The sequence below is a fragment of the Nuphar pumila genome, chromosome 14 (assembly GCF_984573655.1).
Source record: "Nuphar pumila chromosome 14, dmNupPumi1.hap1.1, whole genome shotgun sequence".
NCBI classification, from domain to species: domain Eukaryota; kingdom Viridiplantae; phylum Streptophyta; class Magnoliopsida; order Nymphaeales; family Nymphaeaceae; genus Nuphar; species Nuphar pumila.
The window spans coordinates 90191569-90252516 of record NC_143262.1 but is presented as its reverse complement, the minus strand read 5'-3'; the positions used below and the strand labels follow the sequence as shown (position 1 = coordinate 90252516).

Sequence of the window (60948 nt, the reverse complement as noted above, 5' to 3'; positions counted from 1 at the left end):
CCTGTTCGGTTGGACCCACTTGGCACCTCAAGGTCTGGACCCATCAGCTAAGAAATTGGTGAGGCACTATTGAGCCTCAAGGCCCTCAACCAATCAAGGACGTGAATATTTTCGAATTCCAAACCGGGTCTGAACTGCACCTGAGCTATATGCTCAGATCCTGGTAGACTGGTAGTGTATAACTATATATCCTAATCCGGGTCAGACATTTGGAACAGGCATGGTGTCTGATGTAGTAACATCCAAGTCAGAATTGGGTAAAACAGATACGATTGGTTCATTATCCATTTTATTAAAAATCAACATATTTTGTTCAGTCTTCAAAAGTTCAGTACCACAGGGACTCAAGTCACTCAGATGATAGCTGGATCACGGACTCAACTGTGAGATCCGAATCGGGTAAGGATCCATAACCGGACCGAATCTTCATAAGCCAGATAAAGATTCGTGTCAAGCATGACTGACCCATATCCATGGACCCTCTTCCGAATCGTCCAACTCTGCTTGGTACTATTTCCGCCACGTGGCAAGATTTCCACTGATTCCGGAACATACGAGAGCCATTTTCCCTCCAAGCAGAAGAAGAGTGGTGAAGAGAGCCATGGTTGGCTGCCTTTGCTACTCTGCAAGTGCCACTCTGGCACTCAATCCCTCTTCGTTCCACACGGTAAGCGTTTCGAGCGCCCTTCCTTTTGTTTTCTCGTGCTTGAGAGCTTGATAGAAGAAATTTGATGCCTTTTGCTTAGGATTTCCCTTTGTTAGAGTGTGAATTTTTTAGACCATCTTCACCTATTTCATGATTATGGAATTGGGTGTTTGGCAAAATTGGGATATGTAGGGAAATCATTCACACCCACAAAATATTTTTGAGACCATCTTCACAATTTTCACGATTATGGAATTGAGTGTTTGCCTAAATTGGGATATGTAGGGAAATCATTCACACCCACAAAATTTCCGAGGCAAAGGAGCTCGATTTGGTAAAATTTACGCGGTTTTCTGGAGACCCAAGAAGAGGGTGGAACCCCAAGAATTGGATATATCTCTGGGATCGTTTACGATCAATCGGACGCCGCTGGAGGTACGGTATCTTTGGCGGCAATTCGTTTACCATTTCTTTTACCCTTTTCGGTTTTTGTTTTCTTCGGTTTAATGTTGTAGTAGTGATTCTTAGGGAGGTTCAGTCAATGGGGCGGAGGAACCTTATAGAATTTCGTTCTCGGTATCATCGTCGATTTCAGAGATCAATGCAGCTGAATGGGATGCTTGTGCGATGGATGCGACAGGGCACGATAAGTTTAACCCATTCCTTTCTCATGGCTTCCTTTCAAGCTTAGAGGAGACTGGTTGTGCTGTGAAGGTCAGTGGCTTACTTGCTTGATGGCATTTTAGTATCGGTTTGTGCTGAAGTGCGTGTCTAGTTAGTTCAAACTGACAATGTGAGATCACAGCATGGCCAACGATATCTTTTGTATTGGTAAGATTCAACTCATTCACGTGATAACAATGCAGCAAGGTAAAAGATTGTGGGCTTTTCCATTTTTCCCCATTGGAGGACCAAGTCCCAACAAGGACAATGCCCTTGTCAAGCATGGATTTCTTCTCTAGATCTTTTGCCATGAAATGTGGAAAATGAAATTCTTCTTGGGCAAGGTCCAACGTGTATTGCGTTGATCTGAATGCAGTCAACACGCTGGTGTCAAGTAATTTATTGGAAAAATTATTGTGGAAGCAATTTGCCTTTGTTTTAGTCAATTGCTTCATCCACAATTTTACTATAAAATATGATAGTTGATACTGTTATCCATTGCAGTTCTGTATGACTGATGAATGCCGATGCTTATAGAAAATGAGATCACTGAGTGGGAGTCATAGGAAGAGCGATATCTGAAAATGCAACCAATTAGAAAGTTCATACATTGACTTCTTGTGTATAACCTAATTGACAGTGTGAAGCCTGTTAAGAATTTCTGCTTGGTTTTTGGTGGGATACGAATGCCAGAGTTTATGCCTTTGTGACTTAATACAATTGTCAATTTCAGTAAAAGCTTACAGTTTACACAATGGCATCTGTTATTAAGATGATAAACTTCAATAACTTCTCCTGGTTGTAGGCTGGTTTGGGTCACATTGCAGTTTGATGTTGCTAGCATGATTGCGTCATGAACAGGAGTTTTTTACAGTAATTGTGATTTATCTACTTCAGGATAAAGGATGGTTACCTCTGCACATAGTTGCTAGAGATCAGCATAAGAATATCTTAGGTGTTGCCCCACTCTATCTTAAAAGGTTTGAAAGCAAATCACAAAATTTTCCTTTATAGCATGCTTGACTTTCTCGTTTTCCATATTCTAAATTCATGAAGTTTTTTGAAAATGGTGCTAATATATCTTCATTGGCATTTGCAGCCACTCATATGGAGAATTTGTTTTTGATCATTCATGGGCTGATGCTTACTACAGATATGGTGTTGATTATTATCCAAAGTTACAATGTTGCGTACCATTTACTCCTGTAACAGGTCAGCGAATATTAGTCCGAAATACTTGGTGCAAGGATCAAATCTTTGGCAAATTTATTACTACAATGAAGGCTCTGGCGGATAAGGTATTTGATTGAGGAAAAGGATAAATTTTCTAACATTCTGCTTGTTGCTTTGTTTTGCTGAAGACTATATCTGCAGAAATATACTTCTATACTGGTGTGGTTTCTCTGATTATTCTCTACGTTATTGAGTTTTTCCATGTTACTTATTTGCTTTGTTAGCAATTATCAAAAAATTCTCAAGCTTGCTTCTATATGAATTTAATTATTGTTGCCATTTTTTCAAATTTTGTCTTCATGGTGTCTTGCATATGTGCGCTTTTGATGCTTCCAGAAATTAGTGTATGCATTTTGGTTTCCAGTTTTTTGGGTGATGATGGTTTGTGAAATCACTAATCTATGAAAGAAAAGCTTCATCTCCTTATTTTCATGTGTGATCCTGCGTTAAGTGTATACCAAGCCTGTAGGTGTAAAAATACTTTTTGGTTGTATGAGGCTTACTAAAATTATGTTGCACTGGTTTTTATTGTTGTGCCCATCACTTCATTTTCTAATACAACACTGGTATTTGTTGAAAATGCAAATGGTCATACCTGCTGCTGTCATATCTTTCCAGTGGATGTGATATGACTGTTTTGTATTATTTTAGCTGCATGTTTCATCACTGCATGTGACCTTTCCATCTGAAAAAGAATGGCATGAAATGAAGAAGGATGGGTTCCTACAACGAATAGGAATGCAGTACCACTGGAAAAACCATAATTATAAAAGGTGAGACTTTTATCTCTTATCTATGTTCCACTATGAGATTGATGCTCAAGACAGCCAAGTATTCTGTTGTGATAAACTAGGTTCACCAAAAATGGTGTTTACATATGCAGGATAACAGTCATCTTGCATTTTGGCTGCATGGATATCGTCTGAGTTTTCAATTACCTATATATTTAATGCTTGCAGCATTGCCTTGTGTTTCAGACATGCTCCTTAGTTCCTTTATTGTAGCATCAATGTGTGCACACACACATCCATGTTTTGAAAAGTGTCTTTGCTTTGCATTTTTGAATCGTTTATACAAACATTGTTCCCTCTGCTATCATGAATAGTTAAACCTTCAATTTTTCTTTTGTAGTTTTGATGAGTTCTTGATGGACATGAAACAAAGCAAAAGGAAAAACATACGCCAAGAGCGCAAAAAGGTGAGCCTACCTTGTTGCTTTTGTGCTCAACAATGTGATTTTGTAACTCAGATGCATAAAAAGGTGGAAATTGGAAAAAATAGATTGCGTGAGACCATTCAAGTGATTCATAGTCTAGATTTAGGGCTGGTCTAGAAGCTCAGTTAACTTTGATTTTTTGTAATGGGTTCATCATAGTTATAGTTTTTATTCATTTTATTACCATAGCATTAATAACTACTTCACCCTCCTGTTAGTGCCACAAAAATATGTATTTTCTGCCATCTGCCCATGATTTGATGGATTCCCTTATTTAGGTTATTTTGAGTCCATTATGATGTTTGTATTATTGAGTCCACTGGATCATCATAAACTGGAAGAAGCTTGTTTGTGTTAAGTTGTATCATATATATGTATATACATACATAGTATATACATATAAATAAATAAATAAATAAATAAATATGTTCATATCATTATAATAGGTAATACCCAATAGGGGTATTTCAGTCTTTTCACTGTATAGGCTGTACCCACTAGGGGCACTAGTGTCTGTATATTTTTTGTTTTCTGTTTTGTAAATTCCTGTTTTTGTAATGGGCAATATTATCATTGCCCAAATATAGCTGTTGGGATGCTCCCAACGACTATATTGGCTCTCCTTTGTGTATATAGAGGGGTGCTTCCCCTTAGATGAGTATTGCTTTCTCAAGCATCCAATCTCTCAATAATATTAATTATTTTTACTTGTGATTCAAGCCCATAAGTAGCTTATGTGTATGAGTTTTGTATTAACCCATAAGTGATCATTGCGTTCTTGTGTTTTTGTAAGCCCATAAGAAACATCTATTTGTATTTTTTGTTCTTTTATTACATGGTATCGGATCCTTGGTGCTCCTTGATTGCTCTATGTATTTGAAGATAGTGTGGTGGACGGTGAAGATTGTAGGAGTGTGGGTTCATTGCTTTGAGGAGTGTGTCATCAACAATCTTCGTCTCTTTCTCTTCTAGTTCTCCCTCTTCTTTCTCTCTTCTGTTCTCTTTTCCTCCATGGCCAACAAGGAAGTTGTAACCGTTGTTCTCATAAAACTCAATGCTATATGTAAAGAAATGGTGGTCTTCACAAATGCGCAAAAAACTCACAAATATGTGTCTATTGGAGACACTACAAGCATAGGCGGAGCTTTGGGGGGGGGGCAGGACTGGGCTGTAGCTCAGTCCTGCCTCCCGAAACAGTTAATTTTTTTTCTTTTTTAAAAGCCCCGTCCTAGCCCAGCCCTGACTGCAGCAAATAGTTTGATTTGTCCATATGAAATAGATTTTTATTAATAATTGTAGCCATTTTTTTATTTTATCTAAATTTTTTTTCGGGGGCGCTGCCCCCGAACCCCCAGCTATCAAACCAGATTTTTTTCCTACACCCCTGTTTGCCCCCCCCCCCCCCTCCCCCCTCACATGAATCCTAGCCACGCCACTAACTATAAGCATGACCCTTGAAAGGGTATAAATGAAAGAACACTTGAAATAAATAATGATTTATTCATAACAAAAATGCTTAAGAAGCATTGAATTTACAAAGGAGGGCTTCACCCCTATTTATATAAGAAGTAAAGGAGGAGAGGAAGAGCTCTTCCTAAGAGTCGTTGGACTAGGTCCAACAACTATAGGAATGATCAAGATCTAACGAGATTTTGACCATCTAGTTCAAAGTGAACTAGGAAAAATAAAAAATAGAAATGGAAAAGAAAGAATAAAAAAGAGTTTAAAGTAAGATTAATTAGAAAAGAATATTCAGTGACATCCTTGGATTTGTTGAATTCAAAAAAACTTTCTTTTTCCAAAAAATATACATTTCTTGACACATAATTTTTCATTTTAAAAGTCGAAACACCTGTAGCCTTTTTTATTATCAGCATATCCTAAAAAGGCACATGAGATTGCACAAAGGGAGAGTTTGTCATTTTTGTTGGTGAAAACAAAACACTTGCATCCAAAGACTCTTAACCTAGAATAATCTGGAGCTAACTTAAAAAGTTTTTCTATTGGAGTTATATTCTTTAATGAGGAAGATGACATCCTATTGATGAGGTAGGTGGCAGTTAGGACCGCTTCAGCTCAAAAACTTTTTGGAACCATTTGGGCTCAAGAAGAGCCAACTCTTCCCAAAGTTTGGACAACTCATTGTAATATTCTCGAATAGATTTATCTTTTTGAATCATTGTCCGAACTTTGTCTTGTAAATTATACACATGTGCAATATTTTTAAGGAAATACATATTTTTAAGGTATTTTCAAGCCTTATCGACATGCTCAAATTTAGCAAAACTAGAGCATTTTTTAATGTCTACGCTATTAATTAGCCATGACATAATTTTTGCATGCCCTATCCTCCACTCTTTCCATTTTTTCTCATAAGTGGCTAATGCTTTGCTCTTCTCCTCTTCCGTTAGAGGAACCTCTTTATCGCTCTCTTTCTTGATAAAAGATAGTTTAGGTTCCGAATCGGAACCATCCACTATACCGTATAAACCTTTTCCCCAAATGTGGTGCTTCATAATCGAAGCCCACATTACATAGTTAGTATCATTTAGCTTTATGGGTATGATGGTGATCTTATCATTGTCATCCATTTTTTACAAGGTTAAGAGAGAAATAGATAAGAGGAGAGAGTAAAAAAAAAAAATCAAGAGGATAAGAGAGGATACAAAACCATTTTTTATAGCACAAGTCCTCCTTTCTTCAAACAAATCTTCTTAAGTCAAGAACAAGGTGACATGACTCTTGAGAGATATAAAGCAAGACTTGTTGCAAAAGGATATTCTCAAGAATATGGTATAGATTACAAGAGCTTTGCCCAGTAGCTCGTATGACTGCAGTTAGAACTCTAGTTGCTGCAACATCTATTCGAAAATGGTCGATATATCAGCTAGATGTTAAAAATGCATTCTTGAATAGAAACTTAAATGAAGAAAGTATACATGGATCCTCCCCCTGGTCTGTCTATTGAAAAATGCATGGTTCTTCGTCTTCAAAAAGCTCTATACAGGCTTAAACAAGCCCCCAAAGCATGGTATGATCGGTTCAATGGTATGATATTAAAACTTGGATTTAAATCTTGTTACACTGACACTGCTCTTTTTGTGAGATCTACAGATACCTCATTGATCACTCTTCTTTTGTATGCTAATGATATGATTATCACAGGGAATGATCAAAAGGAAATTGAAGATACTAAATTTTTGCTTAAAAAATCCTTTGATATGACTGATCTTGGCTTTTTGAGATGTTTTTTAGGAATTGAAGTAGTCTACTCACCAAAAGGATATATTTTATCTCAAATCAAGTTTGCAGCTGATATTGTTGAGCGTTCGAGAATCACTGACACAAAACATGCTGATACTCCTGAAGTAATAAATGTGAAAATGCGAGCTGAAGATGGAGTATTATTAGATGATCCAACCCCTTATCAACAACTTATTGGATCATTGATGTACCTGTCCATTACAAGGCCAGATCTTGCGCATGTCGTACATTCTGCAAGTCAATTTCAACATGCGCCCATAACCGTCCACATGAGTGCAATATTAAGAATAGTTTGATACATCAAGAAAACCATATCTAAATGACTATTCTGATTATCTTCCTCATCCTTAAGTCTTATTGCTTATACTGATTCTGACTGGGGAGGAGATCCCAATAACTGTCACTCCACTATTGGCTTTTGTGTGTTTTTAGGTGATTCTTTTATTTTTTGGCGATGCAAAAAATAACAAAAAGTGTCTTTATCCTCTACGAAAGCTGAGTATAGGGCAATGACTACCACAACCACTGAAGTTGTGTGGATGAGAGCACTACTTTTCGATATGGGTGTTGATGTCTCAGAATCTTCAAAGCTATGCTTTGATAATAAAAGTACCATTTATATTGCCAGCAATCACACATTTTACGAGCGAACAAAACATATGAAGATGGATTGTTACTATGTTCGAGATGAATATTTGAAGGGGACTATTACATTGTCATATATTCAGTCCGAATTTCAGATTGCAGACTTCTTCACCAAAGCTCTTCCGCTGCCTCAATTTTTGTATATTCTTAGCAAACTTTCAGTGATTTTCTCATAAGTTTGAGGAGTATTAAAATTGTATTCAAATACACTCAAGGGTATTTCTATAATTTTTATTTCTGTAATTTCTATTTTCTTTTTAGGTTTTTAGACTTTTAATAAAAGGCATTTCCAACAGCTGTTGGATGACAGTCTGCTTTCCAATAGTCATTTTATGACTATTGGGTGGCAGTCCAACTAGACGTTGGACTGCCACCCAACGGTCATAATAATGACCGTTGGAAGGCAGTCCAACAAGCTAGACTACCTTTCATTAGTTTGAGTGAGGCTCTATAAATTGTAATAGAGCCTCACTACCTTGCTAATCGTAATGCTCTTATAAGCCTTATTGGGCTTCTATATTAGTGATTTCTCTTTTATAATCTTTCATGCCTCTTTTGCTATTTGGTATTTTATCTCTTTTGAAATTGTAATTGGTCCATTAGTGACCAACCTTTAGTGAGTTTATTGAAGCCCTTTATTGCCATTGTGTTTGTTTCACTATTGTTTCATTTCACTTTGTTCCATTACATCCTCATCCCCACATACGAGTTCTGCTGCTAGTGTTGCTGGTAGTTATAGTGGGAGTGTTGATTCGAGTTCGTTAGCTGCAACATGTGATGATGAGAAGCTACTATGGACACATGTGGATAAACTTGCAAAAAACTGAAGGAGGTGGTGTAAACAAGAGATTTCAATGCAAGCTTTGTGAAAGAGATTTTGTTGGGTCTTACATAAGAGTTAAAGCTCATTTGTTGAAGATAACAGGACATGACATTTCAGGATGTAGAAGAGTTGATGAGGCAATGCGAAGACAATACAAGAAAATACAAGATGAATATGAGAAGAGGAAGACAACGAGTGATTCTTGTGCAATTAGTGTACAATTTGTAAGTCACCAAGAAGATGCTCATAAAAAAGAAAAGTGGATATAGGAGGTAGAGGAAGATGAACGATACAAGTATAATTCAATACATATGGAAGGGAGAAGATGAATAGAAAAGTAGGGAGGTATTTTTATTCTACTTTACTTCCATTTAATATAGCTAGAAATTCTTGTTGGAAGGATTTAATTACTTTTTTGGCAAATTGTAATTTGAGTGGATATGTACCTCCAAGCTCAAAAAAACTACGAACCACACTCCTTGCAGAAGAGAGGACAAATGTTGAGAGATTGTTAGAGATTAATAAATATTCATGGGAACAAAATGGAGTTTCTATTATTTCTGATGGGTGGACAGATATTCATAGGCATCCACTGATTAATTTCATTGCTTCTTCGCTTAGTGGCCTAGTATTCTTGAAAGCAGTTCATGCATCTGGGCAATATAAAAATACTGAGTATTTGAAGATGTTGTTTATATAAGTAATAAAATAAGTGAGTAATCAGAAAGTAGAACAAATCATCACAGACAATGCTCCAGTTTATAAAAGTTCAGCATTGAGTTTGAAGAGTGAGTATCTTTATATTTTTTAGACTCCCTGTGCAGTTTGACCCTCAAGAGCATCTGCAACCCCAAAGAAGAAGAAAATTTATCAACATATTCTTTATGTTCATGGATTGAGGAATTAAAAAAAAATGTTAAAAGCGTTAGGAATTTTGTTGTCAACCACCATCATGCTAATGCTATATTTAATAGGCATTCTGACTTGAAATTGTTGAAGGTCACTGAAACACGTTTTACGTCCATCATTGTGATGATAAAAATGATTAAGGAAGTGAAAAATGCTTTGGTTAACATGGTGATTGATGAGAATTTGACATTCTTTGTCAAGGCTCAAGAAATTAAGAAATTCATTATTGTTGATGAGTTTTGGGACAAAGTCATATACTTTCTTCAATTTACACAACCTATTTGAGAAATGTTGAAATAAGTTGATAAGGATGTACATGAAGTTGTAGTTGAGAATATTTGAGAAATGCTTCACAAAGTTTATGAAATGTGGGATAATATGATTGAAAAAATACAAGTTGTAGTTTTCAAGCATGAAGGAAAAAATCCTGCATTGGATGATTCAGAATTTTTTAATCATATTCATTCAATTTTAGTCAGAAGATGGGATAAGAGCAACACTCCTTTGCATTGCATGACACATTCTCTTAATCCAAAATATTTTGCAAAAAGTGGCAAAAAGGTGGTATTGGTCGTGTCCCTCCAAATTTAGACCTAGAGCTATCAAGGCATAAAAATATGTGTATGTCAAGACTTTATCCAGAATCACATATTCTAAATCAAGTCACACAAGAGTTTGAAAAATTTGTATCTTCGAGATTACATGGACAAACATTACTAGTGAGAGAGAAGGAGAATATAGATCCTATTACATGGTGGTCAACATTTGAATCAGAAACACCTTTTCTCCAACGTCTTTCATTGATATTGTTATTTCAGCCTGTTAGTTCATCTTGTTGTGAAAGAAATTGGAGCATGTATTCTCAAACTACAACATAAAGAGAAACAAATTCACGCGCGCAAAGGATTTAATATATGTTCATTCTAATCTTTGATTACTTTCACGAACCAATGATGAATACAAGTACTAATTGCTTTTATAGTTTTTTTACTATTTCTTAGTTTTTTCATTTAAATATACTTTTGTTTAACATTTTCAAATTGGGTTTGTAACGTAGACAAGGATCATCCAAATTTTGATATGTAAACCAAAAAGAGTGACTTAGAAGGAGAGCATGATTTCAACATTACAAACATGAATTTATCTGAGCCCAGTCTTCCTTCTTATGATGCATTTGATGATGAAGCAGAAAATTATTAGGATCCATTACCTCATCGTCATATACATTGTATAGAATATACTTTTGGTATGTAATTATGCATTGTGTGCTTCTTTTATTAGTATACACTATATTTTACTTCTTTTCTGCTTTACTTATTTGATTGTTTCTATAAAATAGTTAGGTTGATTTAATTGTGGTGTTAGTTTTTATGATGTAGAATGAAATTATAGATTGTTAATTTGATTTATTGCATGCATGATGATGAATTAATTTGATGATATTATAATAATTGTTTTTATTTCATTAGTGTTAATGTTGTTAACTGTTAAAACTTAAAATATATATATATATATATATATATACCCTTCCACACCCAAGTTTTTTTAAAGTGCCGCATCGCCGCACTCACACCCGCACCCATGTGACATAGGGACAAGCCTATATACAAAAAGTAAAAAGACTAAAATGCCCTTATTGGGCATTACTTATTACAACATATATATATATATATATATATATATATATATATATATATATATTAGCATGGTTGTAGTAAGAAAATTGTTGTTGAAATTTGCAAATATCATTTCTTTTGATATAAATTGTTGTATGTGAGATTTTTAAAATCTCTCCATGTACTTTCTAATCTTTTTTGCTAACCATTTTTCCTTATATGAAAAATGTTTATTAAAAAAATTTCATGCATCTTATGTGCATTTTATTGATGTTAATAATATTTATATTTTTAAGATTGTTGTTTGACCGTTTATGCGAAAACCCATTTTGGGTTGTGTGAGTGAATCCTAATGGGTTGTGATTGATGAGATTGCTTTCATTCATTATTATGTGCACTAAATATGCTTTAATTCAGTGTTATTAAAAAACCGCCTCAAGGCGCAAAAAGCGCGCCTCGCCTCAAGGCGAGGGGCTTTATGCCTTGAGGCGCATATATAAAGCGCAAAACCTTCGAGGCGTGCGCCTCATACGCCTTGAGGCGCACGCCTCGAGGCGAGGCGCGCCTCAAACTGAGGCGTGTATGCCTGGGGCTTTTGGTCAAATGAGGGTCAAAGCCCTCATTTGACCAAAAAATAGGGTTTAAAGTTTAAACAAACCCTAATATTTTATGTTTTCACGCAGACTCTCTTTCTCTCATGCGCAGTCTCTCTCTCACACACATACTCTCCCTCTCTCTCGTATTTTTCTCACACAGGTACTCTTACCTCTCTCACACGCAGTCTACTGCTTTTTCTCATTTTCTTTTGGGGGAGGGATCAAATTGTTTACGAGTTTTGAGTGAGGTTTCATTTAAGAAAATGAGACTTGTGAAACTTGTGGATAGAGAAGACCAGAAAATATTACTTTTGGGCAATGGTGCATCCTGTGGCATGTGGTCCAGTTAGGCATTTTTTCAGAACTTTCAGCACTGTGCAACGAGTTCAATAAGTCTGGCAAGTTTACTGAGAAGAGTGGAGTGGATAATTGTTCTTAACGCAGTTCGTAGCTCTATCCAATTTCAGGATGTTACATATTTTTGCAGTATGTGTACCACCCATCATACAAAAGGATGCCATTAAATCCCACTTTGAGCTCCATGAGCATTTCTGATACTGACAGCATGAAAAGGAGAAGAGTGGGTACTTTTCCACCACAAGTTAGTGCCTTTCTGTGAGATAGTTTTTTCATGTCCTGGTGAAGTAAAATGAAAACTATATTCCAATCAAAAAGCTCTATAGAACTACTTGCCAGTTAGTAGGAGTTCATTTGGTTGTCTTCTGATATCGGTGTTCAATCTCTAATCCTAACTTGATGAAGTGTGGCAATGAGATGCTACTTAAACAGCGACTAGTTTTGTCTTAATAAACAACTGAAAAATAATACATAATGCATGCTTCAATAGACAATAAATTGTGAATACATCACCATGCCTTTCATGACATCCCTAAGGTTCTTTGACACTTTTAAAAAGCCTCACATTACATCATTTCTTTCTGCCTTGCAATTCCTCATTATATGAACATCAGAAGTTTGAGGGGCAATATCGAGGAATGTGTGTTTAAGCCATATTGGTTACAAAAGATAAATCTCATATATTTTTCAGTTATGTAATCAGTTTTTAGTTACTTTTATATGTTAATCTCACATTTTTTAGTACTTATTTGAGATTTTCTATTTCTTATTGGTTGTTATTTCATCAATAAAGCATTTCTTTATTTATTTTTATTTTTAGATATTTTTTTGAAGTTTTCAAAAAAAATATTTGAGGCTTACGCTTTACGCCTCGAGGCTTACGCCTCGCCTCAGTTTTTGGTAGAGCGCCTTGCTACGCCTCAACGCTTTTCACAACACTGCTTTAATTGTATGATGAATATATATGTCATGTTGGTTATCTTGCAAATTTTGTCTGAATTTAATTAATTCCTTGTTTATTGTGAGCTCCTTTGAGTTCCTAAATTTAATATACATGTCAGGATTTTTTTTATGAGTTGTATCTTTATTTGAAATGATTACCTAAGCCTTTAGGACATTATTCTAAAATCATTTATTTTATGTCTAATATGTGTTTGTCTTTTGGACTTTAGGGATCAAAATTCTTCTATGTTAAGAATTTATATTTCCTTGAAACATATGTTCATGTCATTGTAATAGGTAATAACGAATAGGGGTATTTTGGTCTTTTCACTGTATATGTTGTGCCCACTAGGGCACTCATATCTTTGTATATTTTTTGTTTCCTTTATTTTTTTTCCTGTTTTGTAAATTCCTGTTTTTATAATGGCCAATATTGTTATTGCTCAAATATAGCTGTTGGGAATCGGGATGCTCCCAACATCTATATTGGCTCTCCTTTGTGCATATATAGGGGTGTTTCCCCTTAGATGGTTATTGCCTTCTCAAGCACTGAATCTCTCAATAATATTCATTATTGTTACTTGTGATTCAAGCCCAGTGTATGAGTTTTGTATTGACCCATAAGTGGTCATTGTGTTCTTGTAAACCCATAAGAGGCATCTATTTGTATTTTTGCTCTTTCATTACAGTTTGAACCATTTTGGTTCATATCCATGAGTGTGGTCAAAACTTTTGCATGCGATGCGTATGTCCTTTTTTTTGTTGCTCCTGTTTCTAGCGTATCTAATTTAATTTTGTTCATTGCAGATTTCAGCTCAGAATTTAAAAATGAAACGTCTTCGTGGTGATGAAATAGAGGTATTAATATAAATTGGCTACAAAAACAAAATGGACATTATTACTTAGATATCATATACCATTTCTGGCTTGTGTATATGTTTGGTATCCCAGCGTTCCAGTTTGGCCTCCTTGTGAACTTGAATGTTTTCTTTAATGTTCTTATGGATTGTTTGGAAATTGGGTGGAGTTCATGAAGTGTTGTAATGTATTTGATGCCAAATTTGCAACTTGCTACTTTTCATTAGTTGCCAAGTGGGTAATGTTGGGGTGAATTAGAAATGTTTGGGTCGAGCTGGATCTAAATGTTGTCTAGGTAAATGTCCTGTAGTAAGAGAAGTAGTTATGAACCCTGTAGACCATCCCCCATGGAGGTGGTGAAAGGAGGGCCCCAATTGGTAAAACAACTCGTGGTCCCAGGCATCCACCATTATACATGTAACGGTCGGTCATACAATTGATATTCATAAGGGAAAGGAGCATTTACCTATTTATATAGCAGATCATATGGTGGGTCACAAATTGGGAGAATTCACACCTACTCTGACTTTTTGGGGACACACAAAAAATGATAATAGATCTCAGTGGTAATATAGTTAATGTAGTAATGTGAATAATATCAAAGCAATAGAGTTCCAACAATGAGAGAGATAGCAAAGAAGATAAGAAAAACTTCATTTAGTGAGAAAAAAGAATACAACCATATATAGAGGATATCCCTCTTATCCCACTACAGGACAAAAACAGTTGACTCTGCACTACTAGAAGAAGAACAATAATACCCCTGTAAAGAATGTAATGTACACATAAATACATAGAGGAGGTAGCACACAAATTGTAATATACATATTGTACATAATACTCAACAAAGAAAAAGTTAAATAGGCGCTCATGATTTATTCTTACTTTTATTGGTGTTTATGAGGCAAAGCCCTATGATAAAGAAGACCTAGGGTACAGAAATATGAGCTTTAGCTTGACATATAGGTTTTTCTGCTCAAAAGTCACAAAGGGTAATTGATCAAATTCGTGGTTGCTCCTTTACATAGCATTTTGCAGTCCCGTTCTTTGTAGTCTGGTCCTAACTGACCATTAATCTCCTCCCTGAATAACAAGAACTAATCTTCTCAGAGGCTCAAGCATGCAAAATTAGATGTCTTATCATCATCTTTATTATAATCAAATCTTCATTATTCTCCCTTCTCATCTCTTCCAATCATAAACCTTATATATTCACCAATTTTCGTTTTGTATGATTCCCTTTTTCTTAGCCTTTTGTTTCATTTGCTTGCTTTGGAAAGGTAGAAGTTTTTTACTCTTCCATGAGTCACATGTAACTATTTCATACTTCTTTCCTGTCCACAAATGCTATTACAACTTGGTTCATCAGGTGTGTTACAACCACAGGTGATTCTAATTTTCATTTGAGCTGCCCCAACACCCAAGCATTTGGTAGCATACTGGTCCCACCTTAATCTGTGAAATCACCGACTATGTCTACCACAGCTTGCTCTCCTTCTTCTTTCAATTTGCTAAATCATGTATTTCTATCATTTGCCAATTTATGGAACCTGCCACAGTAAGTGAACCATTTGAATGTTGCAAACCACCCCTTGTTTCATCAATTTCAAATCTGTTCTAATTTTACACTTAAATTTCTTGTATGATCCCTGTTTTAGCATTAGAAAATTCCTTCTTTTGTTGTCACTATTTCTTCATCAATGACATCATTTCTGTCTTTATATAGATGCTACTCCAAGGAGATTTTAAAGCCATATTGTTTGTCAAAAGTTAGCTAGACACATGGACAATGTTTGCCCTACTTGATTTGTATATGTTGCTGCTGAAAATAATTTTAATGCTTACATCTCTTCTATTTTGAGGATTAAGTGGGGGTTTTCTTTTCTCAAAAAAAAAAAGTGGGGGGGGGGGATCTTTTACCATCTTCATTTGCGTGTTCATGTTGAACTCTGTGCTGTTCTTTTTTTTTTTTCAATTTTATTTCAGTTGGAGTTCTAAATTGTAGATTTATTTGATTTAGAAACCTTGAAAGTGAGGAAGGACATAAGAGAGGCAGTGTTCCTTATTGAAAGTTTTGTTTCTTCTTTTTCTTTTCAGGGACCAGTAATAATTATGAAATCTTATGCATATTGTCTTGATGGCAGGCTAAGCATTGGGATTCATTCTACAAATTCTACAAGAACACTACCGATAACAAGTTAAGCTAAATAATTTGAATTTATTGTGTTATACTATTGCTATTTCAATTCCAAATTCCAATGCTAATGCGTGTGTTTGAGATATGTAGACCTTGTCACTAGGTGCATCTAAATTCCCTTGATTAATGTTCCATTAAACTCTTATGCATTAGTTGCTTACTTGCTTATACTCCTTTTCTTGCATCAAGAATTTCGTTTAATGGCATTTTTATTTGGTCTGTGTGCCTATGCATGACCTTGAAGTCTCTTTTATCTTGGATGCTTGCTTATTCCTTTCTTATGGGTACTTGCCAATGTTGTTCATTGCTGTATTTTTCATCTGAGCTTTTTTATGTGCAATGGAAGGCCCATATTTTCTATTTAATATTTATGTTAGACTTACAATTCTTGATTCATGGTGAGAAAACCACACTCACCACTAGCATGTCAGATAATGATTGGGAAATAGTAAAAGAGTAGCAAAATGCTAAAGGCGTGGTTAATGGATCCCTAAGGGTTGCAATTGCAAATGCCAAAGGGTAGAAAGTGCCAAAATAATACCAACTGACGGACACCTGCAAGTTCCAAACAGAAAAAGTGTGTCCTCAAGAGTGATAAATGAGGGAGAGAGAGTGGATAAAGGGTGGCTGATGCCAAGGAGGAGAAAATGCAAGTGACAAGTAACAAAGGGTGGTAACTGGGCAGATGGCAAAGAGACAAAAAGTTGCAAGTTGGGAAAGTCCAGGTGATGCTAGAATGAAAAGTTCCGGAATATGGTCAGTAAGGGGACAAGTTCCAAAATGTGGAATATACCAAGAGCTGCAAGTGCTATCGGTGGAAAGTGTCAAGACCAGCTAAGGTCAAAGGTGGCAAATAAGGAGTGGCTACTGGTGTACAGTTTTTTCATCAGCAAGTGACCTCAAAGTGTTGAGTGTTGCTTGGCACCCCAGGTTAGCGTGGTTTAACTTTATACTGCTTTAAAGAGTGGAATCATGGTTCTTAGTGTGGCTGATATGGAATCCAAAAGAAATGATAAGTTGTTGGTAACCAATCATGAGAAAGCCACAGTTTCTATGAACAATCAATGAAAAGGTCGTATGCTTAGAAAATCAAACATAATGAGCAACTGGCAGTTTCTATGTTGTAGGTTCACAACGTTGATAGCCTTTATGATTTCAGTATGACCAAGGCAAATATTAATGGATTCTTATCTCTATGACCTTTATTAAGGAGAGTTTTAATTATGGTGAAAAAAGATCAGAGTAGTGATTATTTCATACAAGAGGATCTTCTCATAGCCAAATCGGATCCTATTAATCAGATAAATGACAACAGAACCAGAAGCATCAAGGAACATTTATAGCATAAGAGTACAGTCGGTCATCATCACACGTGGTACTTCACCAAAGGCATGGAAGACATGCAACCAGATACCCTTGATGGCTATGTCACATGTGTACAGGTGTGGGTATGGAGGGTACGACACAGCAATTTCAAAAAATGCGGGTAAGCGGACAGCAATTTCAAAAAATACGGGTAAGCAGACATGGCTATTTAAATATATTTTGGATTTGGATCGGATGTGTATTGATATTAAGGTCCATATCAAAAGATTTAAAAAAAAAATCATGAATACAAAGGTTTTTATGTTAAATTTTAAGGGGTTGATTTGAAATTTTTGGAATGGGGGGAGGGGGATGCTTTTTTTTTTTGTTTAAGTGATTTAGGGGTGGTCAGGTAAGGGGAAGAGGACGAAAAGGGGATTTTGTCCCTCATCGTCCCCCCCCCCCTCTCTCTCTCTGGTTCACTCGTTCGAGAAGGTGATGTGGAGAAGAAGAAGAAGAAGAAGAAGAAGAAGAAGAAGAAGAAGAAGAATCTCTCTCTCCTTATTCTTCCTCTTCCTTCTCCTCTTTCTTTTTTTTTTCCTTCTCTTCTTTCTCTTCTTCTTTTCTTCCTTTTCTTCTCTCCCCTGCACTTTGACCGACTATAAAAAAAAATTGATATTTGGGTTAGGTCCTGATGGACCCGATCTGATTCAGATCCAGCACATACCCGTGTCCAGGCGTATCAACTGTTAGAAAATGACTTGGAATACATTAGGTTCAACAATGAACCCATACACATGCACATGAAGTGCGAATATACCCATTAAAGGAACAACACAAGCACATAATGTGCTAACACATAAACCCACAAAAGGGGAAAATGACTTAAAGGTCATAGTTGAATATTATTGAAGAAAGAAAGAGAAGGGGTGAAAACCCCATTACAATGGAGCAAGAGCTCCCTCAAGAAGTGATAAATACAAAGGGGAGAGCCCCTATTTATACACCTCAAAGGGACCACCTTGGGGGCTCCCAAAGGAGACGTTGGAGAGCCCCCAACGGTCACATTTGTGACCATTGGGGGCTCCCAATGTCTCTATTGGGAGGCCCCCAATATGGTACGAAAATGAAAAATGAAAAATAAAAAAACAAAAAAAAGGAAAAATATTACAATGCATATTCCAATTGGAATATGCGTAAAATGACAAATTACAAGAATACCCTTAAGGGCATTTTAGGAAGAGAAAATATATATATTTATATATATATATAAATAGAGATACGTATACATATATATATATGTACATTTAAGGATTATATTTCAATATACATATATGTGTACGAGTACACATATTTTAACACCCCCCCTCAAACTTTGCGGGGAAACGAAAAGGTTGAAAAAGGCGTAAGACTCCAAGAGGCTTCGGTAAGGATGCTATTGAAACTGGTAAATGCCTTCCTTCAATTGCCTTCTAATGGTGAACACATTTCCCGATCCATCCGGGGTACTTCCTTTTATCCTATCTCCAAGAGCCTGTGGAATAACAACAAAGAACAAGTAAAGAATATCTTTGCACTTTACTCAAATGGAATATTCCTAACAAGATTAATCGAAACCATATCGGATGACTCACCCGCAAAACAATGGTGCAAAGTTATAACTTATGCATAGAAATTTGAAGCACATGATAGGATAATTACTTTAGCATGAAAAGAAAATTTAAAAAACCAAAGTTTCAAAATCATATATCATGTTAAAGAGTAAGCGGAAACAAAATATGCAGAAATGAAATGCAAGAATGCATAATGCATTCATAAGGTCCAACATTGGACATACACAACCCCATAATGGAGAATAACAAAATGGTCCACTAAGGGACACCACAATAAGCCTACGAAGAGGCATAAGTTACATATGCTTTATTGAATGAGGACCAAAAAAGGCCATAATGAGCATATGCATATACAAGCATGAAATGAATTAACACTTAAAGGAATCACTAATGAACATGCTCCAAACAAACTTTAGTCAAAATGAACACAAGAGTTCAAAAGTTTTTTTTTTAAATCCATTTAAGAGGCAAAATAATGAGTGTTATTTGAGTAGAGAACCTTACGCATTTAGGAAAAACTCACTCAAATGACAAAAAACTCATTTTGCATATCAAAAAGTGGCAAGAAAAAACACAAGCACTTAATATATAGATTAAATGCCAAAATATCAATTTGATTTTAAAATATGCATATCAAGGATATGATGAAAGCAACATATGAATGAAATTTCATAAATTTCAACAATAGTTCATCCCTTACAAGCAACTACCTCATTAGTCCTCCAAAAACCCATAAATCAAGTGTATAAGCTACTAGATCAAGAATAAATATAATGCCATTAAAGGTCAAAGACACATACAAAGGTGTGCAAAAGAACCTCTTGTCTACATGTAATAATACTTGAAAAAAGTGCATCAACGACAAAAACAAGAGAATACATGCCAACATGGACCAAAAGCATCTTTTGTCTACGTAAAAATACACTCAAGACCAAGTATGTTCAACTACTAGAACAAGAGTATCAAGCTAACCATGGGCTAAAACACAATACATCTCTTGTCTACATAAAATGACACTCGAAATGAGTGAAAGAAGCCAACCATGGGCATACATCTCAGCGATTAGAACAAGGAAACAAATGCCAACATAGGCTAAAATCACACACCATGGTGTGAATCAACGTGCCTTGTCTACATATAATAACACTCAAGACAAGTGTGTTCAGCTACTAGACCAAGAGAGCAAAAGCCAACAAAGGGCTACCAACACACAAAGGTGTAATAAAATTCTTGTCTACATATGATGACACTTAGATAAGAGTTATAAAAGGAGAAAACCTTTGAGGGAATAAAACTTGTAATGACGAACATATAAATACAACCTTGAAACAATATTCTTCAAAAAGAATACCCATAACAATAACATTTTGAAATAAATGTGTGAATATACACACACCAAGAACACTTGTGCACAAAAGCACAAAACATAAATGTGCAAATGCACTCATAGGATTCATAAACAATAAAAGGTTGGGCAATAATCCCCAAAACCTTGATTTTAATATACCTTAAAACATTTAAGGTTTCAAACACCATATATCCATCACATTTACATATAAATAAGAGCATCCATAAGATCAATGACCAAAAGAGAAAAAACGAGTGTCACACTCATAATTAGAGATCATATAACAAATTATTTTAGAGTCCCAAGGTGCCCATAACTCACCTCAACAACTATCTCTAATATAACAATAAGGCCATAAAAGGATTGATGCATCATATAACAACTTGTGATAGATAAAATAAGTGCCATAAAAGGAAAAACTACCTTTTCAACAAACATAATGACATAAAGAAATCATCTTGGGATAATCAAGAGAAGATAATCAAGCTTTTAATAAAGAAATCACAAGAACTGTAATGGTTTGCAAAGAGAGCTTTAACATAATATCCAAGGAAAAGATAAAAAAAACTTGAAAATTTATAGAGTTGGGATTAAATCCCATGCAACAAGTTTTAATATTCTTTGATTGTGATATGCGGAAACGTACAAAGTGCCATAAGCACTTACAATGATTTATAATGATTCGATAAAAGAATCAATATCTAAATTCATTACACTTTCACCAAAAGAAATGTGCACAAAATCTCCACAATGTAAAAATGTCTACGAAGAGACAATACATATGTAAGCAAAAAAAGTTTTACAAAAAGATGTGCACGAAGGCACTCATACAATACTTGAACAAATACACACCAAGGTGTAAATAAACATGTCCTAAGGCATGTATTTCATAGAAAAGAGGGAATGCATATAGGCGCAAATATTTGAGAAACAAATGTGCACAAAATACAACAAATACACAAAAGTGAGCAAGCATGCACTTTATAAAAAGAGCAATGCTTGAGACTCTCAAACTTTAATTATGCAATTATATGCTTGACAAATGCAATTTAAGATAAAGAAGATCATATTACGGCCAACGTAGACATCTTTAGGGATATAATCAAGAGGTTTTGAACCCTTATGTGAAAAATACAAACCAACAAGTTTATAAAGTTGCATCATTAAAATTAATGAAGTCTTTTATACCAAAAGATGTAATAGATACACTATGCATTCTATATAGTGTGAGAAGTTCTTTTAAAAGATCTTTCCTAATGAACACAATGGTTCATACAACCTATTTATCACAAAAATATTTTTTTCAAAATCCTTTAGATAAACCAAAAACATTGAAAGACCTTTAGGAGTTTTCATTTATCATTAACAAGAACTACTTAGGATTCATAAAAAAGTAAACAACAAAGATTTAGATGTGAGAGATTCTTATACAAGAATTATATCAATTTTTTCACAAAAAATGCACTAAAATCCATAAACAAGAGAGGAGCTCAAAACAAATTAGGCTTTATATGAGAGTCAAGAGTTTTTAAGAAATCATATATAATTTTTAAAAGTTAATTTATAGGTCAATCATGAAATACTTATGTAAAAATCATAAATCCCACATAATTGAAGACAATTTTGAAAAACATAAATTACTATTATATGTGATGAGTAATCGATAAACATATAAACAAGAATTATATATTTGAATAACAAACAAGTTTACCAAATTTAAAAGGAGATATTTTTTAAAATATATGAACACGCGAAATGTGAAAAGAAATGATTCCACTATCATAAACACTACATGTACATAGTATATGCAAGAAAGATAGTTTATGCATAGTATGTTAAGAAAAGAGATACATACCCAAAACTTAAGAAAAAAAGAGAAGGACAATGAATACTTCACCATTTCTTGAGCAACACGCATTCCGTTGCACCAAAAGACAACCCCATCGTGACCTTGCTTTGATACCATGTTAGAAAATGACTTGGAATACATTAGGTTCAACAATGAACCCATACACATGCACATGAAGTGCGAATATACTCATTAAAGGGAACAACACAAGCACATAATGTGCTAACACATAAACCTACAAAAGGGGAAAATGACTTAAAGTCATAAGTTGAATATTATTGAAGAAAGAAAGAGAAGGGGTGAAAACCCCATTACAATGGAGCAAGAGCTCCCTCAAGAAGTGATAAATACAAAGGAGAGAGCCCCTATTTATACACCTCAAAGGGACCACCTTGGGGGCTCCCAAAGGAGACGTTGGAGAGCCCCCAACGGTCACATTTGTGATCGTTGGGGGCTCCCAACGTCTCTATTGGGAGGCCCCCAATATGGTACGAAAATGAAAAATGAAAAATAAAAAAACAAAAGAAAGGAAAAATATTACAATGCATATTCCAATTGTAATATGCGTAAAATGACAAATTACAAGAATATCCTTGAGGGTATTTTAGGAAGAGAAAATATATATATTTATATATATATATATATAAATAGAGATACGTATACATATATATATGTATACGTATCTTTATATATATATATAAATATATATATGTACATTTAAGGATTAGATTTCAACATACATATATGTGTACGAGTACCAGGGTTACCGGAAGCGCCTAGCTAAAAGGGGAAGCGCGCTTCCCCGAAGCGTGAAACGTCGCGCTTCCGAAGCGTGGGGGGGAAGCGTCCCCCTTTTTTGGGAAGCGTGATTCCCTTTAATGGGGGACGCATTTCCCTTTAATGGGAAGCACGCTTCCCATCACGCTTCCCCCTCGCTTCCCCTGTTTTTTTCGTTTTTTTGTATTTTTTATTTTTATTTTTTTCGCTTCCCCTCGCTTCCGAGACGCTTCCTAGGTCGCTTCCGAGACGCTTCCTAGGTCGCTTCCGAGACACTTCCCGAATCGCTCCTAAGTGGTCCCACGCTTCCCCGCTTCCTAAAATTTTGAAAGTGCCTCGCTTCCCGCTCCCGCTTCCCGTATCGCTTCCCGCTCCCGCTTCCTCAACTGGCAACCATGACGAGTACACATATTTTAACAATCAACATGGGTATGTGGGCCTTCCAGCATTGTCCCTGTAACATGGCTTGATGGAAACTTCATCCTGGGACAAGAAGATTGTTATCTTCCAAGAGTTGGTGGAACTGATATACAATGTAATCCTCTAGAAATGGGGTTTATCTGAACTTCTCTCTTCATTCATTCAGTACCTCAATGTTGTACCATTTCCATTTTACCTCGATTAAAAGTGGATTGTGATGACAGGTAACTTTTTGCCTTATATATATTGACTGGTGAGCATGCGCATTAACAATTATAGCTTTTTGCTTTCCTATATCTCTGACTGGGGTGCTTGTAGGTGGGGAAGAGCTTTTCTTACGAGGGACTTCTTTCACACCATGGGATCAAGATTGGGAGACAATGTGTTACTTGTTGTTGCTGAAGATGAGGGTGAACTTGTTGCAGGAGCCCTTAATCTTATTGGAGGCAATACTTTATTTGGTCGGTTATGGGGTTGCCTCCCTGATGCATACTATCCAAGTTTGCACTTTGAAGCTTGTTATTATCAGGTATTAATCTAGCAACAGAGTTTAAGTTACAAGAAGTTTTCCTGGTAAATTTGATTGAGGTGATGTGTGCTACATTGAGAGGGTACTTGAATAATCAGGCAATAATCGTCCACTAAATTGAGAACTAAGCTATTGTTAACAAATTTTTGCTTGCATTTAAACTGTTCAGGACTCAGAAGTCTTTGAGCAATTATGTCCTTATTGCACAAAATCACACCAGCAGTAGATGAATTCTGTTGAAAAATTATGTCCTTATTGCAAAATAACATGAGCGGTAGAGGAATCTGCCTTACATGAACAAGCATTTCCCATAAATCAGACCATAGCTACCAGGAAGCGAAATGGATACGGGAAGTGACGCCTGAAGCGGAAGCGGGGAAGCGAGTGTTAAAAAGTAGTATGAAGCGTGAAGCGGGATTTGTTTTGGAAGCGTATGAGAAGTGAAAAGGAAACAAAGGGGAAAACGAAAAGGAAACAAGTGGGAAGTGAAAAATAATAAATAATAACATGAAAAACACAAAAAGACATGGGGGAAACAAAAGGGAAATGAGTGAGAAACAAAATGGAAGCGAGGACAAGCGAGCTGGAAGCACACTTGCCCCTTTTGGGGAAAGCGTAGTGCTTTCTGCTTTGGAAGTGCGCTTCCCCCCTTAGGGAGGCGCTTCCGGTAGCTATGAATCAGACCTTTTCCTCCTTCCAAAAAATCTATAATTAAAGTACACTGATGCCCGATTACTGTAAATTTCAGTAAATATTTATATTTTTAAATCTTCTCTTCTTCTCTTTCTTTTTCCTTTCTTATTTTTAATAAATGATTTGGTTAAAGATGCATCTGTTTTTCATGCTAATGGTTTTTCTCAATGCCTGTTGGTTTGGAGTGTTGATTACATTTGAAAATTGTTTTTTTTTAGCGTAACATTTGAAAAATGTTACAGGCAATAGAAGCTGCTATTGAGATGAATCTAGCTACGGTAGAGGCTGGAGCTCAAGGAGAACATAAGATTCAGAGGGGCTATCTTCCTGTGACAACATATAGTTGTCACTATATTTTGGATGAAGCATTTAGAAAAGCTATTGAAGAGTTCTTAGTGCGTGAAACAGATCAGGTATTTATAATTTCCTTTTTACATAATTCGTTTCACCTAACAGATGATCAACCTATAAAATTTGTAGATACTTCTCTCTGCAGACAACACTGGCAGCACATTGAAAATTTAGTTATTCTTGAGCTATGTCACATGGGTGCGGCACTTTCAAAAAACTTGGGTGTGGGGGTGCGGAAAAAATATAATATATATATATATATATATATATATAATTTTTATGTTTTAAAAGAAAAACTAAATCCCGTGATGTTTCGGAAAACCCTACTTCAGTAAAACCCAGGATTTAAAAAAAAAATTGGGTCGGACCCGGGTCAGGTCTGGAGGCCAAGAAGAACTAGTTCGGGGGTGTAAAACCCAAGGTTTTTGATTTTTTTTTTTGCTTTTTGGTCGAACCCGGGTAGGATCCAGACCTGGATCCGAACCGGGCACGCCCCACCCTGCGGGCCTATTTAAAGACCGTCGAGGTTAGGGTTTTCTCATGCGAGAAAACCCTAACCCCCCTTCGACTGCGCGCCCCCTTTCGCTTTGCCACCGCCACCCTCGTCCCTCTTCGCCCTCTCTCCTCTCCCGTCCTACCTTCAGCCTCCGCCCGGCAGCCATCGGAGTCCTCCCGTCGGCGACCTCACCCCGCGTCCGGCCACCTACCACCGTCGGTGACCCTAGTCGGGGCACCTCCCGACCTCCTGTCCCCGCTGTCTGTGAAGAATCCTTGCAAACAATCAAGTTTTCAAATAACTTGATACTTCAAATACTCAAGAAAATAAATGCACAGTGTTTATAAGCTTTTACACCACAAAAGAAGTGCAATAAATGCACAGTGTTTATAAGCTTTACACCACAAAAGAAGTGCAATAAATGCAGTGTTTATAAGCTTAAGCTCCTTACTGTAATACACACCTTCAATGGGCTCACATAACCCTTATTTATAAGCACATTTAAAGAGTCGTTGGGCTATTCTCAACGGCTCCTATTAGAGACGTTGGGCTGTCTACCTTTTTAAACAGTGCACAACAGAGAGCGAGTGAATGTTGTACACTGCACACAGTCAGTGGCTGACTGTGTACATAAACATTATATAAAAAGAACAAAAAAAGAAATGGAAAAAATACAAAAATAAGAACAAATAAAAAAGAGGAATTACAATCATATTCAAAAACATGAATATGCGTAAAGTGTAGAAATGACTAAAATACCCCTACTTTATATATATAAAATATATATAAAAAATACATTGTCTTATGAATTACAATTTAACACCCCCTCCCCTCAAACTTAGGGCAAGATGATCGAAAGTTTGCCAATGAGGAAATTGAACCGCGGAGCACACAAAGCTTTGGTGAAGAAATCTGCCAACTGATATTCTGAAGTTACATATGGAAGATCTATAACTCCTTTCAGATACACTTCTCGAACATAGTGACAGTTCATCTCAATGTGTTTAGTTCGTTCATGAAAAGTATGATTTTTGGCAATGTATATTGCACTTTTGTTATCACAGCATAGCTTGGTGGGCCCTTCTATTGAGATCCTCATGTCTTCTAATAGCTGATGAATTCATACAATTTTCACGGTAGTAGTCGCCATGGCATGATATTCAGCTTCTGTTGAGGATAGAGACACTTTTTGCTGCTTCTTACATCTCCATAAAATCAGCGAGTCTCCTAAAAACACACAAAAACCAGTGGAGTGATGGTTATTTGGGTCACCTCCCCAGTCAGAGTCAGTATAAGCAGTTAATTTTAATTCAGAAGAAGAGGATAAAAATACTCTCTTGTTTAGTGTGCCTTTTATGTATCTCACAATCCGCAAGATGGCACTAATGTGAACTGATGTTGGTGCATGTTGGAACTGACTTGCAGTATGAACTGCATGAGAGATATCTGGTCTAGTAATACTCAGATACATCAAAGATCCCACAAGCTGTCTGTAGGGGGTGAGATTGGAGAGAGGAATACCATCATCAATCTTCATTTTGGCTCCTACTATAGCAAGAGTTTCACAAACCTTATCATCCGTAATACCTGACCTGTCAATAATCTTAGAGGCAAACTTAGTTTGAGATAAAAAAATACCCTTTATGAGATTATGTTACGTCAATACCCAAAAAATAAGTTAGAAATCCCAAATCAAACATTTCAAACCTATCCTTCAAAATTGATTTTATGCTTTTAACCCCTTTAGAATCACTTCCGGTTATAAGCATATCATCCACATATAAGAGCAGAATGACAATTTCTGTATTGTTTTTCTAACAAATAAGGCAGTGTCAGTGAAACAGAAATAAAAACCATTTTCTAACATTTCGGAGTTAAATCTATCATACCAAGCTTTGGGGGCTTGTTTTAAACCATAAAGTGTTTTTCGAAGGCGAAGCACTTTCCCTTTAGGAGTCTCCATTCCTAGTGGAGCATCTATATACACATCTTCATTCAGATTACCATTTAGGAAGGTGTTTTTAACATCCCATTTGATAGATGTTTCATTTGTTGATTGAGGCAACAGTTATAAGACATCGGAGAGTGACCATTCGGGCTACAGGGGCAAAAGTTTCTTCATAGTCAATCCCGTATTCTTGACTATATCCCTTTGCAACTAATCGAGCCTTATATCTCTCAAGAGATCCATCGCTCTTAGTTTTTACCTTAAATACCCAGCTACATCCTATTGCTTTCTTACCTTTAGGAAGATCTTGGAACTCCCAAGTCTTTGCCCTATTGAGAATTGAAAGCTCACATTCTATTGCTTTCAGCCATTCATCATTCTTTTTGGCTTCTTCGAAGTTTTTGGGTTCTATATAGGAATGAATGATGCTAAGGCAGGCTCTATGTTTAAGAGTAAATGGATCATATGAAATAAACCTAGAAGGCATCTTTCTATTTCTTTCAGTTCTTCGTAGGTTTTCATCATTTGTTGAATTGGACCCACTAGGTTCACTGAATTTTTCAATTGCACTCCTAAAATTGTTTCTATCTCTATGGGTATATGTTATAGGATCTCTCAATGCTTCTTCATTTCTATGTTGGGAGATAGGTGGATGAGAATAACCATCTTCTTTATCATTGACGTCATTATGAATGAAATCGCCGTCACTATCATCACTATTATAATCATGTGCTAACATTTCAAATAAAAAAGAATAATCCATGTTTTCTTCATGGGTTCACTCCTTTCAAAACCATTAACATTTTTCAGAAAACTCACATTTCTAGAAACATATAGCTTGTCATTCTTAATATCATAACAACGAAACCCTTTTTGGGTTTCAGAATATCCAAGAAAAGCGCAGGCAATGGCTTTTGGTGAAAGCTTGTCGTTCTTGTCAGTAAGAACGAAGCATTTACAACAAAAAATTCTCAACCGACTATAGTCGAGTTCTTTGGTATACAATTTTTTAAAAGGCGAGATATTGTTCAAGTTTTTAGAATGTAGTCGATTTATCAGATAGACAGATGCTAAAGCCGCTTCAGCCCAAAAACCTTTTGGGATGTTTTGAGAAACAAGTAATGTTCGAGTTGTCTCTATTATATGTCTATGCTTTATTTCCGCTAATCCATTTCAGACAAGATCTTTGGTGAAGAATACCATGACTTTCAAGATAATTTTTTAATTCACTTGAAAGGTATTCTCCACCAGAGTTAGTTCTAAAATTTTTTAGATTCCCATTAAATTGATTTTTAATCATCATATGATAGGTTTTAAAAATTGAGAAAACTTCATATTTGTGTTTAAGAAAATAAATCCAACAATATCTCGTGTAGTCGTCAACAAAAATGACATAATATGCAAATCCTTCTTTTGATAGGACGGGTGCCGGTCCCCATACATCCAAATGGATAATTTCAAAAGGTCTTGTTGTAAACATAGATCTTTGACAAAAAGACAATTCTTTCATTTTCCCAAGAACACAGTCGTTACAAGTGAAATCACTTTTCCATAGACTTTTAACAAAAGGTAAATGAGAAATTTTTGTAATATTTGGATGTACAAGTCTCTTGTGCCACACATTAATATCCTTTTGTTGGACAACATTACAAAACGAGTTCTTTAGAATTTGAAGGGAATCGACATAATATAGATCGCCCTTCCTAGAGCCTTCCCCAATCAATCCCCCGACCGGCGATCCTGTATCCAACATTTGTTAGATGAAAACTTTATATCACACCCATGATCCGAGAATTGAGAAACAGAAAACAAATTTAAGTTTAATTTGGATATAAATCTAATTTTTGGAATAAAGAACCCTTGTTTTTCAAAAATTTATATTTCTTTAACTTCAAGAGATATTCCATCCGCAGTTGAAACAAAAATGGAGAGGGATTTTTTGAGTATTCGGAAAAAGAACTAAAACTTGGGGTCATGTGAAAAGAAGCACCTGAATCTAAAAGCCAAGAGGTCTTACCGGGAGGAGAAGAGGTTGACATGGCGGCGCCGGAAATAGCCCATTTTAGAAGAGGTTGAAGTGCATCCACAATTTGTTGCAATGAGAGAGTTCCATTTGAAGATGGCGAGCACTCTTCCTTTTAAGATTGGAATGTAGTAGTCATGACAAATAACTTTTTTCACTTTGGGCAAATAAGCTTGATATGCTCCGGTTCCTTACAAAAATGGCATAAAAGCTTGCTATAATCCTTCTTCCCTCCTTGACCACTTGAGTGTTGATTCTTGAAGTGAGGAGGCTTGTAGGTCCTTAAGTTGCTCCCCGGTCTTAAGACGGCATTAACTCCTTCATTTTCTTCATTATTGGAAGGTGTAGCTAGAACACTTGGGTTGTTCTTGCTTATACCCATGCAAGTCTCTTCCCCACTCAGTTTAGTAATTACATCTTCAAGAGAGGGGGAAGTGAAGGCGGATAAAAGAGAAGACCGGATTTGTTCGAATTCAGGCTTAAGCCCATTAAAAAAATTAAAAAATCTATCTTCTTTCAATTGTTTATGACGAAGCTCTATGGCTTCTCCACTTCACTTGGGTTCGAGTATAGCAAGCTCATACCAAATAGAAGAGAGTTCAACAAAATCCTCTTATACACACCTTCAATGGGCTCACATAGCCCTTATTTATAAGCACACTTAAAGAGTCGTTGGGCTATTCCCAACGGCTCTTATTAAAGACGTTGGGAATCAGCCCAACGTCTATCTTTTTAAACAGTATACAACAGTCAATGGCTGACTGTTGTATACTGTACACGTGGTTGACTGTGTACATAAACATTATATAAAAAGATCAAAAAAAGAAATAGAAAAAATACAAAAATAAGAAAAAATAAAAAGGAGGAATTACAATCATATTAAAAAAACATGAATATGCGTAAAATGTAGAAATAACTAAAATACCCCTTCTTTATATTTATATATATATGTATATATATATATATATATATATATACATTGTCTTATGAATTACAATTTAACACTGTCATCTCTCCCTCTCTTTGTGCTCGCTCCCCTCCCCTCTCGTCCTCTCTCTTCGACAGCTCGCCCGACGACCCCCGCATCCCCCCCTTCTTGGTGACCTAGCCCGTTGTCGGGGTTGCGGGTGGGGTTGATGCCGACAATCGCCGAATGTCTGCGACGAGGGAGAGGAGGAGGTGGCGTCGGGCTCCCCTGAGAGGCGTCGGGAGGAGAGGAGGCGAGCGAGAGAGCAGAGCTGCAAAAGAGGATTAGGGCAAGCAAAAACAAAATTTTTTTACGTCTAAAAATTGGACAAAAATAACCCTGGGTGTGGTCAACGCACCCAGGGTTGTGTTGACCGCACCGGGTGCTGCACGCGCACCCGCATCATGTTGCATCGATGTTGGTGCGGCACCTGTTTTGCCGAATCCGTGTGACTTAGTTCTTGAGGAATGAGTGGGGAAAGAATCCTCCCAACTAGTACCTACCGAACCTTCTCCAAAAGCTATCAAATCTTTAGAATCATTTTCTGTTTGCCACCTACTTCACAGCAGTCTGATCCACAAATATTGTAATGGCACACACTTCATGTCTATGATCGCTATAACTAATCATTCCCAAAATCATGAGTAATATAAGGTCTCAGAAGAAAAAACTCAATCTCAAAATCATAAGTAATATAAGGTCTCAGATGTCATAACATGCATTCCTCCCAGGTTTCGTTGGCACTATTAATATTCATGCAAGGTCAATCTTCAATTTGTTTCTAGAAGAGTTTTAATGGGTATGGATCTCTTGGAACTATGATAGAATGAGTTATAATCTAAACATCATTCTCTCCCCTCTTTTGTGCAGGTTAAATACGTAGTGCAAATTTTAAACGATACTGGCCCTTTCAAGGAAGGCTTGCAGTTGTAACGTATATATTTAGTCACCAACATTGCACACCCATACAGATGTAATGGTAGCTTTTAGGTGTGACACAAGTTTGGTGTACATAACAGATTTACGGGTTGGGTCGCAATGAAAATGTTTCTGTGCCCTGGCTGATATTCTTCCACCACAAAGCGAAGCATGGTATGAACAATACAAGGGACCTCATGATAAGAAAAAAGGTGGGAAAGTTGCAGTAATTCTTTGGAAAAGCCTGGTTTTTTTCATCTTTGGCATGTTCCTCAGGCAGGAAAAAGCACTTGATATTGTAATTAGAAGATTGTAATGGAGAAGGTAAAAGAATAAAATTTCACAGAGGGTTCAGACCTAAGCCCGACCTTGAAAGCTGTTCCTTATTTCATATTATTCATGATTTTGGGTAATTAGTGGGGTTTATCTTCAGTAAGATGGTGTATCAAATCTGGGGCTTACTCTGATTATTGGTTGATCATAACCATAGTTTACATTAAGCATTACTGGTATGATAGATATAAGCTGCCATTTAGTTGGCTAATCAAATATAGCACATTCATGCTTATTTCTTAAGCTCCATGTGCAAATTCAGTAAAAATCTCACCTGTGGATGCTTCTCATTTTTCAACTGTCACAGAGATACGATCAGTCACTTGACACTAGTTCGAGAGGTGTGTTCATGATTTTTTTTAAAAATAGGATATGATCACACCATTTTTAACATGGACTCACTGTAGGATTTGAATCCTACAAACCTCCATTGAGATTGCCCACCAATCTAACTATCACATTGGAGCCAAGTGATGTTTTATTGATCCATGGTGCCGACGGCTGACAACTTGGGGGTGTAAATGGTCTGGAATTGGGCCAGAAATCAAACTGGCCCAAATGTGAGTTTAGTCGGATTTGGTAAGGATATCCAGATACAATTACAATGCAAAAACCATTAGTTGGATTAAACCCTTAATTTTTGAAAAATATTTGCACCAAATTTAATGGATCTTGACCAGCGCCCACATCAGATCTGGGTGTGGTCTATGAACATCCAGAATTATCATGTGATAACTAATTAATTAGTACAATGAACCTGTTTTTACGGGCACAAGGCCAGTTCATCGACACCCACAGATGGGAGGTTATCGGATGATGACTCAGGGATGTCAACGACTCGGACATTATCCAACATTTGACCTGAATTCAACTCCAAATCCGATTTGGTAAAGAAATCCAAATCTGATTGATAGTGAGATTCAGATTCATCTGATGGATATCTGATTGAAACAGGTAGTGAATGCTGTTGCATGTAATTAATTGATCTTCATCCTAGTCTGAATCCGACTCTGATTGGCCAATACCAAATTAGTTGGATCTCGCATTGGCAACATCTGACCTGAATCCAAAGCATTTTCATTCCTAGAAGATGATCCAAGAATTCCTCATCAGGATATATTTGATGGCTCTAGCTATTAGCTAGAAGGGGTGTCAATGGGTTGGAGCTGATTTGGACCCAGGTGTGTCTAAACCCGAATTTGATTTTGAGGTGCGGGTATTGGGTCCGATCAGACCCACCATAAGAAAAGCCATACTCAGGTCGTATAAGGATTACATGAACCAGAACTGGTCTATACTAGGTAAAATCATAGTTTTTGTCCTTTTTTTTACATTGAATATTTGTGAATCTTAATTGGAACTCAGCCTGGATCAGGGTGTGGTGTGGAAATTTGCAAACCATACCCCGCTTCATACACTAACAGACCGTTTGGGTTTGACATGGAGTTCGGCTGGGCATCTCCTTTATCACCAAACCCTATTCCTGTCGGGTTCAGTATTGGTTGGGTCCGGGTCAAACCCTACCCATTGGCACCCCTACTAGCTAGATCTGTTTATGGTCTTAATCATTCTTTCCCTAGTCCTAAAAAAAGGAAGGGGAAAAAATCTTGAGAAGTATCGCTCTTGTTAAGTTGAAACACAACTAGTTTAGAGTCTTTAGACTAACTGTTAAGTGATTGGATGTGGGTACACTCCAAACTGATGCAGCAAGTCAGACAAGACCCACCAAGTCTGTCTAATCCACCCTCTGACTAGAGTAGGCGTTCCTTCCAATCAAGGGTCATTGTTAAGACTTTGTTTTGGCAAGGTCCAGCCAAGTCCTCTGGCGGTTTTGTGAATAGCAATTATGAGTTTGATGGTACAGACTTACAGTGCACTGAAACATAAAGAATACGTATAAATAATTTAAATCTTGATCCATTGTAAACAAGCGGTTCCATGGTCTAGTGGTGAGGACATTGGACTCTGAATCCAGTAACCCGAGTTCAAATCTCGGTGGAACCTTTGCCTTTTTTCTCGTTAATAATGCATTTGCAATGGTTTGCCATTTTTTTTAAAAACTTTTCGATGCCTCTACTGCTTTTTGGAAAATGTTGACGAGAGAAGTCGTTTTCCAAAAAACAGATACTGAAGCTTCTGCTGCCACCTGTAAAACCTTCAACATTTTCTCCCTATACAATCTTCCACTTTTCCATTAACTTGTATGTGGCTAGCACTTGGGATGCACACTAGCCGGGTTCGAGCTGAGCTTGGGCTGGCTTGTCTTGGCTTGTTAAGGAAAACAGGTTGTTCAAGCTCGGCTTGAGCTTAAAAACTTTAATTTAAAAATGTTTTTAATTTAACCAGTGAGATTTTAACTTAAGGTAAGACACATATTTGTGTTAAAAATATGAACAAAATATATAGATATATAAATCTAATTGTTTTATATAACTATATGAACCGAGCCTAATCGAGCTTACCAAGCTTATTCGAGCTGGACTGACAGTTGAAGCTTGGCTTGTTTATGTATTTTGAGCTTGAAACCTTGTTCAAGCTCGGCTCATTTATTTTTTAAATGAGTTTGAGCCGAGCTTAAACGAGTAGAGCCCGAGCTAGCTTGGCTCGTTGTGCATCCCTAGCTACCACCATTGTCCAATAAGATTTCAAACTCTCTCTCTCTCCATGTTCTATGCTGGTTTTGGTTGGTGACTATTCTCTATTGATGTGAGCTTCAGTTTGCTTTGAAAGTCATTCCTTGCTTCTATTTTCCACTCTTCCAACTTGTTATTCTTTCCACACATATACGATTATGTGCCACAGTGCGAGCACACTGTTGAATCACTGATAAATAAATGCCATCCGTAACAGTGCATCCTTTGCTGCATAGTGATTGAATTGATCATCAATAGCATTAAAAAAAAACTACACAATAAAAGGAAGCAAGCAGACATTCTTCACTGTTTGCCCAATTTTTTTTCAGTCTTGGCAAGTAAAATTGCCAGGGTGAAAAAACAGAAATCGGTGGGACTCACCTTCAAAAAAAAGCAGATCTCAGAGTGGTGGTAAATAATACAAGCTCAGTTCCTCTTACCATCAGTACTTTTACTTAGTCTTGGTGATGATTATGAGACATTTTGTGTTCCTTATTGCCGCTTGGTAAGAAAAACTTTCTTACTAAGTTGGCAGAGGAAAAAAAAAAAGAAGACCCGGAAATAGCGGGGAAGAATTGGAGATGTGAACATGTTCTTGGATTTGTCTGGATGAAATAAATGTGTTGCTGCCTCTTACTTTTATTTCCTTCTCTATTAAGGGACTCTTATCTTTCTTCACAAAAAAAAAGGTAAGGAGGTTGAGGGTCCATTTAGCATTTTAGTATGTGTAGAGTCAGGACTAGGGAATTGGAAAAATTAAAATTAAGTTCAATTGGTATTTCAATTTCCAACATTGGGCTTTGTTTCACCCTGCACCTGAAACACATGACTTTGTGTTTTCTTATTAATGTTGGTGAACGGATTAAGCAAGTGGTATCCAATCTTCATGGTTCACACACACGCACATATATATATATATATATATATATATATATATATATATATATATATATATATATATATATATATATATATATATATATATATATATATACAAACGGAATGAAAACCTCTCCAACGGAAACCCTCCCAAACCACAATGAATTTTGTTTTTTGTTTTAATTATGAATGTGTTCACCGTGATCAATTTACTATAAATAGACACTTCATGAATTTTGAATAGAAAAATTGGTGTTTGGAGTCTAAAAAATTTATGAAAATTGTACATTGTTGATTTTGAAAATTATAAAAACCATCCATGCATCGGAATCAAATGCTCCAAAAACCGATTCATATAAAAACAAGCATATATGTAATATCGCATATTTTGTTACATAGTTATTTTATAATTTTTGTCAAAATTTTGGCTAAGTCTGGAAGAAAAATCGTTTGAGGCTTGATTTTTAGACTGAAATCTTTGAGTCTGGGAAATTGCGATGAAAGTTATCTGTCGCTAATCCCTCGCTAACCCGTCACTAAACTGTTTAGTGATGGATTAGCGATGAATTAGCGACGGATTACAACCATCACTAATCCATAAATTTCTTGTAGTGGGAGGGGTCTTGCAGTCGAGCCATTATGCTAGCCGAATTGGGCTCGACTGGCCAGGTTTGGCCTGACCTGGCAGTGCCTTGACAGGCCTGCCAGGTTCACCTGGCCTGCCAGGCCTATTGTGCATGCAGGGGCCCAACCGAGAGGGCTCAGCTGGGCAAACACCTCAAAAAGAAGAAGAAGAGAATTTAAAATAAAATTTTTTGTGTTATCCTTTGGGGCTGTCAGTCACGTCCTGGCAGCACATACACATAGGCCTTGGCTGGGTCTGTGTATGGGTTGTCAGGCCCAGTCGACAGGGTCAGCTTGGCAAAGGCCTGTCTGGCCCAGTCTGGCCCTTGGGCAGGAATGGGATATGCCTGGTAGGGTTGGTCAGACCCGACCCAGCTGACCCTGGTCAGCTGGGCTTGCTGAGAACCCCAGCCGACTAGGTCAGCTGGGTGTGAATCCTGCAGAAAAAAATAGGGGACATATAGAGGGTGTTGGGTTCTTGCTTTGTTTACAAAAAAAATTTGCCTGTGTGTGCTAGGTTGGCATTGCTATCTATGTCATTGAGAAACAGTTTACTTACAATGTGTAGTATGATGTGTGTATGTGCATTTCAAAAGGAAGCATTGCATTTACAGCTATGTATGCACTTGAAGAAGAATTATGCATTGATGTTTATTCCAAATAAAATCAGTGCATTAATAGTACATATGCATTTGATAAAAATGACCATGTGATGTTATTTCAATGAAAAAAATGCATTGACAAGTATGTATGCATATGGTGGAAACATGCATTGATAGGTGTATGCAAGTTGTTGATACCATGCAATTTACATGAATATGCATACTCAAGGAAAAACATGCATTCGACATGAGCAAATGCATTAAGTGAAAACATGCATTTGACATATTATGCACAGTGAATGAAAGCATACAATAGACTGAATAAGTGCAATATATGAAAGCATGCACTTGTCACTATTACATGAATTGAATGTAAATATGCTTTTAAATGTCTTTGTTTCCTACACACACAACTAAAAACTGCATTTATGAATGTGCATTTAGAAAGCATGTGAAGTATGACATGTGGTTATGGTTTTTGCATATGGTGCATCGACGATCCAAGTGAATCGTCGCTGATCTAAAGAGCCTTGAGTACTAGATGCTACTTTGCTCTTTACTTTTAAATGCATCACAAAAAATCATATTTATTTGTATTACACTATATTGCACTATTCCATGTGTTTTCATGGGCAAAAGTCCTGTGATGACTCTCGCAGAGGTAGATGCAAGTTTTTGCCTGGCTTTTGCATGCTAAATTACAGAACTTAATAATTGGCCTTAAAAAAATGAATAAGAACAGTGTAATATACGATATGAGATCTCCCATCGAAAGAATGAGCATCTTAAAGATTTAGTTTTGATGGACCACGAGGATACAAAAACTCTGTGTGCTTTACTTTTACCCCTGAACTCGATATTGAGATTTTTTCTCCTGGCCACGATTTTAGGGAGAGTCAGCCACTTTACTTGAGGGTGGTGTGTTCGACACAACTGTTATTTTGGTATACCAAGAAAGTTGCACTATTGGATGTGGAGATCCTTAGTGTCCCGACATTAGATGTGAAGGTCTAATGTTCTGAAGGTGATTCGGTCAAGGACTAAGTTTGGAACCCAGTAATAAAATATGACTTGTGTGCTAAGTTACCCTGAAATTCCTACTTTACATCGAGAAATTGTATCAATTTGGTGTATCTGAGGGTAACAATAATTAAAAAGAGAAACTTAAATTGTATGCATTTAATAGAAAATGCATATGAAAAGGAAAACTTTAAGGAAAAATAATAAAGTGTTCATGCATTGCACATAAATCATGAATATTCCTGCTATTCATTAGAACATGCATGTTTACTTGTTCTTTTAATTGTTACATGTTGGTGGATGCATGTTGTTTGATCCCTAATGCATATTAAATGTCCTGGTTACTTAAGTTGTGATCCTTGTTATTTATTAATGTTCTCACATGCTTAGTAATTGTTCTTTACTGCATAAATGCTTAAATTGAATTATATAAATGTCATAATTGTATTCCTCTAAATTATTGTATGAAATCTTATATGTTTTCTTTATGCTCATTTATTTCATTAGAGGTACTTATACACAAAATTTCTTGAATTTTTGACACCCTTATTTTTGTAGTTTTTGCAGCCGCAAGAGATCAGTGAAGCGACTAACTTCTAGTAGATCTACGAGTGTCACACTTTTGCTGGATAGTTCACAGAGGGACAACATGGCTCAGTCTTTTTCTTTATTTACTTTCATGTTATTTAAAATAACTCTGATATGTCTTTTACAATTATTGTTAGATACTCCTTTTATGATTAATAAATAATGAGTTGTGGTATGAGATGATAAATGTAAGATATCTTGTGGTGTGTTTGATTATCCAATGGAAAGTGAAATTGTAAAGGCCCCCGGGTCTCTGAGAATATTTCTGCAATTGATTTAAAAAAAACCCGCGTTTTTAAGAGGTATGAGTTGGGGTTGTTACAATATAGATCTGTATTGTTGAAATTTAAAAAAAATATCAAAAATCCAATAAAATATCCATTGAAGAGGTTTGGGAGGGTTTTTCATTGGGGAGGTTTTCATTTGATATATATATATAGCCGCTAACCACTTTTCTAATTAACCGCTCAGCTAACTCATCTTTTGAAGGATTTTTCTCATGATTTACCTAAATCTGACAGACGTGTTCAGCATGATCAATTTATTGGGGAATAACATTTGGATCATGTTTTTTTAAGCTTTGAATATTTATGAAAATCTTAAAGTCAATTTTTTAAATCTTATACAAACCTACCTACTTCTTGGAATTAGACATTTGTATGATCATATTTAAAAACAAAACATGAAAAAATCCCATTGAAAGTATCGTCAGCTAGGTAGGCGATTAGTTAGAAAAATGATTAGCAACTACTACCTTATATATAGGATACAAGATCTGTGTTAAATATGGCATGGTGTTAAATGAAACATTTTATCAGATTTCTTGAGTTTTTTCAAAATTCTGACAGTACATATGTAATCTACATGATTGTTTTTATAGGAATCAGGTCTCGAAGGATTTGATTCAGATGGTGCATGTATAAGGTTTCAAAAAATCAACAGCCTACGATTTTCTTCAAGTGTTGATTTCTAGTAAATCAATCATACTGCACACATATGTATGGTTAAATTTTTTAAAAATTACCAAAAAATCTGATAAAATGTCATTTGGCACCATGCACGGATCTTGTATTATATATATATATATATATATATATATATATATATATATATATATATATATATATATAGAGAGAGAGAGAGAGAGAGAGAGAGAGAGAGAGGACATTCATTGTAGTTCTGAACCAGGATGACATATGGGTGGTAAACTCTTGTTTGTGTGAATGTAACCATCAAATCTTGAATCTAGCCATCCAGATGTGTTTAGCATGATCTATAGCATTTTAATTAGTTTAATAATATCTGATACATTATTATATTCCATTTTCAAGCAATGGTGTCCGGAACTTACACATCTCTCTCTCTCTCTCTCTCTCTCTCTCTCTATATATATATATATATATATATATATATATATATATATATATATATATATATATATATATAAAGTGGTAGCAGCCTACCCCTTTTTTGAGACTACCAATAACCTACCACTAGTGAACAAGTGTTTCATGTTTTTTCAATAAAAAAAGCATGATTTTTAAACAGTGAATATTTTTTAAAATATAGACCAATGATTTTTAAATCTTATAAAATTCTATTGTGTCGTAATCAAACGTTCCAAGAACAGATTCCTATAAAATCAAGCAAGTATATCAGGGAATCTTTATACCCTGTAATATTGACAGGAGAAAATGACAAGAAAAGGTCCAAGTTGGTAAAAAAACAGAGAAAAGTGACAACATTAGTGAAAAATCATATGTTGAAAGTCAATCATGATGATCATACGGGGTATGGAATCGGCATCTGGTCTGTGTAACAGGATATGTAAATGCACTTGGGGGAACACACAGGCCTAAGCAACATTAATATAATTCCCAACTTTCTACCATATGGGTCTCTTGCCTCGTAAGCAAGCGCTCGTCTTCTATGATGACCTATGACTAGTAGTCTTATGCTTGTATTGGTATCTTCTGTGTCGGTATCTTGAACAAAGAAACATTCACACAGTAAAAACGCCTGAAACCTATTTCAAGAGAGCTCAGTGATGAATTCTCACAATGCAAGTAGAAATACAGATAGAAACAAGAAGGCAAGAACATACACCCTTAAGCCCCCATATTATACATTAAATCCACATACACCCAAATAAACACACGTAACAAAAAATAAAGAGAGCCCAGCCCAGTAACACATGCAGCACCTAAAGCAAAATCCCATCTTCCATAGAAATAGACAGAAGCGGTAATGGGCTCACTGGAGGAAGCTTTTAATCAGAGAGAGAAGCTGGTTCAGGACTAAAGCAAGTGATTCAGTCAGGCAACAACTCTGGCAAGGCGAGGCCGCCTCTCTGCTTCATTTTCTGGTAATATATCCGGTGGTAGCTTCCGCTTCCTGGTGGCTTTCACTGTGGCTGTTGCAGGCTTTACATAGCTCCTTAGTTTATTCACATGTGCTAGTTGAAGAGGCTTGAGGAGGAAATCTTCAGCTCCTTCTGAGAGACACCTGAACGTAAGTAGCATGAACCAAAACTCGCTCAGTCGTGACCATATATTGGGAAGCGGAGAACACACAACATGCGGGCACTTTTAGTTATAGCTTGGTATAAATTTTTAAAATTATTACCTACTGATTCTCTGAGGGTCATTCTCTGATGACATTATGACCACCGGAATCGATTTCAGGCGACTGTCTTCCTGATATTTCAGAGGTGAAATAAAACAGTGAATACAAGAAAGTCAAACTGTATGAGTCACGAATGCAAAAACAGGAAATTTTTTCCATCGTATACCTTCACTGTTTTGAGAAAATCATAGCCAGTCATTCCGGGCATACAGTAGTCAGTAAGGATGATATCAATTTGATTATTCTACAAAAGATTTCCACAAGATTAGTCATAAATGAAAAGGAAAATAGTACATAGAAAAGAACTCCAAAAATGAAAGAAGGGAGCTGTTTTGGGTAAATGAGTGTTCCAGTTACATGAAGATTCCAATTCTGCAGATATTAAATGAATGAACAGTTGCTCCGAACCGTCATTGACAATAATTGGTACTACATACTGACGTTTCAATGAAAAGACACAGTACAGCTGCGAGAGCTGCACATTAAAAGTAAATCAGTGAAACCAGAAACTAGCACTTCAAACCTACACATGAAACAGAGAATTTTTTCTGGACTTCATTGATTTCGTTTGAGCCATGTACAGATTTCTCTGAATCGACTGATAGTTTGATATCAATGTTGATCAGCTAAAGACAGATCAAGAAGGCATTCAAGAACTAGTCTAGGGCTGCACGTGAGCCGAGCTTGAAAATATTGAGCAAGCTCGAGTTAGCTTGGTTGGCTGGAGCTGATTAAGCTTATTGAAAAAAAGGCATTTGAAATGCTCGAGGGGGAGTGATTGGAAGTTTGGAACCCAGCACCTCTTTCAAAACTGCCCCATGTCACTTTTTTCTTTGTTTTCGTGTGCAACAATCCTAATTGAACTTAATCAAGACCAACGTTGTTACATATATGAACTGTTGGAAGAGTGTGGAGCTTGTTTCCTACTTGGATATAAATTCTTAATTTCTGTGGATACAACTTCGCAGGGCACTAGCCCCAAGGCAATTTTTTTAAGGGTAGTTCTATAATTTTACCCTAGATTCCTTGTTATATTCAACAACACTAGTAGACTCATTGTAAAACTCGTAGACTCCTATTTAAAGGAGGCAATCCGGCTCTTGTATTATATATCAATCAATAAAAAAAAGGCAATTCTTGCCGAACCATGTAAAATCATTGTTTTCTTGTGTGGCTATTTTTCTCCTTTTTGCTTTTTCGTGCTTGTTTCTTCGATCCATTAGGTCGAAGCATCATTCTCTAACGTGAACAAACCCGATGAGCTCAAGTAGCTCAGCTCATTGTGTACCCCTGGTTAATGTAGGCCCTTCAAACAAGTAACACCATCAACCAACCAAGCAGCCTTGCAAGTTCTTAGATGATAACTGATAAGAGACCAAACTTTTCTACTTACAGTAGCACTGGTTGGTTCGGCATTCTCTTCATTCAAACCAAGAACTTCCATAGCCTTCTGCCCACTATTGACAGCAGTGACTGCAAAGACTAGGGAAAATTAGAACTACCTTGAAATATTAAACTGCAGAAATGAAGAATCTTGCAAGGGTCTAATATATATTTTAGCCAGTTTATGAGTTGTAACCAGACCATGTTTGCAGCCTTTGAATCTTCATTAGATCACAAACCAGTGCGCACACACACACACATTGCAGAAGCAATAACACACCTTCTAAAGATGTTGATGGCAACCAGAAAGAGAAAATTGAAAACTACCGAAAAGAATACTAATGTTTTTTCAAGAAATAAAAGTTTATACCTCAAATTTTCAAAAAAATAAGAAAATTGTCCAAATTAGGAAAATGTGATCTATACACCCCCCAGTAAACACATTTCTAAGCTAGAATAAGGGCAGTAAAATTATTAGAGAGCAAATTATCAGCCAGATTCCAGAAAACTTACATAACAATGAGGAAAGGAAAGGTCGATAAATAAATAAAACAGGCCTATACATGTGGTGCACAAAGGAATCAAAAAGTCCATAAACACGCAAAAAAATGACGAAATTAAAAACAAAACAAAAAAAATCTAAAGAAAGAAAAGTAGTGCCTAGCAGATTAACTATAAAAAAAGAATACAAATGGAAAATAACAAATCGGTCACTTGTAGATACAAAGGCAAAAAGAAGGGAAACCAATTTAAACCTTAGGTGAAGAATTTCAGAAAACAAAGGAAAGCAAATGCAAAGTTTCAGCTTTAACTCAACTATAAATGGCCACTAGAAAGGCATCAATAAAGCTTAAAATACTTAATACACAATTTCGTGCGAACAGTGTAATATTTCTGGAACTCGAGGAAAGATTAAAATGCCAGCCATAACTACTTGAACCAAGAAGCAAAAATCCAACAAGTCCAGCAAAATTATACAGAAGTGCAGTGTAGAAGAAGAAGAGGAATACCAACAACAGCAAATTGTAGGAAACAAAAAAACAAAAAGCCACAATGGCCAAAGTCCAAACTTCACATTTCACTACCACCCATTTAAACCAACATGGAAACAAGAGGAAATGAGCAAAATCCAACTTGTAGAAAACAGTGATAGAAACCAACGCTGAAACAAGAAGAGGAACACCAACAATTCCAAATTGTAGTAAAAACAAGGCCACAATATCCAAATTTCAGATTTCACTCATACCACCCATTGAAACCAAGACACAAACGAGGAGACGAACAGCCACGATTCCAATTTGCAGAAAACACAGAGGCTACAATGGTTCAACCTGGCCTTTCCCTCATAGAACTCATGACAGAGCATCATTGAAAGAAGAAGAAAAAGGAACACCAACAGATCCAAACTGCAGAAAAAACAGGACCAACTATGCCCAAACCACACCATTTGCCTTACACCACCATGAAAAAACAGCCCTGAAACAACAAAAAAAGGAACACCAACGAATCCCAATCGCAGAAAAACAGAGTACAAGCAATGCCCAAACCTCACGTTTACTTCACACGACCATAAAAAATGACGCTGAAACAGAGAGACCAAAAAAACAACACCCACAATCCAAAACACCACTATTCTAGCTAGCCATACTCTGAAGCACGGGAATTGTAGGTACCCACCTTTGAAGAGGCCGGATTTGAGGATCTTCTCGACGATTCTCCGGTCAACAGCGCAGTCGTCGACGGCCAAAACATGAAGGCAAGGTGGCGGTGGAGTGGTGTCAGTCATGGTTGCCCTCACCTCACCTCCGCCTGCTCTCCCAAACTTGAGCTTTCCGTCCTATCAAGCACCGCCACCACCACCACTCCGTCTGCTGCACATCCATTAATATTCCTCCCCCTTCTTTTCTTTCTATATCTTTCACTCTATGCCATGCTCTCTCTCTAGTCTCTCTCTCTCCCTTGAGATTTGGGAGATTGAAAAGGAAATATGCGTTTTGTAGATAGCAGTGCACAATTTGATTTAAATTAATGAAAAGAAGAGAGAGAGAGAGAGAGAGAGAGAGAGAGGATGTCAATAACATTCTTGTTTTTTTCTGTACTGAGAAAAAGGGTCGTCCCCTCTTCGATTTTGCAATATCACAAACTCGTTTGACATGGAGTCATGGACTTCTCTACGACTTTATTGCCCCCATATATTCAGCTTTGCTTCAGTCAATGGACCTGGGGTTTGACTCTGTATAGTAGGGTTGGGATGGGTCTGATTCATAGAGTCCATGGCTAGCAAGGCTTTGGTAGAACAGATCTGGTCCGTTTCTGACTTGTGAACTCATTGTTGTGAGCTTGAATCCCCTTGGCACGTCAAACTCTGTGCTAAATTACTTGGACAATCATGGCTTGTGGAGCCTTGGCTCTGGGAACTGTATCAGATAAGGTTTAAGACATTGTCATTTTAATGGGCTGGCCCTGCAAATTTTGTGCCTTATTTTTTCATTTTTATCTGCAGCTGAACTTTGATCCCATATAACATGCATACGCCATTGTCTCCCACCTCCCATGCAGCATATTAGCTAAACACACTGCAAACGATATTATTGACTCCAACTGAACATGGATTCATGATTCATCATCCTTTTGCCTTTGATCCATCGATGTTAAATCACTGACAGCAGGCATGCGCACATGCATGTTATACATTGTGTGCGTGTGTTTCCAAAACAAGAGTACTTTTTAAAACAACCCATGTTTCGGTTATTTATCTGCAACATTCAACTCTAGTACAAACACATGTTTCTCACAATTTTATATATCCATTTAACATAATATCGATATTGGTATTTCTACCAAGTACTAAGCACAGTCTAGCTATACTCGGCTCTGTGATTGAAAAAGAGTAAAAATGGCTATATCTCAGTTACAGAAGTGGCTTTGACTGATCAAACACACTGCTAAATTCTTCTCTCATAATGCTTAACCTAGTCTTGTCAAGCCTTAGGAAAACCAACAGGACCCAATTGAAACTAAACCCAGTGTTGCCTTGACTTATCCAAAGCTAATGACCAAGCCAAGCCTCGCTTGCCAAGTTGGTAATTACCAAGTTGACCTGACAGGTACTCGAGTGCTTGACCAAGTGTAAGTAGTCAGTCAGACCCTTAACTCACCAAATAAATGCATGACTCTTCTTGGTTTTTACAGTTTCGAAAACAGGAGCAGTGAACAAGAGCTACAAGTCTCTCATCTTGACCCTCCATGAAATATTCCCATGATAGCATGGTAATCAACACCGTACAAAATAAACATTTAGATCGAACGGCCAACATTATATATATAGAGAGAGAGAGGAATCATCCGGCCACATTTTTGTTAGGCACTTGTTAGGATCTGTAAAAAGTTCTAGGTGCTGGTGTTTTTTACTGCATCTGAACTGGTAAATGTGTATCATAGTTTACAAAGTAAAAAACATGAATTGGATTAGACATTTGTCATACTTAGAAGATGTAATTTTTTAGAAAGAAAAAATAAAAAGCTGGTATTATACTAAAACTTTTGCAGATCTAATATTCAAGTTTTTTCACCAAATTAATTTAATTTAAAGCATGTCTTTTAGTAAATGAATAATGATAAACACTTCTGATTAGAAAGTTTAGTTGTAAATACTTCATCTAATTTAGAAGCCACTATTTTAGTAACTTCAGTTTGAAAAGGAAAAGTAACCTTTTATACCAAAGATAACTTTACACTTTTAAGAATTGCATCATTTTTAGAGCATTTTGATCAATTTAATCAGTTGGATACTATTAACATTAACATATGGAGTTTAAAATCACCATGATAACTAATACAATCTAAAAATGCATATTTAGTTCAAATAGTCTAAATCACGTTTTATAATATATAGTTAATTTAAATTTAAACTCTTCATATTGACATTAACGATGTTCAATTGATTGTAATGATAAATCACCCTCAAGAATAGTAGCATTTAACAGACAATTTTTTTAAAATGGATTAAGTCTTTTTGTTTTTAGAGAAAAGGCACAGTCTTTAAAAAATAACAAATATATTTCATAAATTTAACTTATAATTTTTTTAACCCTAAAAATAACAATACTTTTAAAAAAATGTGGTCACTTTTGAGATTACCGTTAATATAAAAGGCCCACAGTTAAGTATGAGAAAGAGAGAGTTAGTCCCAGTGTGGCTACATAGAATAGAACCCTACCAGTTCCAGCGGGGCTCATTAAGAAATTCAAAATGGTTTCTATCCTGTCTTTGGTGGGACCCTCTAAATCTGAAGCGTTTACTGCTATAATCTATACAAGAGAGAGAGAGGGGATGTATAGGTTATATATATAAGAGAGAGTGTATAGGTCATGCTGTATATATATATATATATATATATATATATATATATATATATATATATATATATATATATATATATATATATATATAAAGAGAGAGAGAGAGAGTGTACAGGGTAATGCTGTCGTAACTGGTCCTGAGGGAAGGGAAAGGAAATCCTTTTTAGATTGTGTTGTCGGCTGCAATCTTTGGTGGATTGATTGGCACCACCCACCAATGACCCTTCTCTCTCTCTCTTATATTTTTTCCTTCCTTTTCTGCCTGTATGTTTTTTCTTTTGCTAAAATTTGCGTGGCTTGAAAATTCCTTTCCATAAATAAAACACAAAATCTTATTCTTTTTAAGCTGATTCCAAACATGATTTTCCCCTTTCCTACTAAAAGCAGTCCCAATCTCTACCAATTTTTTTCCAGTTTTGATATGAAATTCTGACTCCAAACTCCCATTTGCCAACATCCTGACATCCACCCATACCACATCTCTCTCTCTCTCTCTAGAGACTCTGGATATTGTATTCTCAGTTCCCTTTTATCTTTTTACTCATTTATGGTTCTCTCTCCCTCTCTCCAATTTTTGAGTTGTTTTTTCTCCAATGCTTGTGCATCGCTCCTTATTGTTTTCACTAATTTAGAGCTCTCTGTGGCATTGTTTTTAAAATTTGACCTCCCCCTTCTCCTCTTTGGTTTTATTTCTTGATTCTTTTTTCCAAAAGTTTTTTTTTTTTTTTGACAAGTAAACTCCATAGAGTTAAATGGTTGTAAAAGAAAGAAGGGGAAAAAGGGTAAATTTTTTTAATAATGAGTCCGAAAGCGACATGACCTCACATGACATTCCTACCGCCCGCGAAACCCTGGCCAACCAGCATCTCCATCCCATCCTATCAGCCGTCCATCCCTTTGCCTTGTCACCTTTCCACCGTCCGATCTTGGTCCCCGATTCTACCGCCCACACCAACACGGTGTCCATCACGTGCTGTGACCCAACACGAGGCCTTTTGTTTCTCGCGCTGCCCCCCCCGGCCACTTCACACATGACGTCAATTCATGATTACAAATGGATCGGATTCAGTGAACCTCCAATCCAGATACTATACATTATATTGGATTCTGAATCGGACTATCTGACCTTTTTCTCTTTTTGATATTTACCACCCCAGGAATAGAAGGAATAAAGAGACCTGGCTCTGCTTGCCATACTTACGGTTAGGGGTGGCAAAACCTGACACGACCCGCCAACCCGCCTCTTAGGCAGGTTCGGGTTGGGCTTAAGCCAACCCGTTTAATAAATGGGTCGACCAGCCTAACTCGTTTATTAAACGGGTCGGGTTTGGGTTGGGGGTATGCCAACCCGCCAACCCGGCTGACCCGTTTAATAAACAGGTTAGGCGGGCGGGCCAACCTGTCTGTCAACCCGCCAACCCGACCCGCTAACCTGCCAACCTGACCCGCGAACCTGAGAACCCGTTTACCCGACCCAACCCATTTATTAAATGGGTTGGCGGGTCGTGTCAGGTTACCCATTTATTAAACGGGCCGGGTTCGTGTTTGCCACAACTGACCCGTTTAATAAACGGGTCGGGTTCGGGTTGAGGTATGCTGACCCGCCAACCCGACACGATTGCCACCCCTACTTACGGTCACTGTCCTGACAGCCTAAAACTGTTGCTCCAAGAAAGTCATCACGCTTAGGCTTGCGCAATAGGTGATGCCAAAGAGATTTAAACCTAAACCGCCTGCCTAGCGGCCTAGGCCCCATTCCACTCTGCCAAACCCCTTTGGGGCTCCATCGGACCTTTTTAAATTTATATCTTCTATTGAATATAGATTAGCGTCGGAATCAAATCCTATCCATTTGCATTTTTTTTTTACATTGGTCCAGTAAATATTTGGTTTTCGGATCTGTCGTGATTGAAACCGTTCCAATCCATTTGCACCCCTGGATGCAATGCAACTAATGATCAAAGCAACTCCTACTTGGAACATGGATTGGATCTTTACAGATCCAAATTTGAAACAGCATGGCATGGTTCGGTTTGGGTAGGACTGTGAGATATCATGGTTATGCCTCTTAAGATTAATTAAAAGGAAACCAACCTAGCTTTGGCATACAAAATCACGATCCAGTCAATGAATCAGATTTTATCTGATATATGAACGAATTCATTTCTGTTTAGTTGCATTGGTAAGCCAAAACCATATCCAATTATAATTAGATGCAGATATGATTTTGATATCGGACAAATACTCAAATTTGACAGATATTTGAATCAATTTACATGTAAAAGAACAAATCTGGTATGAGCTTTTCACCATCGGAACCAGAATCTGTTTAGCTAACAACCAATTTAGTTGAATATGGTATTGGTCACATCCGATCCGAATCCGAACCATTTACATCCCTATCTGAAGGTGAACCATGAAAGTAGGTCCGGTCTGTCATTGGACAACTCTTGCCTATATCCTGTTTGGTTCATTGTCTAGAAAGTGAAATCCATGGATTTGAAATTTAGTTCCCGAATTTCAGTGTTTGAAATCCACCAAGAGGGAAAATGGAAATTTAAACCAATCCCTGTCAAGGAATTCCGTTTCTTTTATTTTCCTAAGGGAATATGGTTTCTTGTATTTTTTGTATTTATCACAGGAGAATGTTCTCAACTCCATGGAACACTATTTCAATTCTATAATGCAGTGTTATTAAAAACGCGCGCCAGGCATGAATGTGAAGAAGAAGAAAAAATAAGAAAGAAGATAAAAAGAAGAAAATAATATTTAATTAGTTTCTCAGTTACTTTTTATATGCTAATCTCATATTTTTTAACTTTTATAGGTTGATCTTATATTTTTTAGTACTTATTTGAGATTTTTTAAGTTTTTTAGTTACTTTTTATATGTTATTCTCATATTTTTTAACTTGTATAGGTTAGTATTATATTTTTTAGTACTTATTTGAGATTTTCTATTGATTATTGGTTGTTGCTTTATAGGACATTATATTTTTCAATTATATAATTAGTTTTGTAATTATATTATCAGTTTTTTAGTTACATTTATATGTTAATCTCATATATTTTAGTACTTATTTGAGATTTTTTATTTTTTTATTGGTTGTTACTTCATCAATAAAGTATTTTTTTATATATTTATATTTTTATAATTTTTTTCAAAGTTTTCAAAAAAATAATTTAAAGCTTGCGCTTTACGCCTTGAGGCTTACGGCTGGCCTCAGTTTTTGGCATCATGTTGTCACTCTATGCCCAACATTTCCTCAACTTGGTCTGACTAGGCCAAGTAGGTTTGGTTGCTGTCACTCAAAAGCCACTGAAAATGACTCATGCACGTGAAGTGCAAAATGTGTCATCAAAGAGTAGTGAAAAGATATTGCTAGATTTATTCAAACCTTGACATTTTGGTAAAAGTTGAAAGACACTGACAATACTGTGATATTCTCAAAACAATATGATTTTAATCATCTAACATCACATTTTTTTTTCTTTAGTTTTAGCAGCAAAATCTTGGGAAAAAATAATGACAATTTTTTCATGTTTTTAAAATTTAAAAATTTAATCTTTGGCATTTTTTCAAGGGTTTTTCCAAAATATGAAAAGAAATTGAAAATTTGAGAATCTAACCAAAGTTTCATGGCAAGCTGACTGTTTTTTTTAAACTCTTGTCATCACACATAAAGGGACCACGTTGACCACCCCCATGGCCCCCATGACATTGTTCAACCACACGGTGCATCATACAATAATGTTCACAAAAGATCCCTCTCTCTACATACCAGCCTTAACTAGGAGTGACAATCGGGTTTGGCTAGGAATCACGTGGAACTAGACCTAGCCCCGATTTTTGGGTACGGTATCAAGTCCGGACTTGGATCTAATAGAACCTACCATAAGAGAAACCATACCCCGTATCTGATAAAACTACATAAACCAGAATCAATAAAATAATATTTTTTATCATTTTTACATTGAAAATTTGCGGGTATTAATCGGAACTCAGGTCTGCCCCGAGTTTGGTATAAAATTTCATAAACTATACCCAGTTTCATGTATTAATCAGACTTTCTGATCTAGACTTGGGTCTTAATATGGTCTTCTTATTTATGACCATACCTGCACCCTATAGGGCTTGTTTGATGGCTTGTCTAGGATTAGACGAAATGAACAAAAAAAATGGACACAACACTGGTTTTGTTCATTCTATAACAATTGTACAAAGTCCAATATTTGTTTGGATCTTATTCGGATCTTGTGTTCCAACGAAATATATGTTGTTTGGTGATGATGTGCGAACAACTTGGACATACATGAATAATGAGTCACAATACTTTGTTTTGAATCATATGACCCGATCCGTCCATCATTTTACATGTTTTAACAAGTTTATAATAGATTTTTTCTCAAATATGGATGTCGAATTAGATCCAAATATCATAACATAAAAAAATGTAAGTAAAACAAATAAGCAATAATTTTTTTGATATTCCTACGTTATAATCAGTATTAGATATGGATCCAATTATGAACGTATCTCTAAAATCATGGATTTTTGTCCCAAATATAGATCTTGGTCTAAATACAACATAAAAAAATATTTAAAATCTAAAATCTTAGATTTTTGTCCGAAATATAAATCTCAATTTAAATACCATAGCATAAAAAAATGGTAAAAATCTAAAATCTTGAATTTGATCAAAAAAATTAAGAAATAATATTTGTTTGATATATAAATGATTTAATCAAAAAAGTAAATCCCGTCTTCTCCACTTGAAACTAAACAAAACATTTGTACTCCTTTAGAGGAGAAACATCCTAACATGATGAATTTGCATAAAATGAAAAAACGTCAACCAACTCAAAACCACAATCAAAGTAAATCAAAACAAGGTCGAGTTCCCATTAAAGAACGAAGATTCTAAACATCCAATCACCACAAAATAAGCCACCAAAATTATAAAACAATCCTTGATTAAATTCAAAATTTTTAATAGAAAAGAAATTAAAATACCAAAAACTAGCATACGATGAAGATAAAAGCAGAAATTGTCAATCTCTTATTCTATCATCAACCCTTCAAGATATACTACAAAAAATCATCGAAACCAACATAAAAAATTCCTACAAACAAAACCCAATTTTCAGAAGGGAACCAAATAACAAAATCATCAAAAAAATGGAAGAAAATAATTGGATAAATCGAACAAAAAAACTTAAAATAATAACAGAGGAAGCACTAAATCGTACCCTTCAAAATTTTGCTATCTACCAAACTAAGAAATGAAGAATCCAAAACGATTCTACCTACTAAGAGAGAGAGAGAGAGAGAGAGAAGGATCGTTGGGGCTTGTTTGGCAGAGGGAAGAGCGAAGAAGGAGATGATGAGGGAAGAAGAAGAAAGAAAGAAAATGGGGAAAAACGAAGAGAAAGGCGAAAGTATCCCAGGGGCAGTCGATTCCTTCAAGAGGATCCAGTATCCCATCTTTCGGGCAGATGCTTCAGTAGACGGGGCCGACAGATGACCAGGTGTCTACAACGGGCCTTCCTTCTTCAACCTTGATAATGGAGGACTCTATTGCTTCAGAGAGAGAGAGAAAGGTGTCGGGCAGCCCTGTCGGGGCAATTTTTTTTTTGTTTTTAATTGTTTCATAACGAAAAAAACATGGTATTATGAACACAGCAGACCACGTCCCATGTTTGTTAAAAATAGTGTCAAAATGGCATTTTCATCCCACGAGATTCGCAGAACGTTGAATTAAACAAGCCCATAGGGTTTGGTACAGGTCAGGTCAGGATAAACCTGACCCATTGACACTCCTAGCATTAGCAAAAACAAATAAAAGATGACTATTCTACCAACGGGGGGCTTCGCTTGTCTGGTAGGATAAGATAGTGTAGGTCACCTTGTGTTGGGATGTTCTAATCCCAATGGTATCGTTGTATAACTGATACCTAACCCCAACTTGCCTATCAAAAAAAATAGAAGAGGACTATACTTCAGATATGTTGACATTGCATGGAAGGTGACCAAATTCATGAACTCAATACCCACATTTTAATTTCATGAATTTTGATCGCACTCTATTCCAAGCAATATATCTAGACGTGCTACTAAAGATTCTCACTTGTAGGACTTGTGTCTCATGTGTGGGGCCACTTCTGCAAGGAAAGTGGGCCCTGTGTTTCCATCGCCAATGGCATCCATAGAAACACCTTGTTTTTTGCTTTTTTGTTCATTTCTGCAAAAAAAAAAATTGACATGCAAATACACCCTAAGAGGCAAGTGATACTTGGGAGACATCAATATTTTGGTTTGCAGACCTAGTTTTAAATTTGACCTTGTTGAGTCATCTATAAGGCTCCTTTCAACTGCAGTGCCAATGTGGTCAAGCAAGTATAAATAAGGTGAAAAAAATGGAGATTCAAATGCAATCATCTCCCAAGGTAAAAAAGCAATGCTCTTAGGGATGACAGTGGATCGGGTGGAGGCGGAGGACAAAGTCTTCACCCTCGCTCTGTTTCAAAAAATTGCCCTCCATCCCCACCTTCATCCTCACATGGGTTTTGATTTTAACCTCCATCCATGGTTCATTCTCCATTTCATGTTCTCCATCCCCGAGAGTGAGGCGAAGTGAGACCCCCTTTTCTAGGTTCTTCTGTCATTGTCACCTTTTATCGTTAGAGGAAGGAGAGTAGAGAAATAGAAGCTCACACGGCTCGTTAGAGGAAGAAGAGATGAGAGTTTCGAAAAAGGGTTTTATGTTAAGGTTAGGGATATATATATGATTTTATAATATGTATAAATGTATAATAGTAATTTCTTTAAGAAAGATCAAAGATAAGGCAAGACGAGGCTTTGATTTTAACCTCTATCCCTGGTCGATTCCCCATTTCATGTCTTCCATCTCTAGTTCAAACGGGGCGAGGCGGGGCAGAGCCTGTCATCCCTAAATACTCTAACCATTGAGTTAAGTAGGTCATTTATCATCACAAACAATGTTGTCGGTATCAGTGTGTATCTGCCGATACTTATCCTATTCATAGAAAACTGATATGCTTCACCTTGAATTGGTTATTTTTAATAAATATAAAAATATACTTAAATTTATTTTTATTTTTATTTTAAATTTATTTTTATTGCTTTAATATGTGTCACATTTTGATTGACACATAATATTTTTTAATTATTTTTTGGCTGATTCAGAATGATTCACTTAAGCATGAATATTGGCCGATTCACCTTCACCTGAATGGTTGACCAGACTCTACAGGGTTGACACTGATATTGTTATAGATGGAATATGACTTTTAAGCAATAACCATCCTTGGTTGCCTTATCCTCACTAGGGGTGTCAAGGGTCAAGTATACTCTAACCCGACCGGAACCAAATCCTATAGGGTTCGGGTATGGTGATAAATAATAAGATCCGGGTTTGGACCTGAAGGTTTGATCAATACATGAACTTGGGTATAGTTTGTGAAATTTTATACCAGACCTAGACCCAACCCGAGTTCCAATTAAGACCCACAAATTTTCAATGTAAAAATGATAAAAAATATGGTTTTATCGAGTATGGTCCAGGTCTGGTTCATGCAGTTCTTATCGGGTCTGGGTATGGTTTTTCGTATAGTAGATCTGATTAGACTTGGGTCTAGACCCAATACCATACCCAAAAATTAGGTCCAAGTTTGGTTCCACCTGGATCCGAACCAAACCTAACCTGATACCATACCCAAAAATCAGGTCCAAGTCTGGTTCTACCTGGATCTGGCCCGATGACACCCCTGGTCTTCATTAGTAGGGATGGCAGTGGACCGAGGGACAATGGGGCCCCGCCCCACCTCACCCCATTTGGATCAAGGATGAAGGGCATGAAACGGGGATGGAGGCGGGGATTAAGGTTAAAATCTATCCCCGTGCGGGGATGGACTTTCGCTTTCCCCTACCCCTACCCCGCCCCGTCCCCATCTCAATTCCTGCCCGCCTCATCCTCAATCCTTTAAGGAATGACTATAGACCGAGGGGAAATGGGGCCCCGCCCCACCTCACCCCCGTTTGGACCGAGGATGGAGGACATGAAATGGGGATGGTGGCGGGGATGAAGGTTTATATTTTGAAATGGGGCGGGGGTGGAGACCTTGTCCCCTACCCTTGCCTCAATTCACCACCATCCCTACTCATTAGGCACATTTCAAGGCGCACCTCTTTCAATTTTCTCTTTCAAACTCACAATCCATGAGAACACCAGTGGCAATTATTATTGGAATAAATAAATGTTTCCTCCTACCATTAGTTGGTAAATGAGATAGCTCCTAGGATTGAGAATTCATGCATGATAAACTTCAGAAATTTGACCACTCTTTGCTTGAAGACTTAGAGGGTGAAATGGATCGGATATGGGCTGGATCATGCTTGATCTTAATCAAAATCTGAATTTAGCACATGATTGAAAAATGGGTGTAGATTTGATTTTTTAAAACACAGGTGATCACTTTTTTTTTCATCAAACCACCAAATTTTTGGATTTGCCAACAAGTGCATCACTGACCTTGCTTTGTTTCAAATCGTCATGGGGCGTTTGAATTCTAGTCCTGTATTGTTTGCAAGATGCTCGCCACATGGGGTCCACATGTATTCTTGTGGGATGAAATAGACAGCCAGGATTGGGCGTCCTGCAGACAACATTTTTTTGTCCCGTCCTCCCCCTCCCCTCTCTGGGAACAGGGAGGATAGAACAATGTGGACAACGGCCAAAGAAAAAAAAGGTGGCTACACATCTTAACTGTCTGCAGAGAGGACAGGACATGCAGTCCTTGTCCTCTCATGAATCAAATGCCTCCTCAATGTGACACTCCACAAGTACCTCTTATGCTTTGCTTGTGAAGGTGACACGTGTCGAATTCGATGTCCCTTAATGTCATGACCAATGTTTTCAGTATCAGTATCTGCCCTAAATCGTTTGGCCAACTTGATACTGATAAGTGATTCTTTTTTAATCGGCGAAAAAATAATTAAAATAATATTATGTGTCAATTAAAATGTGACATATATTAAAGCTATTAAAATAATATTAAAAAATAATCTTATGTGTTTTTTATATTTATTAAAAAATGGTCGTATCAATTTTCTGCCGCTACTATACATATCGTCTGATACACACCTATGCTGAACATTTTTCATGACAAATTTAACCTCCCAGAGTCTGAATCCAGTGCAATATGATTGCACACAAATTTGTGCATTATGCACCCAATCGCCCTCCATTAGATCTTGGGTCCCACATTTGACAGGCCCTATCGTCAAGATAGAGGGTGATCATGTGCTTAATGCATAGATATTTGTGCAATCATATTGCACCTGATCTTTTCACGCCCCCAAGAGCAAGTGTAAGGATCAACAATCACTTTTTATCTTGCATTGCACATGATTGAGAGATATGTCCCTTAATGTCATGACCAATGTTTTCAGTATCAGTATCGACCCTGAACCGTTTGGCCAACTTGACACCGATAGTGAATCTTTCTGAATTGGCTAAAAAATAATTAAAAAACTATTATGTGTCAATCAAAACGTGACACATATTAAAGTTATTAAAATAATATTAAAAATAATTTTATATAATTTTATATTTATTAAAAAATAGCAGATTCAGGAGTGAAGCATATCGATTTTCTACCACTACTATACATATTGGCCGATACACACTGATGCTAACAACATGTCTCATGACACATCTAGCCCCCCTATGGAGTCTGGATCGGGTGCAATATAATTGTGCCTGATCACCTTCCATCAAGTCTTGGGTTCCATACTTGACAAGCCTTGTTCCTAAGATAGAGGGTGATCAGGTGCTTTATGCACAAATATTTGTGCAATCATATTGCACTTGATCTTTTCACGCCCCCATGACCAAGTTTAAGGATCATGTGTGAGCAATCACTTTTTATCTTGCATTGCACATGAGAGAGGGAGAGAGAGAGAGATCGGTGGTTTTTAATTAGTCAAATATCGAAGCAGGTTATATGCCCTCCCCCCCCCCCCCCAACACGCAGGTGCATTTTTGGGGGTTTGAATGAGCACCATGTATGTAAGCACATGGGGCACGTATCCCTGTGTGTGTCAGCATCAATTAGCATCGAAGTTCAGTGCGGTTGCAAAGACTTAAGTACCCTTTCTCGTCATTCTTGCCATGAAACGATGATTTTAAAAAAAGACAAAAATGTCTTCCATACAAAAAAAGGAGGATGATCGTAACTCTTTAAAGTCTAAACATTATGTTTTTGCCCTAAGTAGTAAACTTCTCTATTATAACAGGAGCGCCTCGCAATATTTTGCCCTAAACATTTTGGATCACCCTTTGACAATGCACCATCTGCTGTAACAGGAGCTCCCTTTGATGACGCACCCTTTGCCATCGTTTGTTGCCGCCGGAGCACCTTTGTCGTCGTCTGTTGTTGTCGGAGCACTCTTTGTCGTCGTCTGCTCACGAGAAATAGTTAAACTACTAGAGAAATTGACATTTTGTCTATTATTCATCATGATATTAAGGTGCAAGCGTCGAACTGAGTAGACAGAGAATAGTGATTTATAGTAAAGATAATGGTGGTTGTGTCAAACTGAGTAGATAGATAGCAACAATTTACAACAGAGATCAAATCAAAGAGTAGCATTTTACAATAAAAATCAGTTCAGACAATAGCAATTTACAATAGAAATCAGATTAGAGAGTAGCGATTTATAGTAAAAATCAGATCAGAGAATAACGATTTACAATAAAAATCGGATTAGAGAATAGCGATTTATAGTATAAATCAGATCAAAGAGTAACGATTTACAGTAGAAATCAGATCAGAGAGTAGTGATTTATAGTAGAAATTTGATCAAAGAGTAGCGATTTACAGTAGAAATCGGATCAGAGAGTAGCGATTTACAGTATAAATCAGATTAGAGAATAACGATTTACAGTAGAAATCATATAAAAAAGTAGCGATTTACATTAGAAATCAGATCGACGTTGCCACCATTATCTCTGTTGTAAATCGTTATTCTTTGTCTACTCAGTTCGACGCTTGCACCCTGGTATCATGATGAACAATAGACAGAATGTTGATTCCTCTGGTAGTTCAACTATTTCTCACGAGCTGACGACGATAAAGGGTGCTCCGACGGTAATAGATGACGGCAAAGGGTGCGTCGTCAAAAGAAGCTTCTGCTACAGCAGATAGTGTGTTGTTAAAGGGATCCATATCGTTCATCGTCGAGTTTATTTTCTGCTGCAAAGCGATTCTATGTGCAGCTGAGGATACATCATCTCCAAGCAAACAAACTCATTAGTAATGGTAGCTCACTGCACCATTTTCTTTGGACTGAGGTTAATTCTTAGAGACTCTAACAATGGTGCACTCTTGAGAATATGTTGCACAAACTTCAACTCAGGCATAGTTCCCTTGAAAGAGCCGATGGGCTACATAAGTCACGGGAATGTGCAAAGCTATTTACGGGAAGACATTTTAGTCAAACAAATATCTATTTTATGGAAGAACATTTTTGTCAACAAATATCTACCTTTTTTATATGTTATTTTATTATAAAATCATCATGGGTAACATTAGCATATGAATTATTGCAGGGTCCAAGATATTCCTTCGTACACATCGAAACACGCAAATTTGTCTTTGGGAAAGAACACACAACACCCTATCGTCAAATACCATATCACGAATATAGAGGTCTAAACTTTACTTGTTATAGAAGGTGGCCAATGCAAGTGGACAGTTCAGCATAATCCTCAAGGCCTTCCTGCTTTGTTTTTTCATTGACAAGAGCCAAATGGAAAAAAAAAGAAAAGAAAGTAGAGAAAAATAAATTGTACCAAGAGGCAGCAATTGCTTGAAAGCAACACTTTACACGTCATGTTCAATGAACCCCAAAATCTGAATTGTCAAGAAGAAACAAACAAGGAGGTCTGCTTTTATCACAGGCTTTCCATAAGGCCACATTTATAGGATCCCTTCTCACACAACATAAAGACTTCTTGCCAAAGCTATAAATGTCTACAAACAACAAAAAGCTTCTCGTTGCCTCATCATACCTCCATTTTTGAAATCAAATCTTCCATGATACACTAAGTCACATTATGACCTAAAGGAAAAAAAAGAGTTAGGGCATGTTGGGTTGCATCTTTAGAATCACTCTCTCAGGGATTCTAAAAGAAGCCTGACAGAACATGACATTTCAGGCAATCATGATTTTTGAATCATTCTGACTCGAAATCATGGGGGAGATTTGAAATCATTCTGATTTCAGATCAGAGTGCGGGTTGAGGGGCCGAACTTACCATTAGGGTATGTTTGGTTCGATCATATGATATTCACTTTATCATACACTCTAGAAAGTGAATCTCATTTGCTTTTTTTGCAAAAGTAACCAAACTTAAAAAGTATCTTAATGAGAAGGTGAATCTCGTGTCTTTGCAAATGAGAGTCGTTTTAGAAAGTGAATCCTGTTTGTGTGATAACTGGAATATCATATGAGACCTCATGAGATTCCAGTTCTCATGAGATTTAGAAAGTGAATCCCATATACCCAATACCCCACAAGCAACCAAACATACTTAAAAGTGTTTAAAGATATCTACAAATCTAACAGCTAATATTGCAACGTTACTTCACAATTAAAAGAATATACTTCTTGTTGAAGTAGAACTTGATTCATTAAATTTTGAGAGACCAAAAATGATACATGCATCTAATCACATTAACACATTTACAATTATGAAAGGGTTGACTTGCAAGGATTGAAAATGGTGATTATTCTGCCCTTTTTTTGTTGGTCAACGGACTATCCAAAATTATAGTTTTAGGTGTCATTGCTTATTTATCAAGAAACAATCATTGTTTTGAATTGATTTGATGTAACAATATAAATATTTTATCATCAAATTTTAGTACAATATCAACCATTATTTTTTTTACTTTTTTAAAATGCCCATCTTAGAATAAAGAAGCATAATCAAATACATGTTTTCTATTAAGTAAACAATGAACAACACGTCTATTTGTAAAGATATAGCATAAAAATACCTAAAGCTATGATTTGTAGAAGGTTCTAACTGTGACAAAACTAATGAAAAAGGAGGCAGGATAATTCTCACTCTCTTTATATATAGAAGGGTATACATAGGACCATTTTGTGTTGCTGATTGCGTGGCACAAAAAATTGTGCAAATAAAGCCTTTTAGCGATGGTTTTGACCGTCGTAAGACTTGAGCAGAAACTAGGTCTTTGGCGGCCGGTAAAACTCCATTTAAAAAAAAAGGACGTGGTGCAATGCTGCGTGTCCAAATTTTGTCTGACAATATACATGAAAGGGCTATCATCAAACCCCCTTTAATCGAACAAGAATCGGATGCGCTTATGTGTGTCCAAGTGTTAAAAGAAATGAGATTTAGCCGTGATCTTTGACCGCCACTAAATGTCTGGGCGAAAATAGGGGATCTAAAGATGGTCGACCACCCCTAAATCCCCTTATGTGTTAAACGCGTGCATGTGTTTTAGACGTGTGAGTTTGACACCACACCCTTATGTGTTAACCAAATCTTATCCAACATGATCAAAATATAGGAACCAATTTTTGGAGTATATTTTTCAACGTAGTGGCAGTGGCTAAGCTACATACAAGCTATGATGGGCAAGTGCCCACTCGATCCTGAAATCCCCACTAAGGGGATGTGTCAGGGTTGACCTAAATACAAAACTCCCAACTCTCTCTCTCTCTCTCTCTCTCTCTCTCTCTCTCTCTCTCTCTCTATATATATATATATATATATATATATATATATATATATATATATATATATATATATATATATACAAAATCTACTAAATGAAACATGATAGTAGATTTTCATAAATTTCTGATGTTTTTTTGAAATTCTGACCATATGCTTGTTTTTATTGGAATCACTTCTCAGAACATATGATTATGATGCATGAATAGGTTTTTATAAGGTTTCCAAAATCAACAGCCTACAACTTTCATAAATTTTTGAGACTCCAAATACCATTTTTTCATCCAAAATGCATGATCCAAGTGTCAATTTCTATCAATGGTTCTGAATACATCTATGGGGTCAGAATTTCAAAAAAATATACATATAGACACATCTGTGCCCACCCAAATTTGGATTTTGTGGGTACACTTAGTAAGGATTTGGCACACTGTAGGCTATTGATTTTTAACCTCTAACAAATTTGGCCCTTGTATAGATAAAGAAATTTAAAATGCCTGTTTAGCAATGCTAATTTTGGATGGACTATTAATGACAAAGTATAAACTTTTCGGAATTGGCAACGCTACTCGACGCTTATGTTGCATGGCTAGGTTCTATACTTTTCTCGGCCATGAACAGCTTTTATTTGCTGGGTTTACCGTGTGGGCCAATTTGTCTAACTTCTAAGCTATTTGGGACATGCATTAAGAAAATTGTGTCCGCCTTTGAACCAGCAGGGTCTGAATTAGGGGCAGGCATGAGGGCGGGGCTAGGCTAGGGTTCAAAAGTGTAGCCTATATCCCTACTAGAGCTGGGGCCGGCTAGGGTCCACTGTCATCCCTAAAGAAGGATTGGGGACGGGGATTGGAGACCGGGTGGGGTAGGGAAATGCGTAAGTCCATCCCCGCACGGGTTTTTATTTTA

General features: G+C 36.6%; 2 protein-coding genes and 1 non-coding gene across 5 annotated transcripts; 2 read left to right on the top strand and 1 right to left on the bottom strand.

Moving 5' to 3' along the window:
- The first annotated feature begins 502 nt into the window (after positions 1-502).
- Positions 503-31803, top strand: LOC149817370 (uncharacterized). 3 transcript variants are annotated; one of them, XR_016427686.1, is made up of 12 exons: positions 503-667; positions 932-1081; positions 1175-1360; positions 2207-2289; positions 2409-2607; positions 3194-3315; positions 3674-3740; positions 13718-13768; positions 15866-15965; positions 23596-23806; positions 24742-24912; positions 31155-31803. XR_016427686.1 is itself a non-coding variant. In XM_089987728.1 (12 exons), exons 1-12 carry the CDS (start codon positions 602-604, stop codon positions 31215-31217), a joined length of 1422 nt encoding a protein of 473 aa, XP_089843854.1. In that variant the 5' UTR covers positions 503-601; the 3' UTR covers positions 31218-31803. The 3 variants fall into 3 exon arrangements, 2 of the variants coding, with proteins under 2 accessions (XP_089843854.1, XP_089843855.1); XM_089987728.1 differs by having other exon boundaries at positions 15913-15965; XM_089987729.1 differs by having other exon boundaries at positions 587-667; positions 1165-1360; positions 15913-15965.
- A 1664-nt stretch (positions 31804-33467) lies between these two features.
- On the top strand, positions 33468-33539 carry TRNAQ-CUG (transfer RNA glutamine (anticodon CUG)). The gene has a single exon. It is a non-coding gene; the product is annotated as a tRNA-Gln (tRNA).
- A 6372-nt stretch (positions 33540-39911) lies between these two features.
- LOC149817368 (two-component response regulator ORR3-like) lies at positions 39912-43857 on the bottom strand. Its single transcript, XM_089986795.1, has 5 exons — positions 43567-43857; positions 41900-41979; positions 40673-40750; positions 40507-40577; positions 39912-40386 (listed from the first exon to the last, which is right to left on the bottom strand). The coding sequence occupies exons 1-5, from the start codon at positions 43673-43675 to the stop codon at positions 40197-40199; spliced, it is 528 nt and encodes a 175-aa protein (XP_089842921.1). The 5' UTR covers positions 43676-43857; the 3' UTR covers positions 39912-40196.
- Between the last annotated feature and the right edge of the window lie 17091 nt (positions 43858-60948).

Bases quoted from the DNA above. Each gene is read 5' to 3' on its own strand.
- LOC149817370 (XM_089987728.1), top strand. From the start codon at position 602: ATGGTTGGCTGCCTTTGCTACTCTGCAAGTGCCACTCTGGCACTCAAT. The intron at 3,741-13,717 runs GTGAGCCTACCT...TGTTCATTGCAG, and splicing joins TACGCCAAGAGCGCAAAAAG to ATTTCAGCTCAGAATTTAAA. The intron at 15,966-23,595 runs GTTAAGCTAAAT...GGGTGCTTGTAG, and splicing joins AAGAACACTACCGATAACAA to GTGGGGAAGAGCTTTTCTTA.
- LOC149817368 (XM_089986795.1), bottom strand. From the start codon at position 43,675: ATGACTGACACCACTCCACCGCCACCTTGCCTTCATGTTTTGGCCGTC. The intron at 40,578-40,672 runs GTATACGATGGA...CTGAAATATCAG, and splicing joins ATTTTCTCAAAACAGTGAAG to GAAGACAGTCGCCTGAAATC. The intron at 40,387-40,506 runs GTAATAATTTTA...ACTTACGTTCAG, and splicing joins GACCCTCAGAGAATCAGTAG to GTGTCTCTCAGAAGGAGCTG.